Raw genomic sequence first — 72,089 nt, 5'->3', positions numbered from 1 at the left:
CTCACAGTTTGGTGGAGGATGCCGGTCTCTGGGGCCAAGATTTCAGCAGCTCCTTGGCTTCTGGTTCTGGCTGTCGCTCGCCTGCCTCTCTGCCTCTGGTGAGGGCAAGGGGCCTGTATGCAGCCTAGCTCTCCTTTGGTATTCACTCAATCCTTTGTTCTGTGAGCAGGCCAGGCTGCAAGTCAGAGCCTTTTGTGGGGAAAGGTCTTTTTTTCTTTCTCTCTGGTGATTCCACATCTTGGGTTGCTTTCTCTCATTAGCTCTCTCAGATTGTCTCAGGGCATTTAGGCCCCATCCTTACCCTAAGTACCAATTATGCAGTCCGCAGCTCCCTGTCCAGTCCCCAGTCACTAGTGGCGGAAGTGAGTGTCTGGGCTACTTCTCTGCTGGCAGTTTTGATTAGGTGCGATTTTGTTGTTGTTGTTGTTGTTTCGCCCAGTTATGATGCCCTCTGAGATTCCAAAACTCCCCATGTCCCACCTGTGAGAGGGTTTCCTACTGTTTGGAAATTTCTCCTTCACGACTCCCTCCCCAGGATGGGTCTCTGTCCCTAACTCTTTTGTCTTTCTTTTTGTCTTTTATATTTTGTCCTACCTCCTTTCAAAGAGAATGGGCTGCCTTTCTGAGTGCCTGGTGTCCTCTGCCAGCATTCAAAAGTTGTGTTGTGGAAATTGCTCAGCATTCAAATGAACTTTTGATGAATTTGTGGGGGAGAAAGTGGTCTCCCTGTCCTATTCTTCCACCATCTTGGAACTGCACCCTTCTCCAGTATTCTTGCCTGGAGAATCCCATGGACAGAGGAGCCCAGTGGGCTACAGTCCATAGGGTTGCAAAGAGTTGGACACAACTGAAGTGACTTAGCGTCACCACACACAGTTTTATCTACATGTCATATGTTATCTTGATTTTATATTTTATTTTTTCCATTCTTTTAAAACCATGTTAATATGATTCATGCTTTTAAATCTTTTGCTGACCATTTTATACTGTTTAAATTGAAATACATTTTTCCTAATTCTAATAATGCTTAAAAGTGACTAAAAATCACTATAAATTATAATTTTGAATACTCAATGAATTTTTGTTATTATTGTGTACTAAGTATGGATATTGTATATATACATTATTGATTTTATTGTTTTGAATTGTTTTAAAATGTATCAATGATTTAATAATCATTAAACTAAGTAATCTGCATCTAAAAATAAGTTATACTCAGGCAAGTTTCTTTAAGAGTTGCTACTGAATTCAGTACATGCAGAGTTGTCTATGATTGTTAGTGAATTATCAGTGATATTTTAGTGTATGTTGAAGCCTTTTATTATTATATATTGAACTTCAACTTTTCCTTACAAGTTATTCCCAATTTAATACATGTCTGAGTAAAGACACAATTTAAGTATTCATGTAAGTTGGTTTATGAAAAATACGGACAAAAAAAGTCTTAACAGTATAGAACTATTAATAATTACCTATAAACTTCTCCATACTGTTCAGAACTGTCTTGTTATACAGAATATTGTGAAAATGCATTGTGTATTTTCTAGATAGTTTGGCCTATAGTCCTGCCCAAGAATGATTACAGTATTTTTATAATTTATATTCTAATTATAAATGTAATTAGACTGCTGAGTTATTCACCAGTAGGAGGACTTGCTGAGAAGTATTCAGACTTGTGTGCAAATACCTCCTCAGAGAGAAAAAGATTCTTTACCATAGAAGAAGACTGAAAAATATATTTTTAGCAACTCTGATAAAATTGCTAAGGACAAAAGTTATAACATCTTTCTGGGCAAGAATAGTGCCAAGTGGAAAAAATAAGTGAAATAGAAAATAGAACATTAAAATGTAGGCAGACGCTTTGGCTCAGAGGGTAAAGCATCTGGTTGCAATGCAGGAGACGTGGGTTAATCCCTGGGTCAGGAGGATCCCCTGGAGAAGGAAATGGCAACTCACTCCAGTATTCTTGCCTGGAAAATCCCATGGACAGAGAAGCCTGGTAGACTGCAGTCCATGGGATCGCAAAGAGTTGGACACGACTGAGTGACTTCACTTTTTTTTTTTTTTTTTACTTTATTTTACTTTACAATACTGTATTGGTTTTGCCATACATCAACATGAATCCACCATGGGTGTACATGAGTTCCCAATCCTGAACCCCCTTCCCACCTCCCTCTCCATACCGTCTTTCTGGGTCATCCCAATGCACCAGCCCCAAGCATCCTGTACCCTGCATCTGAACCTAGATCTTACATGATATTATACATGTTTCAATGCCATTCTCCCAAAGCACAGTGATATGTGAAGTGAAACTGATCTTTCAGAGCCTGTGGCTATGCATTGACTAAACATAATAACCCAAAATTCTGGTTTGATTAGTGGAATAGATGCTAAAGACAAGCAGGTTGTATTTCACATAAGATTCCTTCTTTCATGTATAAAGAAAACACTTGTTCAGCTGTTCCTCAAGGCTGTGCACAGTATAGGAGACAGATTCATATATACATTAATTTACAGTTGGCTGACAGTGTTTAAGTCATGGAGCTGTATATCAAATTGATAGATATCAAAGAATTGGGCATGTTTTTGGTTAAGAAAGTACTGTTTCCACAAGGTATTGGAATTCATGGCCATAGATGTTTATTTTCCTGAGAGACATTATTATGCTTCATAAGTATGTTGCTTCTAGACATGGTGATTAGAAATACAAAAGGAGAAAAATAAGCATCAGTTTGCTACATAAAACTTTTAGACTGCTATTCAGATTCAACATGGGCATATATATTTGTATGTTTTCCACAAATTACAGATGACCTATATGTTTCACACACAAAAAAAGTCAGTTTTATAACTTTGATGTTTATTGTTTTTACTAAATTCTTGCTATTTTTATTTCACAATAGCTTGGGAAATAAATATTTTAGAATGGAAGTGGAATAGCTACAGATTATATCTCAATGAAAGTATTAGTGGCATTTTGGACAAGACAGTTATTGGGTTTATGGCATTGTCTTTCTCACCAAAATAGTCCATGTTATAAAACAACATAAAATATGATTAAATTAATTTAAGGTGACATGATAATCTGAGTCTTGGAAGTTCTGTAGTGATATACTGTTTGGGAGTTCAGTGATTGGTATTTGCACTTGTTGTTTGGGAAAAACTACTTACAGAATAATATGTGTATCAGCTGGCGGAAGAAGTTTTTATACCTTTCTTTTTCCTTATATCAAAAATCACTTGCCTCAAAAAATCATTTAATTGAATGAATAAACTTCACTAATATTTTTGTCTAGAGTTTTACATTACATTTATAAAAAATAAAATATTAGGCTGTATTTTGCATGCCTGTAGCCTGTCAAACTGATTTGGCAAGCATATTCCATCAACTGATACTGTCTAATGGAACTCTCATTAGTGAAGAAAATATTGCTGATATTGTAGCTACTAGCCACTTGGTCATCAAGCACTTGCAAAGTGGTCAGTGCAACTGGGGACAGATGTTTAATTTTTTTAATTTAAGTTTTCAAATAAGAAAGCCATGAGGGTCTAGTTGCTACCATTTTGAACCAGCATAGCTTTAGACTGAACACAAGATATTTGAAATACATGCTAATTACACTCAAGAATGCCTAGCTATCAATGTACTAGGAATGGCACGTATAATCTTATTAATGATCTAGATCATGGGAAAAACTATTAAGAATGGCATGAACGAGAACAGGATTATATTATACTTTTCATTATGCACCATGTTTTCTGAAAATAATAAAACCATACTGTCATTAAATTATACGGTATAATAGCAACATGTAACCAGCAAAAATGACTGAATCCATGACGCCTGCTACAAGTACAATAAAATGCCATCTGCATCATTTTTAATAGAGTTTCTGTTTTAAATTATTTTTAGTCTATTCATGCATTGTGCATTTAATGACATTAGAATGATAGTCATTCCAAATATAATAAAGGCATTAATGTCTATTAACCTGAGAAAGAAAAAATTAATCTAGTTTCTATATTTAGGGAGATAACTGTTTGTCCTCACAAACATCCACATGCTTATTCTAGAGTGAAGTGAAGAAGAGAGGTCTCTCAGTCGTGTCCGACTCTTTGTGACCCCATGGACTGTAGTCCACCAGGCTCCTTGGTCCATGGGATTTTCTTGGCATGAATACTGGAGTGGGTTGCCATTTTCTTCTCCAGGGGATCTTCCTGACCCAGGGATCGAACCATGTCTCCCGCATTGTAGGCAGACGTTTTACCGTCCAAGCTACCAGGAAAGCCCACATTCTATTTTATTATTTGACAAATCATATTGGCATTCCAAATGTCGATCACATGATAGATTTAAAACATGTGTTCATTTAATTATATTTGATAGTCTGTAACTACCTTTATTTTTGGCATTTTCACTATAAAATTTTATGACAGATCTTTGTAAGTAAAATAACTAAGAAATGTTGAATGATTAAAAACACAAAAATATCTGTCAAACAGAATGGCTGGGATTAAAATCCTGCATTTCCTTAGAGGAATGACTTGGTATTTTGAACTAGGTCAAGGATAAGTAGGAGCACTTGGCCTCTGTTTGCCTAAGACTACACTCATTGATATACGCTGTAATACTTCAGTATTACTTAGGATACATTTTTAAATCTCATCAGAGTTCATAATAGTGACTGATTAAGGCTATACTGAAAAGTGGTGGAAATATAACAGCATTAGATTATTTTCCAAATTTTATTGGTTTTCCTTTGCTGCATTTACAACAGAATCAGACCTGATAAAATTTTATAAGACATAGTTGTGATATATTAAAATAGAATATGTAATATATAAATGTGGTCATAATTTAACTGTCTGATTCAGTACTGAGACCTTAGAATACTGATCATGATTATTCCTATCAGCTTAGGGTTTTTCCTTACTATGGGATACTGATCTGCCTTTTCTCAGAGGATTTACTCTAGAAAACTGGTCATTGTGAATTCTTTAAGGGCGCTTTGAAATATACGTATGTCTTCTCTCAGCCTCTTGTCAGTTTACAGCTCAGGAAATATCTTTCTCCAGTATGTGAGAACCATCTCTTTCACCTGGAAACATCTAAAGAGGTAGGACCCTTATTCTTCAGTATCTTTGGGAAGATAGGAGCCTAGCTGGATGGGTGCCAACTAGCAAATACAGGTGAACCTAATCAGGGAGAAAGACAATTGTAAACAAGGAAGTAACTCAGTGTGATCATTTGACACATCGCATTGATCAACCTTCCCCTGACATCCTCCAAAACTTTCCAACTAATTCATTAAGTGCTTACAGCCCCTCTTGTCCTAGTTTGCTTCCCTGGTGGCTCAGATGGTAAAGAATTTGCCTGCAATGCAGAAGACCCAGGTTCGATCCCTGGGTTGGGAAGATCCTCTGGAGAAGGGAATGGCAACTCACTCCAGTATTCTTGCCTGGAGAATTCCATGGACAAAGGAGCCTAGCGGGCTACAGTTCATGGCATCCAAAGAGTGGGGCATGACTGAGCAAGTAACACTTTCACTTTCACATTGTCCTAGTTTATGTGGAAAGTTCGGTTTGTCCTCTATTGCAAAATGGAAAATTTTCTGCCATATCAGTAAATAAAGAATATCACAGTCATCAGCTATTGCAGCCACCACCAATGATGAACTGGTGAGCCCTGAGGGAATTCAGGAAGAAAAGAATATCTGCCATTTAGCAGCCATCGGACTGCAGTCATGCCGTATAGTGAGTCCTGAGGAAGCTCAGAATGTGAAAACACAGCATACTGGTCCCAGTTAGCTGAGGGGCATATCAAAAGGATGACTTCAGTTAGCCCAGGCTCTTGCATTTCCCCATACACAGAAAGTGCTAAATTCCTTAACATGAGCTATCTGGTTCTCCTTAATGAACAATAATCTTTTGAGGCTCAGACTACCTGTCTTTTGTTGCAAAACTTCTATGTAACCTGGCTCTTGCCCTTGCTTCCTCAAAGCAGTTCTCCCAGGGTTGCTTGAGATACTACCTCCCAGCCTTGAAGTCCTAAAAATTCCCACTCAGTAACACATAACTCTCAACTTTTGGGTTGTGAATATTTTTTAAGTTAACAGTCTGAATAGTCTTCCTTGCTGAAATAGCTTTTCATGCTGCAATTTTTGCCTTGATAATACATTTTAAAATTTTGTTTCTCTTTATTCATCATTTAAAAACAGGTTAAATGTATTTGTCATGAAGGAGTATAGCATATTCCGTGATTTCTCTTCTGATATAATGCAAACTATAGCTTAATGTTAAAGTCAGCATGTATAAGTATCTTTGTGTATTCATTTAATATTGTATATACCTGTGTATTTGTATTTAAATCCTACCTTAATGAAATCCACAGCTGAGTTCTCAGAGAAGGCTGTGCTTCTTGCTAGAAGCTTTAGGAAAGAATTTGCTCACAAACTCATCAGGTGGGAGGCTGAATTCAGTTCTGGGGTGGTGGGGGAGGGGATTGTAGAACTGAGGTCCCTATTTCCTTTCTGGCTGTCACCCAGGGGTCATTCTCATTTTCTAGAGGCTGTCTGCTTTCCTCAGTTTGTCATCCTTTTCTCCATTTCAAAACCAATAACAGTGTGTCAAGTCCTGATGGTTTAGATCTCTCTGATCTCCCCACGTGCCTCATCTTTCATCCGCTTTCTTCTTCCTCGTGTATCTGACTTACTTTTTTTTTCTTTTAAGGGTGGAAGTAACTGTATAGGGCCAACCTGAAGCATCCTGTCTACACTTTTAGTTTAAATTCACCTAATGAGTAAACCTTAATTCCACATGCAAACTCCTTTCACATCAGTACCTACACTGGTATTGATTGACTATCCAAGGTATGAGAATACTGAGAGAACACCTTTAGTTGCCTACTACAGTTAGTAATACCCATTCACCAAGAAGGAGGGAGGCAATTTTATGTAAAAGGTATTGATTATTGGCTAGAATGTATTGCTTTGTACTTTAAAAACAGCATAGCTAATCATGGATATAATATAGAGGTGCATTTTATCAGCAAAGGCAACTAACTACATTGTCATATCACAAAATCCTTGATACGAGTAGGGAAGAGGCTATTTTACTCACATTTGGAACCAGGATAGAATTTAGTAATCTGCTTGATTACAAATATCTGTAAGGTTGATTTTATAATTTGATTTGTGAATTTGATGACCACTCTTTGTATGGCAGTCTATTAGGGTCTATAGGTAAGTAATACACGTCCTTTTTCTTTTAGTCATAGGCCAGTGACTTTATGTATAATTTTAAATGGTCATGTTTTGTTGAATACAGGCACACCAATTTGTTGTGGATTGCTTTAAACCTGCATTCCATATACCAGTGGTTTCAAATATTCCAGCTGCCTGCTTTCCACAAAACATTTCTATTCATCTACATATGGCAGGACTGGCCTTTGCTGTATGGTCAAACTACACATTCTCCCAGATTTAAATAAACGAAGTCTAAAATACCATTCCTTTATTCCAATGCATGTCTACAAAATTTGAAAATGTGATTTTTAAAAAACATGGCACAGTACACGAGTTTTTCTTGCCTCTTGAATCTCTAAGAGTGAAGAATCAGGTCTGTGAAAAAAATTTTAAGTTGAGTGTTCACACATAAGAGGATTATGTACTTGTGAGAGTGTGTGTGTGTGTGTGTGTGTGTAAGCTTTTATTGTCATGGCTTCTTGATATTTTCAGTTTTGTATGAAGTGCTTGGTTCAAACCTAAGAAAGGATAAAAATCACTTTTAACATGTTTCCTGAGATAGAGGAAACTGTTTATTGTAACATATTTTAAAAAATCATTGACTTCTAGTTAATATACGTATTACTTGATTTGACAACACTATAGACAGAAATATTACGTAGTCAAAGTTAATTATATTGATAATTTTAAATTTTTGTTCTACTGAATGAAATTGAGATAATGAGTAGTTAATGCCAAGGGAATCATAAATGTTGATTAAAATGCCTTTTTTGTTCTTTACCCTTACCATGCTGTTCATTTTTATGTATCTGATTTTAAGCCGACTTCACATTAGCTAATAATTTACCATTAGATTATGCAAAAAGGTTTTTATGTATTTTAGAAGCTAAAATAAAATCTGCGTATGATGGGGTTGCTGTGTGCTGTGTTTAGTTACTCAGTCATGTCAATTCTTTGTGACCCCGTGGACTGTAGCCTACCAGGCTTCTTTGTCTATGGCGATTCTCCAGGCAAGAATACTGGAGTGGGTTGCCATGCCCCCATCCAGGGGATCTTCCCAACCCAAGAATTGAACCCAGGTCTTCTGCATTGCAGGAGGATTCTTTTCTGTCTGAGATACCAGGGAAGTCATAATGGGATTAGAATACTATTTTAAAAATCATCAAGCATTTAGTGCCAATTAGCTAGATTTGATAAGAATCTTTGGATAAATCACTTTTGTAGAGTAGAACAAAATTAAAACACTGAATTATTTTTCTTCTTCATGTTATTCTCATTCATTTTAAAATTTCTTATGAATATAAACTGTACTATATTATTTATAGTTGATGATGACTGGACACTCTGAATGCTACGTTTTTCAATGTATTCTGAGCATATTTCATAGATATTAACAGAATAAAACCTAGATATTTATTAAACAAACACATAAATAAATGGATAGCACTCCTTCTTATTCGTAATTACACAAGAATGAATTTTGCCAGGGTAGTTTCCAAAGGCATTCTAATTTTGGTGATCTGATAAAAATGGAAAAAGAAGAAAAAATAATAGGCCATACTGAATACAGCAATTGAGTGCTGAACTTCAAATCCTAACTCCCTGGACAGTCTCCTTAAACTCCTAGATAATGTGCCAGATAAGAAAACCTTTTCTTAAGATGAAAAAGAGTTCTTGAGAGTCACGGAGTTCAATATTGAAATAGTATTTAAATATTACTGACCAAGGCTGCATATGCCATGTGTGAGGTATCACAGGTTGGAGACAAATAAATAGGCGGTTTATTGGTAAAGAATCCATTTGCCAATGCAGGAGACACAAGAGATTCAGGTTCAATCCCTGGGTCAGGAAGATCCCCTGGAGTAGGAAATGACAATCCTCTCCAATATTCTTGCTTGGAAAATTCCATGGATAGAAGAGTCTGGAGGGCTATGTTCCATGGGGTTGCAAAGAGTTGGACACAACTGAGCAACTGAGCACAACACAAATCTATAATGAATACTGAGTTGGAAATCAAAGCAAAGCAATTTTCAAAGTCTAATATTCAGTTCAGAATTCATGCTTGTCTCTTCAATTGTATTCCTCTTTGCTAACAGATTTTTAAAATTTAGAATTATGTTAGATTATTTGCAATATATTGTTTACTTTGGAGTATTTTTAAAATTAAAATCCTCATCAATAAAGTAGTCCTTGACTGCTAATTGATATTTATCTTTTTACCATATTGTCCTAAAATTTGATAAAGTACTTCCTTGATATGGACTCAAAGCTTATGCTAGATTATTATTTGATTCCATTTCAATTATATTAGCACTGTTTTGAACTATATAAAGTTAGTAAAACATAAGATTTAGGGATTTAAGTCAGAGAAAATCATCTTAAAGATCTAGAGATCAAAATCTTCAGCCGAGTGTTCCAAAACCAAATGCATTTTCATTTGAACTGAACAAAGTTTGGTGCAGCTTTTACCCTCTCCCTTCTTCAGATTGCCATGCTGAGCTGAAACAGTAACAATATTTCTAGAAACTCATTCCAGGATGAATGTGATGGAGTAGATTCACATGAAAGTGTAGAGTCCTGGCAGGTACACATAGAGCCAACCTTTGAAAGGAGAAATAAGGTATCATTCTGAATCATTTTGGAGAAGGGACTGGCAATCCACTTCAGTATTCTTGCCTGGAGAATCCCATGGACAGAGGAGCCTGGCAGGCTACAGTTCTTGGGATCGCAAAGAGTCAGACATGACTGAGTGACTAACGCTGCTTGAACCACTAACACTACTTGAACCATTCACAATGAATGTTTTATCAACTATCTAGAAGACAGAAGATCGTCTAGAATCTGTAATGGGCTTGCTGCCTCTGGTAGTTAGTGGCTGTAATCCTTTGTCATTTATTCTGTAGAAATAAAACAACATGGCCAGTCTTGATCTTGAGTGCTATGGAGAAAGCCATACATGATGCTTAACTAAGAAATGATTCTGGTACATTATAGCTTGAAAATGAAAATGACTCCCACTGTATTTTACAGGTATGTATACTTTTAATATTCAAGACCCTGTTTTGTCTTGAAAAGCATGTCCATATCATCGAGTGAGTTTAGAACTGGGCTGTAATGCTGTCTTCAGTTTTTGATAGTATATTTCACTGACTTGAACTCTACTTTTCTGAAAGCAAAATAGACTTTGAGTTGAATCTGCCAGAATTTGAAAAGAGACTGTTATCTTACTTGCCCAATAGTCTTAAAACAAGTTCTATAAAAACGCTGAGCATCATTTCCCTCACCTGAAAATAAATGAGATCATACATTTAGCTTTCAAATACTTCAGATATGCAGATGACAGATATACAATATTCTCATTAATATGTGTCCTACAGTTGAGAGTCCCAAATAAGCCATATCCTCCCCCCTCCCCCGCCCCCCCCGGATCTGTCTTTAAAGTGAATCCTCTAGTCTTGGGGATTTCAGCCTCAGCCATTCAATTCTTCCTAGGTGACTCATGGACTTCCTGCACATTAAAAAAATGGTTGTTTTATTGCCACTAAGATGTTACTAACTCAGTTACTGTGAAAAATAACCAGTTTAAGCAAAATTATTTAACACATGGCTAAGTCACATTACAAATCTGTTATAAAATAACATTATATTAATCACATAATATAGTGGACAGATAAATATGTTTAAAAACATCTACATAATGTTCTTTAATGACCAATTGGACTATAAAATGTCATTTGGATGCTTGGGGTTGGTGCACTGGGATGACCCAAGAGATGGTATGAAGAGGGAGGTTGGAAAGGGGTTCAGGATTGGGAACACCGTGGCGGATTCATGTTGATGTACGGCAAAACCAATACAATATTGTAAGGTAAAAACAATAAACAAAATAAAATCTAAATTTAAAAAAAATGTTATTTAAAAATTAGTTTATTTAGAAAATGCCCTGTTATTCTAAGCTTGATATATTAGGAACATATGGCACTAGTTGATATGGATAAATACATACATACTAATTGCTTATTAGTACCATTATCAGAAAAAAAGCACTAGACTAACTAGAGAATCAAGCAATGTGGAATATGTGGTAACTGTGAATTGAATTTCTCTTTTTATTCTGAATGTTATTTATTTGCTTATTGTGGAGGAGGGCAGGGGAAGAACTTGGCTCTGGTATTGAAAATAGGCCAATATATTGAAAATAAAATCCAAGAACTAATGCTTAGGAACAAATTGCATTCCATGATAAAGTAAGGAAGAACATATGCCAACAAAGAGTTGGGATGCATATTATTGAAGTGCACAAAATGACTTCTTCATGAGGATTTTGTAAGAGTTGAATACTAATTTGGCCAGACTACATATGTCAGATGAGAAATAGACACTTTACTTTCATGAGTCATTGGCTTGGAAAACTGTCTTAAAGATATTAAGGAAGGAAAAGAAAAAGAAGAAAAATCACAATAAAAAATAGAATATCTATCACAAACTATGTCAGCAAGGGTGAAAAAATAGCATGATGCATGGAATTGGAGAAATAGAAAATCCAATTTGTCAGGAAGAACTTCTTCACTGGGCACTTTTTTGACACAAAAAATTGCAACAACAACATTTTCTCCCTGAGTTAAGATCCCAGAACCTATGAAAGATAACACAACAGTGAAACATTAGACAAGAAAGAGTATATATGATTAAACTAATATTTTAAAGTCGTTATAACTTTCTCACTAAAAACTATTCACCAATTATATGATTTATTTGTCAATTATAATATATTAAAGCAAAGTATTTAAATTTAAATACTTTTATCACTAGCGGTCAAATTAGGTAGTAAAATAACTGTACAATTTAAAATAGAGTTCTGGAAATTTGGTATAGTTAGTGTTCTATGATTTAGATATAAAAAATATTAAAGTCACTCTAATAAAGTATTTTTATTCTCCTCGTATTACAAATATATACCATATAAAAAGCCTACACATACATATGTACATATCCATATCGACATATAGTGCTTTTCCATTTATTTTTATTTATGTTCAACTTCATTTAGTTATGATTAACAAATAAAAACTGTATGTATTTAAGGTACACAACAAAATGTTTTGAGGTATACCTTGAATAACGAGTACAAAAGTCAAGTGAATTAACATATCAATAATATGTTATAATAATATTAATAATAATATAATAATAATACAGTTAATATTTTTGTGTGCATACTGTGAGAAAACTTAAAATCTACTCTCGTAGCAAAATTTAAATGTACAATACATTGTAGGATATCATGTAACTCAATAACAAAGAAACAACAATTTGCTTAAAAAATGGGAAATGGACCTGAATAACCGTTTGTCCAAAGAAAACATAAATGGGCAAAAAGTATCTTATGAGATGCTCAGCATCACTAATCATTAGGGAGATGCAGACCAAAATCACTGCAAGATCACCTTACTCCTTTTAGGGTGACTATCATTAAAAAAAAGAAAATAAAGAAACATAGATTTTGGTGAGGATGTTGGGGAAAAGTGAACTGTTGTGGGCCATTGGTGAGAATGAAAATTGGTTCTACCATTAGGGAAAACAAGATAGAGGTTTCTTAGATGAATAAAAATAGAACTACCATAAGATGCACAATCCCACTTCTGGTTATATATCTGAAGAAAACAAAATCAGTATCTTATAAGAGATATTTTCCTCTCCCATCCACATTGAAGCATACTTACAATAGGCAAGTTGTGGAAATAACCTGAAGTGAAGTGAAATCGCTCAGTTGTGTCCAACATTTTGTGACCCCGTGGACTGCAGCCTACCAGGCTCCTCCGTCCATGGGAATCTTCAGGCAAGAATATTGGAGTAGGTAGCCTTTCCCTTCTCCAGGGGATTTCCTAACACAGGGATCAAACAAACTCAGGTCTCCCGCATGGCAGGCAGATGCTTTACCAGGTGAGCCACAAGGAAAGCCCAAGAATACTGGAGTGAGGAGAGCAAAAAAGCTAGCTTAAACTCATCATTCAAAAAACTAAGATCATGGCATCCAGTCCCATCACTTCATGGCAAATACACAGGGAAACAATGGTAACAGTGACAAAATTAAGTTGGGTAAAATTGAGGGCAGAAGGAGAAGAGGACATCAGAGGATGAGATGGCTGGATGGCACCACCAATGCAATGGACAGAAACCTGGTCAAACTTTGGTAGATGGTGAGGGACAGAGAGGCCTGGCGGGCTGCAGTCCATGGCATCTCAAGCATCAGACACAACTAGGTGACTGAACAACAACAACAAATTTACAATGTAAATTCTTGAGATCTAAAGTACAGCATGGTGGCTATATTAATGCCAATGTATTATGTACTTGAAATTCTGTAAGAGAGATCTTAAGAGTTCAAATTATTTTTAGACACATGAACACAGAGGAAATAAAAAAAAATAAGATGACTTAGTTATGTGACAAGAGGAAAGCCTTGCGCCATAAATTCAGAGGAAGCACATAAAATGCAGAACATTGAAACAGCCCTATTTTTGTTGATATGTACACTGTGTATTTTGAGAAAAGGGCAGGTAATTTTTGAAGCCAGGTCAAAGAAGTCTCAATTTAATACCATAATGAATTCTGATACAAACCAAGCACTGCTCTGGTGATATTTGCTTCTTAATGACATAAACGGAAATATAATTGTACTAAGAAAAGCTAAATGTAATATCTGTACAATTACTCTGTGTGTGTGAAAAAAAAAATCATACAAAGAAAAAAAAACATAGTTTCAGCTAACATAAGTGACTCAAAATGTTTAGATATTTAAAATATGCCTTATTTATTTGCTTATGTATAAAGGTAAGTTATACTAATTTGTAAAGACATTAATACTACCTTTTTTTTAACATTTATAAACAACCAAATATGCCCTTTATGCTAAGGGTAATCTCTTCCAGTGATCTAATGCAGGTCTTCTAAAAGTTATTGCATACAGTTTTGGAAATAAAATAAGAAATCTGCTTTCTAAGCTTTAAAATTTGTTCTCTGTATTTTACTTATCAAACTTCAAGATTATGGTCAGCAGTCCTAAACTGAAACTTAGATTAGGGAGGTGGCCAGTTTTCTGATAATTAGAAGATTGTCATCTTCCCAGAATAAAGTTAGTGAGAGTTTTAATATTAGATTGTTGGCAACAAAATGTCACCTAGTTGATAGGATATAAATATTGTGCTTAGCATCTTGCCTCAACATAAATCCATGAAAATAGGAAGAGGAGAAAATTTAATTTGCTAAATAGTAAATATTATTTAGGCACTTTGCCTAGAAGGGAGAGGATACAATGTAATAAACCAGTAATTAAAGTGTGGTATATGTGAAATATGCAGGATAGTGCTAAAGAAAGCATATCACAGGCATTTAACTCACAACCAGGTTAAAGAGAATGTCTCTTAAAAAAATTTTCAGATGTTTCAACAGTTTTAGAACTAGCTAGATAAATAATTTTTTTGAACAGGAAGAGTTACTGGCAGAGCAAAGGGCATGTAAAGATAGAAAAACTGTAAGATTCTTTTGAAGAAATTACAAATAACTTGGTATATGGAAAGCTGAGGGATAAATTTCAGATAGGTCAGTGGAGAAAAACATGAAAATACTTTTAAAAAATCCATATATTGACACCATTATTTGCTAAGCTAAAGAGATTAAATGTTATGCTCAAAAGTACTGGAAAATCTTAAATTATTTAAGGAGATAAAAATTGTGTGATGACACTGATGTTTTTATAGTTCCCAGACAGAATTTAGAGTAGTGCTTACCATAGTGTATTATGCAAAGAAATCCACAAAGTGAGGAAAGATAGTCTATTTTTTACTTATATAAAAATAAAGGTAAAAATATTGTTTATTTTTAATATATTATCCATTCTAGTTCTCCTATGTGGCTTATGTAGGTTAATTTTTAGTTAAACAAAATATTTACAATATTATTTTTTAATCAAAAATAAATAAAAGCAATTTGGCATTTATCTAAATGAGTTGAAAACTCAGAGCCACATAAAAACCTGAACATTAACATTTAAAGCAGCTTTATTCATGATTGTCAAAACATGGAAGTAGCCAAGATGTTCTTCATAGGCAAATGGATAAATAAACTTTGGCATATTGAGACAGTAGAATATTATTCTGTGCTAAGAAGAAATTAGCCACTAAGCCATGAAAAGACAGGGAGAGAATGTAAATGCATATTACTACGATAAAAAGCCAATCTGAAAATGCTACTTACTGTATGATTCCAACCATGTGACATTCTGGGAAAGGTAAAACTATGAAGACAGTAAAAAGATCAGTAATTGCCAAGTGCTAGGGGAGAGAGATGAATAGGCAAAGCACAAGAGATGTTCAGGACAGTGAAAAGACTTTGTATATTAAAATGATGGTACCTGTCATATACATTTGTCCAAATTTATGGAGTGGAAACAGCAAGGTTGGAAGATCCCCTGGAAAAGGGAATGGATACCCACTCCTTTATTCTTGCCCAGGGAATTCCATCAACAGAGGGGCCTGTTGGGCCACAGTCCATGGGATTCCAAAGACTTGGACATGACTAAGCATTGCGGAGATATCAAGGGAACATTTTATGCAAGGATGGGCATGATAAAGGACAGAAATGGTAAGGATCTCACAGAAGCAGAGCGGGAAGTCGTTCAGTCACGCCCAACTCTTTGTGACCCCATGAACTATAGCCTACCAGGCACCTCTGGCCATGAGATTTCCCAGGCAAGAATACTGGAGTGGGTTGCCATTTCTTTCTCCAGGGGATCATCCTAATCCAGGGATCGAACCCAGGGCTCCCTCATTGCAGGCAGATGCTTTACCATCTGAGCAAACAGGGAATCTAAACAGAAGCAGACCAGATTAAAAAAAAAAAAGTGACAAGAAGGCCCAGAAGAACTATACAAAAAATGGTCTTAATGAAGCAGATTACCACAATCGTGTGGTCACACATCTAGAGCGAGACTTCCTAGAGAGTGAAGTCAAGTGGACCTTAGGAAGTGTTACTATGAACAAAGTTAGTGGAGGTGATAGAATTCCAGCTGAACTATTTAAAATCCTAAAAGATGCTGCTGCTAAAGTACTACACTCCATGTCAGCTAATTTGGAAAACTCATCAATGTCCACAGGTTGAAAAAGGTCAGTTTTCATTCCAATCCCAAAGAAGGGCAAGGCCAAAAAATATTCAAACTGCTGTGCAATTGTGCTCATTTCACATGCTAGCAAAGTAATGCTCAAAATCCTTCAATCTAGACTTCAGCAGTATGTGAACCTAGAACTTTCACAAATACAAACTGGGTTTAGAAAAGGCAGAGGAAATAGAGATCAAATTGCCAGCATTTTTTGGATCACAGGGAAAGCAATAAAATTATAGAAAAATATCTCCTGCTTCACTGACTATGCTAAAGCCTTTGACTGTGTGGATCACAACAAACTGTAGAAAATTCTTAAAGAGATGGGAATACCAGAGTACCTAGCTTGTCTCCTGAGAAATCTGTATGCAGGTCAAGAACCAACAGTCAGAACTGAACATGGAACAACTGACTGGTTCCAAACTGGGAAAGGAGTACAAAAAAGATGTATAATGTCACCTTGCTTATTTAACATATATACAGAGTACATCATGCAAAATTCTGGGCTGGATGAAGCACAAGCTATAATCAAGATTTCTAGGAGAAATATTAACAACCTCAGATATAAAGGTGAAAGAGGAGAGTGAAAAGGCTGGCTTAAAACTCAACATTCAAAAAACTAAGATCATGGCATCCAGCACCATCACTTCAGGGCAAATAGAAGGGAAAAAAGTGGAAACAGTGGTAGATTTTATTTTCTTGGGTCCAAAATCACTGTAGATGGTGACTGCAGCCATGAAATTAAAAGACATTTGCAAATAGATAGGGAAACAATGGAAACAGTGAGAGACTTTATTTTTGGGGGCTCCAAAATCACTGCAGATGGTGACTGCAGCCATGAAATTAGAAGACTCTTGCTCCTTGGAAGAAAGCTATGACAAACCTAGACAGCATATTAAAAAGTAGAGACATCACTTTTCCAACAAAGTTCCATATAGTCAAAGCATGGTTTTTCCAGTAGACATGTCCGGATGTGAGAGTTGGACCATAAAGAAGCCTGAGAGTCAAAGAATTGATGCTTTCAAATTGTGGTGTTGAAGACTTGAGAGTTCCTTGGACTGCAAGAAGATCAAACTAGTCAATCCTAAAGAAAATCAATCCTGAATATTCATTGGAAGGACTGATGCAGAAGCTGAAGTTCCAATACTGTGGCCACCTGATGCGAAGAGCCAACTCATTAAGAAAGACCCTGATGCTGGGAAAGATTGAAGGCAGGAGGAGAAGGGGATGACACAGGATAAGATGGTTGGATAACATCACAAAATCAATGGACATGAGTTGGAGTAAACTCTAGGAGATAGTGAAGGACAGGGAAGACTAGTGTGCTTCAGTCCATGGGGTTGCAAAGAGTTGGATATGACTTAGCAACTAAACAAAAACAACAATATTACACATTTGGGAATTCTTCATTCTTGTAAAATCTTACAGCTTCTGCAAGTCTAATGAGATGTCAGTTAAACCCTTTTAGCAAGAAAATTGCCTGGTATTGGAACATTTCGGGATGATTATTTAAAAACAATATTCTTTCCAGTGCACAAGTGGTTTTTTTTTTTTTTTTTTTGGTAGATATATTATCACCCATTATTTTAAAAAATATCTTTAAGAGAGAGTTTAGATGAGTTTCTCTTTCCAAAAATTCTTGTAAGTTGCTGCAATACAGAGAGCTATTTGCTGACAAAAAATGTAATGGCCAAAAAAATTAAAATAGTATATATTTTTGTGAGAGAACAAATGCATGACATTTTCAAGCTTAAAAATTCTTTGACACATTCAATGAGAAAGTAATTAAGCCTCTGAACAATCAAAATATTTAATCACTTTTTCACCTTTTTTAGAGACTTTATGTTTTCCCTTTTATTAAAACAGCTTTATTGAGGCATAATTTCCAAACCATAAATTCACTCATTCTATGTGTCTTAATATAATTCAGAGATTTTTAATTTTTTTAGTAATTTCTCATAAGAGTGAAGCCAATCACCACAATCCAGTTTTAGAACATTTTCATGACCCCTGCAAGCATTTCCTCTGCCCTTTTGCATCCCCCATTTCTACTCCTCAGATGATTAAAAAAAAAATCTGCCTCCATTGAGACCAGGGTTCAGTCCCTGGGTTAGGAAGGTACCCTGGAGAAGGGAATGGGTGTCCACTCCAGGATTCTTGCCTGGATAATTCCATGGACGGAGGAGCCTGGCAGGCTACAGTCCATGGATTTGCAAAGAGCTGGAAATGACTGAGTGACTAACAGCATCACTTTTACATTCTATTTCCTGGACAAAAATTAATCTGCCTCCTGCCCAAAAGAAAATTAGAGCAGTTTTAGGTCCACAGCAGATTTGAGAGGGAGATAGAGATTACCTCTAGACTCATGTCACCACACATGCACAGCCTTCCACAGTTATCAAAATCCCAGCCCAAGTGGTACATTTATTATAACTGATGAACTAAGCCTGAGTGTCCTGCATTGGAGGCAGATTCTTTACCGTCTGAGCCACCAGGGAAGCCTGATTCATATTAGAGGCTATATAATCAATCTGCTAAAGATATTATAACCATTTTTTAAAAATTTGAGAATAAATAACTGATAGCAGAAGAAATGAGAACTTCATATTAAAAATATAACCAGTCTAATAAGTGTAGCCAATAATGCATTTTTCACTGTTAGCATCCTAGCTGATATACTTTTTTTTTGCTGGTGGACTTTGAAGGCAGACTGTTTTTGTAATAGTTTCCACAATGTTGCCACCCCAAAGATGGTCACACTTTGTAAAAAAAAAAAACAAAAAACGCCTGTTAATAGTTAGGCATAAGAAAGTAGAGGTAATATAAAACTTGATGAAGCAGACATATAAACAGCATGCTGCTGCTGCTAAGTAGCATCAGTCGTGTTCGACTCTGTGCGACCCCCTAGATGGCAGCCCACCAGGCTCCCCCATCCCTGGGATTCTCCAGGCAAGAACACTGGAGTGGGTTGCCATTTCCCTCTCCAATGCATGAAAGTGAAAAGTGAAAGTGAAGTCGCTCAGTGGTGTCTGACTCTTCGCGACCCCATGGACGATAGCCCACCAGGCTCCTCCGTCCATGGGATTTTCCAGGCAAGAGTATTGGAGTGGGTTGCCATTTCACAGCATAAGAATATCTAAAAACTGAAGACAGTTGTCTGAAATATTTAAGGGATAAACTGATGGCTTCCCCCTCAGCTCAGTGGTAAAGAATCTGGCTGCAGTGCAGGAGACATAGGAGATAAGTGTTCAATCCCTGGTTCAGGAAGATCCCCTGGAGGAGGAATGGCAACCCACTGCAGTATTCTTACCAGGAAAATCCCATAGACTGAGGAACCTGGCTGGCTACAGTCCATGGGGTTACAGAATTGGACATGACTGAGCAGCTGGACATAGATGAATACGTGTAATAGAGGACAACAGTATATGAAAGAATAAAACTGTTTGAAATTATGGCCATAGAAGAAACAGTATAGAGAAATTATATGAAGGATAGTTTAGTCATTATAAAAGATAGAGAAAATAAGATAAAGACTAGAAATTATCCCTATATTTTGTTCAGATGTGGCTTATTGGTAGAGAACTGTCTATGTTGTCTTAATAATCCAGATTTCATAAAAAATCAGCCTTTTTTTCAGAAATGAATTATAGATGAGAAATTGGAGCACAGAATGTAGATACATTTTTTTCCAGAAATTTTGCTGAAAAGTAAGAGAGAGGATAGCAGTTCAAGTTTGTGTTTCTCTTAATTTAATATTTAGGAAGAAAAACTCTAGTATAGAAGGAGTAGTTGAAGAATTATAGGTTAAGTAGATCATTGAGTTAGCAAGACATCATAGAAGATTGGCAGCGGGAGAATACGAACTCTGTGAAGACACATGCTTCTTCTAGAGAAACAGAAGGAAGATAAAAAAGACAAATACAGTTTGTAGGTGATAAGAAATGCTGAATATTGGGGAGTCTTGGTATTTTCTGAATAATGGGAGTTACAATAGCCTTTCTAAGGGTGAAGAGACAATATGTAAAACGTTTGTCTTCAGATTTGCAACTTTACTAACTCCACTTTGTTTGCTCAGAGACACTATGTATTCAAATACTGAGAAACAGCAATCACTCTATACATATAATAGAGCAACTGGTGAGTTTGAAATGCATTTAAAAAGACAAGAAAGGCATTTAAACACAAGTGAAGTGTTGGAATAACCAACTAAGAAGACACGAGAAGAATTGAACTGTACCATGAGAAATATTCCAGGACATTATTTCACTTTCTCTAAGGGTGCTCAGCACTTGGGGATTGTATTGTAATAGAGGGGTCATGGTGGGGGGAAGTTTAGAAGAAACAATAGGTTGGGTTTTGTTCATATGAGTTCTATACCATCTGACAAAGGATATGCACAGTCTAGTTTTGTAAAATTTTATGAAAGTGTTATAGAAGTGTAAATAAAATAATCACATTCTTTAGTTGATTCAGAGGCTTCAGAATATAATTTTAAAATGGTTAAATTAACCTGGATTATCTTTTTAATGATATAAGTAGTAATAGAATATTATGAACATTTTGTCTTTCTGCAAAGAATTAGAGAATGGTAATACTATTTCTTAAGTATTCTGGGTATTTACCATTTGTACTACAATAAATTAATTTATGAATCTTTGACTCACCAATTGCTCCATTACGTGTATAGATTGATTGCCATTTATCAATAGTTGAATTAGTGTCTCTGAACACATGAAGTGGAGTTTGTAAACTTGAAAATCTGAAGACAAACTTTATTACTATGCTTCTGTTAAACCATAATAAAATATTATCGTATAGATAACCATACAACATCTATTAATAAGTTACACTAGGTTAAAAAATGAAAGAAAATTAGAGGATAGCAGGAAATAAACCTTTCTTCATATTAAAGAATTATTTTACTAAAATAGTATTAGTGTAATCAATAGTTTAAGTTTGAAGTCATTTCCCAGTTTAAAATAATATGTCATTGCCATAATAGAACAAGCCTCCACATGATTTATGGGCAATACAGTTTTTACTGTTCATTACTTGAGCTAGTTATAATTTAGCAAAACTCCAGTAGTTAGGCATAGTACAAGGATGTTATTTTTCATACAAAATCTAAGACCAAGCTCCTGATGACTCTCCAGGGCAGCTGCTCTTCAGGTAGTCACACTGAAGTCCAAGGGTTTTTTACCTTTGCCATTCCAGCATCTTTACATCAAAACCACCTTATATTCACTGCTGCTTGAGAAGAGAAAAACTGTAGGATCACCAACAGCTCTTAAGTGTTTCCTTCATAGGAGGGACATAGGTTTCAGTTACTAAAACATGTTACATAATCACTCTGAATTTCAATGCAGTGAAAAAGTGATATCCTCCTTCGTAAACTCAAGGGAAAGAGGACCAGAAACATCAGGGTACCAGAATGCCTACTCCTGCTCTCAATTAAGTTTGTCTCCTAATATATCCATATGTTTTATGATGATAACATTGACATGAATCTTTTTAATATTAGTTCTCCCTACCCACATTTTCTCCAAATTTCAAATGAACATGATTTGGTCATAGAACTTTACTGTCTTTTAAATATTTTTCTCCTTATACCCAACTTTTATTTCTATCACTATTCTGTCTTAAGTTCACTGTTGTGCTTTTCTCTTTGTTCCCTGAAAGTCACTCCTTTGATTTTCTTCCTTTTCTGAATCCTTTTGTATTACTGTTTTCTTTTCTGTTTCTTTTTTCAATCTTTCAAGTTGGAAAGACTATAGAATTAATGTTTTAATAACATGTCATTGAACTGTACAGTCTTAAAGTGTATTTCTAAATTATCACAAATGAAACATTTACTTTAGCTTGCTTTTATACTTTCTACAGTACTAATCTGTAGGAAGATTCTTTTGCTCAACTTTATGTCTGTGAAATTAATCCACGTTGTTGCATGTGGCTGTGGAGCAATCATTATTATTGCCAGGCAGTATTTCATTCATAATAGATATTGTTGTTTAATCTCAAAGTCACGTCTGACTCTTTTAGGAAATCATGGACTGTAGCCTGCCAGTCTCCTCTGTCCATGGGATCTGCCAGACAAGAATCCTGAATTGGGTTGCCATTTCCTTCTCTATTGTACTAGTTACATCCCAATTTATTTTGGTGTTTTGCTGTTGATGGGCATTTGGATAGTTTCCAGTTTGGGGCTTTTGTGAATAATACTGCTATAGATATTCTAGCAACACAAACAAACCACAACAGAAAAAACAAAACCAAACAACCACAACAAAAACAAATGAAGTATAGTTTTGTTTTGTTTTCAGTTTCATATGTATCAACTCAACCAATCCTCATAATGCCACCATACAATAAAATTGTCACTATTCTCAGTTATAGACAAGCACATAGGTCAAACTCATGTCCATTGAGTTGGTGATGCCACCCAACAATTTCATCATCTGCCGTCCCCTTCTCCTCCTGCCATCAGTCTTTCCCATCATCAGGGTTTTTCCAAAGAGTCAGTTCTTCGCATCAGGTGGCCAAAGTATTGGAGTCTCAGGTTCAGCATCAGTCCTTCCAATGAATATTCAGGACTGTTTTCCTATAGGATTGACTGGTTGGATCTCCTCACAGTCCAAGGGACTCTCAAGAGTCTCCTCCAACACCACAGTTCAAAAGCATCAATTCTTGGGCTCTCAGCTTCCTTTATAGTCCAACTCTCGAATCCATACATGACCACTGGATAAACCATACCCTTGACTAGACACACCTTTGCTGACAAAGTAATGTCTCTGCTTTTTAATATGCTGTCTAGGTAGGTCATAGCTTTTCTTCGAAGGAGAAAGTCTGTTTTAATTTCACCATCTGCAGTGATTGTGAAGCCCCCCCCAAAACAAAGTCTCTCAGTTTTTCATTGTTTCCCTGTCTATTTGCCATGAAGTGATGGAACCAGATGGAGAAGCCAATGGCACCCCACTCTAGTACTCTTGCCTGGAAAATCCCATGGATGGAGGAGCTTGGTAGGCTGCAGTCCATGGGGTTGCTCAGAGTCAGACATGACTGAGTGACTTCACTTTCGCTTTTCACTTTCATGCATCAGAGAAGGAAATGGCAACCCACTCCAGTGTTCTTGCCTGGAGAATCCCAGGGACAGCGGAGCCTGCTGGGCTGCCATCTATGGGGTCACACAGAGTCAGCCACGACTGAAGTGACTTAGCAGTAGCAGTAGCAGCAGATGGAACCAGATGCCATGATCTTAGTTTTCTGAATGTTGAGTTTTAAGTCAAATTTTTTAGTCTCCTCTTTTACTTTCATCAAGAGGCCCTTTAGTTCTTCTTTGCTTTCTGCCATAAGTGTGGTGTCATCTGCATATCTGAGGTTATTGATATTTCTCCCAGCAATCTTGATTCCAGCTTGTTCTTCATCCAGCCTGACATTTCTCATGATGTACTCTGCATATAAGTAAAATAAGCAGAGTGACAATATACAGCCTTGATGTACTCCTTTCCTGATTTGGAACCAGTCTGTTGATCCATGTACATTTCTAACTGTTGCTTCTTGACCTGCATACAGATTTCTCAGGAGAAAGGTCAGGTGGTCTGGTATTCCCATATCTTGAAGAATGTTTCACAGTTTATTGTGGTCCACATAATCAAAGGCTTTGGTATAGCCAATAAAGCAGAAGGAAATGTTTTTCTGGAATTCTCTTGCTTTTTCTATGATCCAGTGGGTGTTTGCAATTTGATCTCTGCCTTTTCTAAATCGAGCTTGAACATCTGGAAGTTCACAGCACATGTACTGTTGAAGCCTGGCTTGGAGAATTTTAAGCATTACTTTGCTAGTGTGTGAGATGTGTGCAATTGTTTGAACATTATTAAAGGCTTATATGTATTTTTAAATCCTAACTAAATTATGAATTGCAATTTAGAATAAATAATTACATAAAACTTGGATATTACTTTACTGAATTTAATGGGGAAATGAAGGAAAAGTTGCATTTCTGCATGTATATCTTTCCAGTTTTTTTGTGTCCTCTGCATTTATTTTATTTTATTTTAATTTAATTTTTATTTTTACTTTATTTTACTTTACAATACTGTATTGGTTTTGCTGTACATTGTCATGAATCCACCACGGGTGTACATGCGATCCCAAACATGAACCCCCCTCCCACTTCCCTCCCCACAACATCCCTCTGGGTCATCCCCATGCACCAGCCCCAAGCATGCTGTATCCTGCATCGGACATAGACTGGTGATTTGATTCTTACATGATAGTATACATGTTTCAATGCCATTCTCCCAAATCATCCCACCCTCTCCCTCTCCCTCTGAGTCCAAAAGTCTGCTATACACATCTGTGTCTTTTTTGCTGTCTTGCATATAGGGTCATCATTGCCATCTCTGCATTTATTTTTACACATTTTAGGGAAATATTTTTCATCAAGTGAAGTTGAAATTAAGGATCATTGTGTTCCCTTGGTCTTTGTACACTCAGTCCATAAACTGCCACTCATTTCATCATTTCCCTTTTTATTTTTAGGTATAGCGTGTGTGTGCTTTGCTGCTCAGTCATGGCCAACACTTTGCCACCCCTTGGGTAGCCCACCAGGCTCCTCTCTCTCTGGATTTTCCAAGCAAGAATACTGGACCAGATTGCCATTTCCTATTCCAGGGGATCTTCCCAATCCAAGGATTGAATCTGTCTCCTGCATTAGCAGGTGAATTCTTTAGCACTGTGCCACCTGGGAAGTCCTTTATGTACATCGTGGTGGTGGTTTAGTTGCTAAGTTGTGTCCGACTCTTGCAGCCCCATGGACTGTAGCCCACCAGGCTCCTCTGTCCATGGATTTTCCAAACAAGAATACTGGAGTGGATTGCCATGTCCTTCTCCAGGGGATATTCCCAACCCAAGAATCAAACCTGGGTCTCCTTCATTGCAGGCAGATTCTTTACAGACTGAGCTATGAGGGAAGCCCTTATGTAAATTACTTCTGTTTTAATTTCAATATCCCCATCTCAGTCCACATATTCTCTACTTCTTATCTCAACTCACTCATGCTTACCCAGAATTCTGTACAACCTCTTCTCAATGCAAAGCAACCTTGCAGAAAACCCACCTCTAATCATATTTTCAACATATAAAGCTGGAAATTCTCATGGATTTTTTCACTTGCTCTCCTTATAATATTTGTCTCTGATTCCAGGTCACAACTACTGTAGTCTTCTGCTACAGCTACTGTAGTCAGAGCTTCTACTGTGGCTTTATTTCAGTGAAATGACATGTCTTTGCTAAACCATAAATGGCAGTTCTACTGCCAATGCTTATCAAAGTTTGGTGGCCCTAAAAAAACTTCAGTAGCATTGCTGCAGATCAAATCAATTAATGTAAATTACATCTAACTAATGCCTCTTCTTCCTGACTCACTTGTGACAATCCAAATGAACATTCAAGACATGACATAGTCAAAAATAAGAAAGTGGTATAAACCAGCACTTCCTAACCTTTCCCCAGCAAACTACATGTGACAAATGTTTATATTTATAGTGGAAAACATGTCCAACAGAATTAAATCAACAGAACTCTCATATCATCATGCCTGTTTGTAGGCCAGGGGAAAGCAATAACTCAGGAACATTAGTGGTCTGTTTACAGTCTTGCTGCACTGCTTGAAAGTATCAGATAAGGCAACAAAAAGTGAGAGAAATGAACTGCTCTCTTTACTCCACCCTTCAAAGATCACTGAAGAGCATACTAAAGAGATATAGACATTTCTTGATTCTTTACTCTTTAAAATGAACATACATTTTGTGCTCAATTGTGTCCAACTCTCAGCCCCATGGTATCAGCCCCACCCGAGTCTCCTATCCATGGAATTTTCCAGGCAAGAATATTCAAGTTGTCACTTTCTACTCCAAAGGATCTTCCTGACCCAGGGATCAAAACTGCATCTCTTGCAGCTCCTGAATTGGCAGGTGGATTATTTACCACTAGTGCCACCTGGAAAGTCCAAATAAATTTTAAAAATAAATAAATAAATAAATAAAATGAACCTATCAGTGGATGCCAAGTTTGTTTTTCTTTGATTTATGATTACAAGTGCATGCAGTGTGATTTGTAAAATAAATGAATATTAACTGTTCAGCAAAGTGAAATTTATATCCTGATGAAAACCACACAAATCATCAATCTATAGAACATGTCTAGAATTTTCTATTGTGCCCATAAAATTAATTTATCTATACAATTATGGTAACCCCTGTTTTGACATTGAAAAACCTCAATTAGTTTTGCCTGTTGTCAAATTAAGTAGCTAAAACCTTGCAGTTAATAGCTGTTTTGTCTACCTTCTTTCACTTAATACAATGGCTCTGGGATTAACCTATGCATTTTAATATATCAGTAGTCTGTTTTTTGTTATTACTATTTGTATCCATTTTAACAGTACATCACAATTCATCCATTCTATTCAAAGACATTTAGGCTGTTTTCAATTTTGACTGTTAAGGATAAAACTTTTGAAATGATTTTTTATGTCTCATTGGTAAAAGTATTTCACTCATTTCTCTTAGATGTAGATTTAGGATCAGAATTGGTGGACATACGTTCAGCAAGTACCACTAAACAAGATTTCAAAGTAATGAAAATGACATAATTTCACTGACAATGTAAGTGACTTTCCCTTGCTTCATATTCCATAATGTTCTTTGTATTGTCAATCTTTAAATTGTATCTATTCTCAGAAGTAGTTTCAAGGCAGGTTTGGTTTTCATGCCCATCATGATTAACATCATGTGCATCTGTGTTAGTTCTTCAGTCGTGTCTGACTTTGCAACCCTATGTACTTTAGTCCACCATGCACCTCTGTCCATGGGATTCTCCAGGCAAGAACACTGGAGTGGATTGCCATGAAACCATAAAAGTTGACTATTTGAATACATAGTCAGCTCTCCATATACATAGATTCTGCATCCGTAGATTCAATCAACTGCTGGTCAAAAATAATTAAGAATAAAAATTCTGAAAAGGTTCAAAAGGCCAAATTTGAACTTTCCAGTCACTGGCCACTGTTTACATAGCATTTACATTGTATCATGTAGTATAAGTACTTTAGAGATGATTTAAGGTTAACTGGAGAATGTGATGAGGTTATATGCAAATGCAATACTACTTTCTATAAGAGATTTGAACATCTGTAGATTTTGATATGTTCAGGGCATCCTGGGACCAATCTTCCAAGGATATTGAGGGACCACTGCATCCTTTTTAGATATACCTGAACAAGGATCAGGCCCATTTAAAAAATTAAGATCTTTTTTCCTAATTATTAATAAGAATTTAAAAATATTTCTTTATATGAGGTGCTTTTCAGGTGTATGTGATGAAACATCATGATGCTTTAATGCTATATCTTGATTAATATATGTTATTAATATTAAGTAAGTGCAATCATCTTTTTATTTCTTCTAAGTTTAGTGCCATTTTTATACTATTTAAGTAACCTTTGTATGCCCCAAGGTCATGAAGATATTTCTACTGTGTTTTCTTCAAGAAACTTATATTCTGTTTATCTTTGGCAATAAAAGCTAATAGCAATATTATATGGAAAATAAATCATAGAAAATATGCCTCACAAATATCAGAGCAATGATCACAGCTCAAATATAGATAAATTATGTTCAACAGTGATTTAAAATGATAATATAACCATGAAAAAATATTTATCCCAGAAAAAATTTAAAATCAGATCTATAAATCAGATATATTTTATTCACAGAATAATGGAGAAAATGATGCAATCATTATGATTAAATGTAGAAAAATTGGTTTAATTCAAATTTTGTCTAAATTAAAATTCTTTATATCATTATCAGTAGTAAAAGTATTGTTAATAATATCACTGTGCTGTGCTTAGTTGCAGCAATAAAAACAGGAGGAGAGGCAACAGAAGAAATTGGCAGGAGCAGGCATAGCAGCAGGCATTCCAAGTGGCACTAGTGGTAAAGAACCTGCCTGCCAATGCAGGAGATTTAAGAGATGCAGTTTCCATCCCTGGGTCAAGAAGATCTGGAGGAGGGCATGACAACCATTCCAGTATTCTTGCCTGGAGAATCCCATGGACAGAGGAGTCTTGTGGGCTACAGTCCATAGGGTGGTATCACCGACTCAATGGACATAAGTTTGAGTAAATTCAGGGAGAGGAAGTTTGTGATAGATAAGAAGGCCTGGCGTGCTGCAGTCCATGGGGTCACAAAAAGTTGGACACGACTGAGCAACTGAACTGATATATATAATACACACACACACACACACACACGTAGGCGTCCCAGGTGGTGCTAGTGGTAAAGAATCTACGTGCTGATGCAAGAGACCCAAGAGACTCTGGTTCTATCCCTGGATCACAAAGATATCCTGGAGGAGGAAATGGGAACCCACTACAGTATTCTTACTTGGAAAATTCCATGGGCAGATGAGCCTGGCAGGCTATAGTCCATAGGACTGCAAAGAGTTGGACACCACGGAGCACCTATACATATATAAAATATACACATATTTCATTTCTGATTTTAAAAGATTATGGATCAATGTACAAAAATATTCATGTGTATATGTTCTCAAATTTTAAAATCCATGGAAAGTGAAAAAAAAAGGTGTAAAACCAGTACATCTAAAATAACATGAGAAATTCTTACATACTTTTGATTGAATTTTCATTACATTTTGACATGAGGAGAAATTAAATTTCAGAAACAGCATTATAAGCAATTATGAAACACAATGACATTACATGTAATGATATCTTTTATTCCAGAGACATGAAAGTTTTGCTGGCTTTATATGGAAGACAAGTGTCCCATACAAGTCTTTCAGCAACTATTGTGTGACCTAGGAGACAGTAACTAACAACATCTAGAATAAATTCAGTGACCCTTTTCAAAAGGTGCCTCTCATGGTTTACTTAACTGGAAGACAATGCCCATTCTTTACCCCTGAGATATTGATGAAATAGGAACATCATAAATCTTTCTCCCACACTTGCAGAAATTAAAGGAGGCTGTCTCCCAGAATCTGACCTGGCTGAAATACAAAGGAAATAAAATCAATAAATTCAAAGCCACCTCTAGGGTGTTGTAGATAAAGGTGAGTTATTAATTCACGGGATGGTTGTGTTACAATTGAAATTTCATTTCAGTCTATTGGATCCTGATATATATACAGTAGTCATAGTTCCTTGAGAATGTCAGTCCCCCTCCATTTGCTGGCTTAAGGAACGTTATTAAAGCTTTCCAGTGAAATTCTTATTGAATTTTCCATATTTTGTATTGTTTTGATGTCTTATTTTGTTTTGTATTGTTTTTGTTAGTTTTGTTATTCTCTTCATCATGCAGTAATTGGTTTATCCAAGTCTGTGTATAATATTGACCTGGAGAGAAAAAAAGAGAAAGGATATCAGAAAAGTCAATGTCGTATTTTTATGCTGCAAACATGCATTTTAGGAATAAATGTGAACAATGCATGAACAAATATTATTAAAGGCAATTTATCAAGACATTTTAATTATAAGGAAAAATCAGAAAACTAAAATATGCAAGAAGACTAGGATTATTTGGAGGTAAATGATTAAGTCATTTAGTATTGAAAGTACATTTAATGGAATTGAAGCATTCAGTGTTTTTTCTGCAAGAAGGTAATGGTTCAAATATTATATTCTATAAATTATTCAGTAAACTTGCTAAAATACATATTTTAGTGTTTATACAATGATAAAGATATTTGGAGAAAGAGTATTTTTGTATGTTTAGTGGTTTACAATTTTTTATCTTCTTAAATTGCTTGGCTTAAACAGGAGTACATTTTTTAGAAGATTTAGAAAGAAATAGAAGATATCACAAAATTGTTATGCTTCTTTTTTGCCAACATGCATCCATATCAAATTTTTCTTCATTCTCCTTTCAGTTATTAAGTGAGGAATATTGTCTAAATCATTTTCAAAAGATGTAGATGTGTTTAAGGGAAATAAATTTTTATACCTGGATGGATTATGGAAGACTTTAATAAAGATTCTGCTGCTTTCTAGTCTCATGGAAATTAAAATTTTTCAAGAAGTTGAATAAAATTTACTGGCCAATGCAGAAAGCAAAATCAAGGGTTGGAAAGGCAATATTTGCTTCCAAGGGGCTGGTGGATTTCCATCTTTGGTTAATATATGGTAGGAAAAGGAAAAAGGCATACAGAAAGTTTGATAAAACTGTCAAAGTTCAATCCACAGTAATTTGAAATCCATTGTCTGTGCTAGTGGTAAAAAGATTCTTGGATATTTGTTATATATATATATATATATATATATATATATATATATATATCGCATCTGTTTTCATTTTTTTCTGGAAATAATGACTTGATTTGACCTACAGTAATATTATTCTTGGAGAAGGCAATGACAACTCACTCCAGTACTCTTGCCTGGAAAATCCCATGGACAGCGGAGCCTGGTAAGCTGCAGTCCATGGGGTTGCTAGGAGTCGGACACGACTGAACCACTTCGCTTTCACTTTTCACTTTCATGCATTGGAGAAGGAAATGGCAACCTATTCCAGTGTTCTTGCCTGGAGAATCCCAGGGACAGGGAAGCCTGGTGGGCTGTCATCTCTGGGGTCGCACAGAGTCGGACATGACTGAAGCACCTTAGCAGTAGTAGCAGCAGGAATATTATTCTATACCTCAGTCTTAAAGGACACGATTACCTTTTGTCAGAGTGATTGGCTGAGGCATAAATACCTGATCTGAGTTACGCATTTGGAGCTATGACTTCCACTAAAGCTAAATGTTTTTTCCTATGGTTACTAGGTGTCAGTGTTTTGGAAGTGTTTTCCTGAAAATACAATGGGAAACTGAAGGGCAGCAGTCGAATGAGAGATAGAGATACAGAAAGAGTCTATGTCCTGATTTACTAGTGAGTCAAAAAATGCACCTGGGTTAGTATATGCCTTGATGTAAGAGATGGTGATAAAATAAATTCATTTCTTTTAAAGCCAATCTGCATTGAATTTATGTACCTAGCAACCGGGAGAGTCCTAATATAGAAGGGAATATAATATATCCATTTAAATTCTGAAAAGATTCAACGAGAAAGCAACACATTTGACTTAGAGGCAGTGAGGTCTAAAAATGTGAGCAGCCTAGATGAAAGGAGAAAGAAGGTCATAAAGATACATAATCTGCTTCCTTCCTCTGTGCTTCTGAATTTAACTGACTTCAAAATGGATTCAGTCTTCAGTGTATAATCAACTGGCAGGTGTAGGTGACAGAAATAGTGAAGTTGTTGCCCATGAGGTTAGCCCTGCTTCACATCATTTACTCCTTTTTTTCACCATGATTGCACTACTCTGACATTTTGCTATTTTATGGGAGAAAATGCTCCTCTTTCAAGTGAGAAAATCACATTTTTATTTAGCAAAATATGAAGAATAATTGGGCTTCCCTGGTGGCTCAGTGGTAAAGAATCTGCCTGCCAGTGTAGGAGACACAGGTTTGGCCCCTGGGTCAGGAAAATCCCCTGGAGAAAGAAACAGCAACCTGCTCTAGTATCCTTGCTTGGGAAATCCCATGGGCAGAGGAATCTGGTGGGCTACAGTTTATGGGGTTGCAGAGTCAGACACTACTTAGCAACTAAACAACAACAACAGAAGAGTAGCTAGGATTGGGTTAACCACCAAGAAAATATTAGAAATAGTCATTATTAATAATTTATGTTTGTAATTATGCTAGAAATTGTACTAAGTAGCTTCTGTAAATTATGTCAGCAAATCTTCAAAACAATTATATTTGTTTTCTAAATAAGTAAACCTCGTTTCAGAATGATCAGGTCATCTTTCTTGGTTTGTGAAACTGCAGATTGCAGAACCAGTTTATACAGCAGACACTCCAGCAATGCTGTGCTCCACAACAGTCTTTACTAAATTGGGAAAAGAGTCACAGATTCTTCTCATCCCAGAATACACCCTTGTTTGTCATGTGACTGCACCACCTGTCTCAAAAGATGATGAATCCATTTGCCATATTCTTGAATCTGGACTGGACTTTGATCAATGAGATGTGGTAGATAACACAGGTTTCAAGCCTGAAAAACACTTGTAATTCCATTCTCACCCTTTGGGAATTCTGCTGTCACCCAGAGAGGTATCCTTAGTCTCCTGGATGATGAGAGACTGTTTAGAAAAAGATAGCTTGTTGGTTGTCTGAATCCCTGCAAAGCATATGAGTGAAGCTATTGTTAAACCAAGAAGTCTCAGTGAAGCTGCCTGGTGACTGTAGTCTCATGAGTGACCACGGATGAGACCAATGGAAAAACTACAGTGGAGCCCAGCTCACTCTGCAAATAGAACCAGGAGCAAATAGGATTTTTTTTTAAACCTTATATTTTGTAATGGTTTATTATCAGCAATAAATAACTACTATAGACTCCATATCTTGATATAGTTAAACATGAATATTATTTTGTGTAGGTATGCTGGATCCCCACTAGAATGCTAGGCAAAATTCCCCAAAACAAATTTACTCAAGCAATATTAGAATATAATTATTAAGATATCAATATAGTTTGAAAAGACCTAGAAGTTTGTAGAATAAAAGAAAACATTTTATCAACATATTTACAGGAAATTAAATGAACAATATAACGAGTATGTAAAATGTTATGCTAATTGAATGTAATATTAAAATTACCTATTAGATATATAAGTGCATGTGTTAAAATATAGAAAGGTTTTCTTATTACATGTAAGCTAAATTCATTCCAAAAATGTATTTCATGAAGTATATTATAAATAGGAGAAAGCAATGACCTGTAAAGTCTTGGACTTAGAAAATATTTAATCACATATAATTTTTATTTGTCATAGACATTTTCAAATGTAATAATACAAATACACAGGATATTTTTCATGTCTGATTTGAGAAATCATTCATAAATAAAATACGTATCTATATGTCCTCAGTCCATGAAAAAAGTACTACCTTATATCATTTGGTATATTAAATTAATAAGACCATTTTTAGAACATATGTATTCTGAGTTACAATATTGATGGTTAATACAAAACTAAAGGTGAAATTTGTAGAAAATTTACATAGATTTAGAAAGTAACTCGATTATACTGGTAGTAACAGATCAATCTTTATAAAAGAATATACATTTATGTTTTGAAAAGTAAACAAAAATAAAAATGTGAATAAAATTTAAATAAAAAGTAAAAGACTAATAGTAAAAAATGGTAAAAAGAATGATAGATAATGGATAAAAGGTTTTAAGACAATAGCAAAATAATTAAAGATCAACAAAAATAGTAGTGATTTATTAATTATTCACTTAGAAAACAGCTAAGGAAATTTAATTTAAAAACGTTATGGATTTTTACATTGATCAAAAGGAATTACTGAAAATATTAATCATAGTCACAATAACAATACCTTGTACCCATAACACTGTACTCAAGTCAATGTCTAAAAACCTTGTATATTTCACCGCTTATTTTATTTTTACAACAACCATCTGTTACAAGGTATGATGCTCTATGGAAAATAAAAATAAATATATAATAGTTATGCATAGAATATTTCAATAGAATTTATCATTTGTGGATGGATTTCTTTATTTTTCAATTCTAAATATTGAAAAATAAATATTTTAAGCATTCTTTTCAAATAGCTAGCTCTACCAGTTATTTACAACCATTTTACATGTTAAATGTGTTTACAATAACATCTCTGCCCAAATTATTTAAATTCAAACAGTATATTGATATATGATATACTTTAAATCTTGGACTATGAGCTTATAGTACAGACAGAAATATTTAGGGACTTATTTATTTTCAATCAAAAGAACTTAGTCTTGTAATAAAATTACATACAATTTTTATTGTGCTTATACATAGTTTATTTTATAAATATTTAACAGGGACCTATTTTATGCTAGTCGCTTCTAGCAAATACTGTGATTAAACACACACAAAAATAAACATAACAAAAGTTGCTCAACTTTAGTTCTCATTAGGGAACTGAAAATTTAAGCAAATGAAATATTGTTATAGAGTTAGAAAGGCTACACTGCTCAACCAGCTGAAGAAAAACAAAAGAATCTGATTATTCCTACTGCTGCTGGTAAGGATATAGAGCAACAGATTCAAACTGGTAAAATCACAATGGGTTAGCACTGTAGTGGTTTTTAAATACATCATCTTATACAATCAAATGATAGTGCTCCCAGGTTTTTACGCAAAAGATTTAAAAACTTAAGGTCCATAGAAAAACCTTTACATGATTGTTTATAGCAGTTTTGTTTATAGCAGTTTTGTTCTAAATGCTGCAACTTGGAAAAAACCCGAGATGCCTTTGGGAAGGTGATCAGTGAACTGTGATACATCCACACAATGGACTCCTGTAAATAAAGGAGCAAACTTAGGGCCCAGATCTTAATTTTTAATACTATTCTCTGATAAAAAGAATCAAGGTTCTTGGATAATTCTAGGACTAGTGTTAGGAATATAAGATGAGCTTGGAGATTATTTTATAGAAAATGAGGTTATAAAAAGTAAGGAAGTAGTTTAAAAAAAAAAAAAATCCCTCAGTGATGAGGGTACATCAAAGAAACAGAGGTGCTAACTGAAAAAGTTCCCAATGGCAGAAACTGGAAAAAAATAAATAATGCAGTGCTCAGTTCAGTCCCTCAGTCATGTCCGACTCTTTGCGACCCCATGAACTGCAGCACAGCAGGCCTCCCTGTCCATCACCAACTCCCAGAGTCCACCCAAACCCATGTCCATTGAGTCGGTGATGCCATCCAGCCATCTCATCCTCTGTCGTCCCCTTCTCCTCCTGCCCTCAGTCTTTCCCAGCATCAGGGTCTTTTCAAATGAGTCAGCTCTTCGCATCAGGTGGCCAAATTATTGGAGTTTCAGCTTCAACATCAGTCCTTCCAATGAACACCCAGGACTGATGGATTATATTAAAAAACATAAAACAAATATCTAGGCACTTATTCCAACATTTTAAAAAATGACTGGATAAAAAAATAAATGAGGCAGAAGAATTCCAAATAATTTATGTAGAAACCCTACCATCTAGGAGATAGCATGAACTCCTCATGATTTCAGATTTCTGTGTAAATTAACACTGTATGACATCCCTCTAGAGCACAGATGGAAATTAAAAAAAAAACAACAACAGTAAATTTACAGTGGAAAAATTTGACAAACTGTCTCAGCCAAATGATCACTAACAGTACAACAGTGTTAAGTTGATCCCATACACTATGATAAAAATGGCACTTTACTTCTATCTCTCTCTTCAAATCATGTAACCCTTGTCTAACATGAGAAAGAAAATAAAGACAAATGCCAGTTGAGGAACATTCTACAAAATAACTGACAAATGGTCCTCAAAACTATCATCGAAATGAAGTCTGAGGAACTGTCAGAGTCAAGAGGCGCTTAACTGACAAATGTAGTGTGACATCCTGTTTGGGATAAAACAGGATAAATTACATTAGGTAAAATCTAAGGAAATCTGGATACAAAATAATATGAACTTAGTTAATAATAATGTATCAATATTGGTTCATTAATTGTAACAAATGCATCATATGTAATGTTAATAATAAAGAAAATTGGGTATGAAGTATATGAGAACACTGTACTATCTTTGAAATCTTTCTGCAAATTTAAAATTATTACAATATTAATTTTACAATTTTAATTTTACAATATTTAATTATTACAATTTTAATTGTAAAATTATTACAAAATTTTATTTAAACACAATTTGGACAAAAACATAAAGGTGCATTTGTCAAAACTTTGTATTATATTTTGGGAGATGAATTATAAAGAGCTATGTAAAATAAATATATATATATTCATATACATTTATGCAATATAAGTATTATGAGGAAAAATAAACCAAGATAAAACGACTAGAGGAGAATGACATGGGTGCTCTTTTAGGTATATCGGTTAGAGCAGACACTGTAAGCAGGTGAAATCTAAATTAACCAAGATTGAAAATACTGTCTCAGATATAAAGTGAAAAGAAAAACATCATGACGAGAATGATCAATTCTGCCAAATACTACTGAGAAACTTAGAAAGTCGAACGTTATTACCAAAGTTGAATTTTTACATCGTTGGGAAAAACAGTCACACTCAGGCTGCTGACCCTTGCATGGCAGCATAAGAGTGTGCCTTGGGCTTGGAACATTTCCTTACAGAGAGATAAAACTCTCAAGCCTATGCTGGGCATATCACTTTTAGGGAAAGTATTCTTCTCTTTTCTGGGTTTGATGGCTACCTCTTTGTTCTACCTAAGGTTGTGTATCATATGGCATCTGACCAGACTCAATGTCCTATATGCTTCTTGGGGGAGAGGGAGTGGGGATCTTTTGCTTGCAGCTCAAAGGCCACAGGGTGCTGATGCCCACTGCGAGCTGAGCTTGCTGTTGTTCTCTGTGCAGTAAAGCCTTGCTCCATCAAGTACCTGTGAGTCCTGTCTTTCTTGGCAACCTGGGCATCTCCAAACCTTAGTGCAGGATGACATCTTGTAAGGGCTGTTCTTGGTGGTAGATATTGTTACCCTCTTTGCTATTTTTCATAAAGTGGGACTCCTCCGTAGGAGATGTAACTGATGTCATTGATGCAACAGATGGAAGTTGTTTGTGTCTGAAAAGGCTGTTAAGGCACAATGAAGGAGACAATGACCTCACTGGCAAGGATTCCAGGGAGAATCAGAGGTGAAATCTGTGAAGACAGTGATGTGATGAACTGAATTGTGTAAGTCCTAATCAGTGAGGCCATGGCTTCTACACATTAAGATATTTATAAAAAGCATGTCTGTGTATGGGGCTGATTCCCAAGATACCAATGGGAGAGTGCTGAAGCAGTTTTTTTTTTTTTTTTTTTGCGGTGGTGGGGGGTGCTGTGCTAGGAATATGGAGATTTTCCTAAGTTCAATAAGAAGCCACTGCAGTTTTGTTTTTGTTTCTTTAAGAGTAACATTTATGTTTTAATAACTCCCGTCAAGGAATTTTATTTTATGAGAAAAAGTGGATGTTACTGAACTGCTGGGAAGCTATTAGATTGGCCAAAGAGAGACATTATTAGTTCAGGCTATGGTGGTATCAGTTGGGATATAAAAATATGAATGGGACCATAGCTGTGTGAAAGCTAAAGTGGCTGATAAATGGAAATTTAGAAGTCAGAGAAATAAATAATGCCCCTTACATGGCTAGGTCACAGTAAGTTGGCCCCTTTAGCAAGACAGTGCTCTCTTGGGCGTCATTGGATGAAAAGGGGGAACTCTCGTTCCAGCTAGGTGTTTACTATAAAGTTCCTTTGAAAGTTCAAAGTAGAAGAGGAGAGTAGGCAGCTGAATATATGGTTTTGAAATTCAGAAAAGAGATCTGCAGAGAGGTGCAGATCTTGGAATGTTCTACTTACTAACACACTGTTAAGAATGTTATTAGCACACTGTGAAATGAGTTGGCCTTATAAACACAGTACAGAGAGAACAGACGATAGTTTGATATGGAGACCCCCAAAAAACGAGCCTAAGAAGGATTAGCCAGATATTTTGGAAGAATGCCTAAAAGAATAGGAGTCAAGTGGGGAGAATGTGAGAAAGGCAGGAAGAGGGCCATTGTGAAAACTACTTTTCAAAGATCAAGAATTGTCAGTGTTAAAAACTATCCCTGTGATATACAAGATAAATCGTGTCTTTGGTGAGAACTTGGCGTGTGCTTGTCTCTATCTATATCTTATATGTATGCTCAGTTACGTCTGACCCTTTTGTGACCTCCTTGGACTGTGGCTCAACAGACTCCTTTTTCCATGCGATTATCCTGGCAAGAATACTGGAGTAGGTGGCCATTTCCTTCTCCACTATCTCTATCTACCTATTATTTATCATGTATCTATGTACTATCTTCATCTATCATCTTTGCGTTTGGGTCACTGTAAGAAATGCAAGTAAGAATGACTTTCTCAGGGTTCCAAATTATTATTTTTAATTGAAGTATAGTTTTTGTATGATTATATAAATTATAGGTATGCAAAATTGTGACTCACATTTTTTAAAAGTCATGCTCCACTTATAATTATTTAAATATGTTTGTTATATACCTTGTGTTGTACAATGTATCCTTATAGTTTATTTTATACCTAATCATTTGTATTGTTTAATGTCATCCCACTATATTACCCCTTTCCCTTTCCTCTCCCCACTGGTAATCATTAGTTTATTGTCTATATATATGAGTCTTCACTGCTAGAAGAACCTACCTGCTAATTTCTATCTTCCTTTTTCCAGCTGGATTAAAGTGTAGGAAAGGACATTAAATCTTTACTGAGTTGATATCTGCCCTCTTCCCCACAGCAACTTCCATACAGTTGACATTCACTACTCTGGCCTAGTTTTATTGCTATGTCTAGAAAAGTTTAAAAACAGAGCAAAGTAAAGCCCTCATATTGCACTCAACAGTTCACTTCATTCACTTGATTTAATCATTTTGTATTAACCAAATGATATTCAGAACACCAGGTGTACTGATATATGCATTCAGATAAACTATTCATTGAAGAAGAAAATGAAAACAATTCATTAAAAATGTATGCATCACAAATGTAAAATCACTTAGATTATCAACAAGAGAAACATAAACACTTATTTATTAATTTTCTTCTCATTTTGATATACTTATTGAATATTTGCTATGTACTTTTAACAGTAATTTAGAGTTAATTCAGAGAAGGCAATGGCACCCCACTCCAGTACTCTTGCCTGGAAAATCCCATGGGTGGAGGAGCCTGGTGGGTTGCAGTCCATGGGGTCGCTAAGAGTCAGACATGACTGAGCGACTTCACTTTCACTTTTCACTTTGATGCATTATAGAAGGAAATGACATCCCACTTCAGTGTTCTTGACTGGAGAATCCCAGGGATGGGGAAGCCTGGTGGGCTGCTGTCTATGGGGTCGCACAGAGTCAGACATGACTAAAGTGACTTAGCAGCAACAGCAGCAGAGTTAATTCTGTTTTAAACAGATTATTTAAATTCTCATGCAGACCCTATGATGTAGCTGCTATTATTGATATTATGCAACATAAATGAAAAGAAAGTGGAATAAGATTCAACCATATGCTCAGTCACAATTTTTTGTGTCCTCCACACAAACAACACTTTAAAAATCCCATTGTTTGGTTCATGCACTTTTAGTTATACCAAAATGCCCATTTTTGAACAGTTGAATTTTTGACTTTCTACATATATGCAGACAATTTACAAAAATAACATGTTGATTGTCAAAGTGAGACCTATAACCTAAATAAGTGTATCCAAGAAAAAAAATTATATATATAAGGTTCTGCTAATAAGATACTTTAAATGTATTATATATTATTTAAATAAGCTTTTACAAGATAAATGGATTTAATAATTGCATACATAGCCCTTCATTGTTTAAAAATCATAAAACCATGCTATAAATCTGAAATGGTCTGTTTGTCTCAGCTTTAGTTCTTTTATATTCAATTGCAGAAAAATAATTCTGTGCCATCTGGCTGCTCAAAGAAAGTGAAAACCTAAATTCTATTTTGTGTTTTCTTTTGATGGCAAGTTTTGCTTTTTGGTTTATGATACATATTGCAGACTTTCAAGTGATGGGTAATTGCAAATTACTAGTAGCAGGTGCACAGGCTATTTACCAGTTTTGTAATATAAAAATACATTAAGAAAATGGTTAATATTTTATCATACAGTTTTCCTTCATATGAGTACATTATCATTATATTTTATGAGATAGAGATTTTTATTTTCAGCTAATTTATCTAACAAGCTAAAGTATCCATGAGTTTTTCCAAGAATATAAGGGATGACATATATGTATGTCATGCTTGGCATAAAGCAAGGGCTTTAATGAATAGAACTTGCTATCTTTATGGTTATAATTTAACAAATTATAGTAGATAATGACTAATAAACACATATATTGAAATATATGTTAAATACTTACTTTTTGCTGGTATTATTTCCTCCTACCATCACACAAACATGACCCACCCGTCTTGGGTTGCCCCGCGGGCACGGCTTAGTTTCATTGAGTTAGACGAGGCTGTGGTCCTAGTGTGATTAGAATGACTAGTTTTCTGTGAGTATGGTTTCAGTGTTTCTGCCCTCTGATGCCCTCTTGCAACACCTACCACCTTACTTGGGTTTCTCTTCCCTTGGGCGTGGGGTATCTCTTCACCGTTGCTCCAGCAAAGCACAGCTGCTGCTCCTTACCTTGGATGAGGGGTATCTCTTTCCCACCGCCCTTCCTGACCTTCAATGTGGGATGGCTCCTCTAGGCTCTCCTGCGCCCGTACAGCAACCACTCCCTGGGCGTGGGGTTGCACTTCCCGGTCACTGCCCTGGCCTCGGGCGTAGGGTAGCTCCTCCCGGCCGCTGTCCCTGGCCTCAGAAGTGGGGTAGCTCTCGGCCATGCTTAGTGCGCCGGCCCACCGCCGCCACCTGTGCTTTATTTTTTGGGCTCCAAAATCACTGCAGATGGTGACTGCAGCCAAGAAATTAAAAGACGCTTACTCCTTGGAAGGAAAGTTATGACCAACCTAGACAGCATTTTCAAAAGCAGAGACATTACTTTGCCAACTAAGGTCCATCTAGTCAAGGCTATGGTTTTTCCAGTAGTCATGCATGGATGTGAGAGTTGGACTGTGAAGAAGGCTGAGCGCCGAAGAATTGATGCTTTTGAACTGTGGTGTTGGAGAAGACTCTTGAGAGTCCCTTGGACTGCAAGGAGATCCAGCCAGTCCATTCTGAAAATCAACCCAATGGACTGGAGTCTGAGTGAACTCCGGGGGTTGGTGATGGACAGGGAGGCCTGGCGTGCTGCGATTCATGGGGTCGCAAAGAGTTGGACACGACTGAGTGACTGAACTGAACTGAACCATCACCCAAACTCATCAGAAAAGAACTTGTATCTTTCCGCTTTATTATAGCTTCAAAACCATGATTGATGTTAAGTATAAAAGGGATATATCCTATTCATCAGATACTTTGCTCTTTAACCTTTTTTTCTTCATCATATAATTGAGAATTTCTTTGCCAATGACAAAAGTGTGTTAGGACATTAAATGAAAATATAGGGCTCCCCCAGTGGCTCAGTGGTAAAGAATCCACCAGCAATGCAGGAGACACGGGTTCAATCCCTGGGTTGGAAAGATCTTCTGTAGAAGAAAATGGCAACCCTCTCTAGTATTTGTGCCTGGGAAATCCCATGGACAGAGGAGCTTAGCGGGTTACAGACCATGGGGTCGCAAAGAGCTAGACATGACTTAGTGGCTAAACAGCAACAACAATGTTGAATTTATGCTGCTGCTGCTGCTGCTAAGTCGCTTCAGTCATGTCCGACTCTGTGTGACCCCATAGACGGCGGCCCACCAGGCTCCTCTGTCCCTGGGACTCTCCAGGCAAGAACGCAGGAGTGGGTTGCCATTTCCTTCTCCAATGCATGAAAGCGAAAAGTGAAAGTGAAGTCGCTCAGTTGTGTCGGACTCTTAGCGACCCCATGGACTGCAGCCTACCAGGCTCCTGGGGTTGAGTTTATAGATATTGCTAAAACCACAGGCCATCATCATTGGTTACTGTGAATTTTGTAACTGAATCAGAACTAATACTTTGTTTCTCATGTGTCTGTTTCTCCAAAGGCATCTCTTCAGTTCTAAAAAAGGAAAAAAAAAAGAAAAAAAAAAAAAATCCTTGCCATGGTCTCGACATTGAAATGAGTTCCCAGTTCTGACTTTATTTCCTGTTCTTCTCTCTCTTGCTCACTCACTCTCTTCCAGCCATAATCTTTTAATGTTGCTTAAACCTTTCACTTCCCAAGAATATCTATATCTCAATATCTTTCTCCTTATTTTTCTTAGATGGTATCACTGAAAATGGTGTCACTGATGATGACATCAATAATTTTATTTAAAATTTCACCTATTCCTAACGGCATTTTTCACTATTCAGTTTTACTTTCCTTCACATAACAGCAATGTCTAATAAAACATATTTTATTTTACTTGCTTATAGGCTTACTGTCTCCTCTCACAAGAATAAAAGCTCCATGAGGGTAACATGTTTTATCTTTTTTATTCATTACAAGATTCCCAGCACTTATAACTGTATCTGACATGTGTAAACACTCTATAAATGGTTGTTTAAATGAAGAATACATGAATTAATGAATGAAAAACATATGAATGAATGGATTATGTCAGATTTTTAACATTTACTTAATATTTAATATCTAGAGAACTTTTTCAAAACAGGAATTAATATTATATTTTGTGTAAGAGGACCTATAAAAGTGCTTTTGAAAGATTCTTATTAAAATACTTAAAAAATTTTAAGTATTGATTAATTTGTGATACAGAAAATATCAATGGGAATTTGAATTATCAAAATTATATTTTTATTAAAATGCAGTAATATTTTAAGTAACATATATTCTATACATGATTATACATTAAACCTAAAAGGTTAACCCACTTTTCTACATTAATTTTGCCCAGAAGATTTGTGACCAATAAACAACACACACACTCTCTCTCTGGTTTCCATCCTTTGAGATGCCCCCTTTTTCCTAGGTCCTTGGTATATAGAATATTCAAATCTTTGTGACATCCTTTCCTACATTGTGACATGTTTGGTCTGTGTTACCAATGGTGATGATATGTTTCCCCTGAGATTAGGTTATGCAGGGCATGTGAATTCCTTCTGACTCTATCTCATCACTTGAAGTTAATCATCATGTCCTTGGGAAAGGCCTTCTTGGGTTTCTCTCAGGTCTTCTATCAAGAGCCCCCCAAAGAATGAGGAATCAAAACCTTCAGTGAACAGCCCTGAGAGTGAGTGGAAGGTAATCTGTCAGGCCCAGTCAAGCCTTCAGATGGCTCATTAAAAGTCTTGTGCTGGGACTTCCTTGGTGGTCCAATGGTTAAAATTCTGCACTCCTGGTGCAGGGGGCATGGGTTCTGTTCCCGGTCAGGGAACTGGGATCCCGCATGCAGCATGGCATGGCCTTAAAAAAAAAAAAAAAAAAAAAAAAAAGAATAAAGCAACAACAACAAAAACCATGAAAGAAAAAGGAGACAGAAAATGAAAGTAGATACTTAAACATTAAAAAAAAAATCTTGAACTAGAACTCTCCAGCTATGCCAGTCTGCTTAAAGACTACAGAGACAAGAATATTTCTAAGCCACTAAATGTTGGTAACATGTTACACAACAATGGATGACTAATATACAAAGTCATACATATAAGCAATAATACAATCCCTCTCTGTAATAAGCTAAAGTTGAAAATAAAAGCATTCCGCTGTTGCATATATTTGAAATCCAGAATCGTTTTCAAAACAATCACACTCATGTTACCCCTATTCATATTAGATGAAACATTTAATTTATCAGTGAAATAATACACCTTGTCAGATAGTGTTTATAATAGTAATACTCTCCATAGATCTGGGAGGGACAGGTGACAATACTAAATCATGAATAGAGTTGATCATTGGCTCCATATTTGTGAATTTACCTACTTATTAAAATGTATGTTTAACCTGAATTCAATACTCATGTGGTACTTTTGTGGTTATTTGAGGACACATTTAAAAGGGACAAATTTTGGTCTCCCTGTGCTCAAATTACTAACTGAGTCACACCAGGAGACATTCTGTCCTCTTGCTTCAACTCTTCTACTATGCAAAATCTCTTTTTTTGTGGTCTATTTGGTGCCAGAGTTTTCACATTTTTTGCTTTATGTTAGTTATTTCACTGTGTAAAATGGCCCTGGATGATAGTGTTGAAGTACTGTACAGGGTTTCTAAAAGCAGGAATGCTGAGTGGTGCTTACAGAGAAAACACATACCTTTAACTCAGGTATCTTTAAACAGAAACACACAAAATGCAAGCTTATTATATGTTAACTAATCAATGAAAAAGTTGCTGTGCATTTCTCTAGGAGCAAATGGTTTGGTATTCATAGCAATTTCATGAAATACAATAAATATGAATAATGAAAACTGACTGTTTAGCTTTAATGTAGTAGCAAATGTAGGCATGGCCTAAATTGTTCAACAATCGTCTCAGGAAACCCATTAACTTTTGCTCATTTATAAAGTATCTATAGGATATGCATTAAGACCTTTGAAAAAAAATATTAAATTATTACTTGAGATTATTACATCCAGGAAAAAAAAAACAAGTTTTCTTGACTGTATTTCTTAAATAAGATTGAAAAAAATTTAAAATATCTTTCACTGAGATATAATAATCTTATTAAATTTAGGATATAACAAATTTATTTTAATTAAAATGACTTTCAACCTTGTTTATAGTGAGAATCCAGATGAAGAGATTACATTTAAAGTTATTCCCTTGATAAAAATATGAGTTAGTCATTTCTAACTATATAAAATTTGTTTTTGTTGTTAATGGAAGTGTGTTTACATATGAGGGTTTCCCTCGTGGCTCAGTCAGTAAAGAGTCTGCCTGAAATATAGGGGACTACCTGCCATGCAGAAAACACAGGTTTGATCCCTGGGTTGGGAAGATCCCTTGTCTCTTACTTCATTTTCAATTTAGAGTATGTTAAACATGAATTATTCAAAGAACTACCATGCATGCAAAGTATTACCAATTTTTAGAATAAATCACAAAAAGTAGAGTTGAAATTTTCTGTGATACATTAAGATGAAAATAGTCATTTAAAAGTCAGTGACTATTATACAATGTTAGTAAAAAATAGCTTTAAATTAGTTACAATGACTATTAGAAAATCTGTTTCAAAGTCATTGTTCAGGAGTAGTTTTGTTTGATTTAGCTAATTGGGAGACATTCAGATGTTTTGATGAAAGTTTGAGATTCTGAAACATTTCAAGACTGTAAAACTTTAAGAAGTTTAGTGAGAAATAAGTTCCTCTTCTATAAGAGGAACATGTTTTTATATCATGCCTTTTCCCCTAAGCACATTTCACTGGTGCTGTTTTTGTTCTCCCTCCACCCCCACCCCAAATCACCATAATCCCCTAATCCTTAGCTCAGAGAGCAATATAGCAAGGGCTTCAGCTCTTTTATCTTTTCATCATGACAGATCTTCAGGAAGTGTTTCCTTACATTTAAGTAAAAAAATTTTACTCCTTAAGCTTTTTCCCTTCCTTCTTGAGTATATTTCAGATTAATATTTTAGACCAAAATCTTTGGCTTTTCACCACTTAGCCTCAAATTTAATAAGTAAACCAATTGAATAGATTATAATAAGAGAACTCAAATAGAACTTTTTGTAGTAGCTGTTTTAAGAATTATGAACATCCACAAATTGTCTGTGTTAATTTGCAAGTGTAATTTTATTTTATTTTAAATAAAACAAAATTTAATTTAATTTAGAAATGGTATAAAAACACACATATACTTTTAAAATTAATGTGCTTAGTTACTTTTAAAATTAATATAGTAATTTAAAATACTTAATAATAAAATAAAATATTTAATGTAAATAAATAATAAATAAAATATTTAATTTAAATAAATTTAAATATGCCATTGACATATTTATATATAAATGGTCACCTCCAGGGATTTGTTTCTAAACTATAAATAAGTATATTTTTAAAGTTTTAAAATTCCATTATTTTACATATGAAGTAACAAATGTGTATTACTTTACTGTTATGTCTATGATAGATAATCTTAAATAAAATGTAGTTAAACACAGTTGCTGTGGTCACAGAGTCATACACAACTAAGCACATACTTAAAGATACCTGTGACGGTCCATTTATTTATGGTTAGTACAATGGACAGGAGACCTTAAATCAGCCACCTATAATCTCTGCCTCCCGGTATTTATACCCTTAGTGGGGAAGGACTAGCTTCTAACCAACAGAATACAGCCAAGAAGATGGGGTTTGACTTCTGTGACTAGGTTACATTAGATGAGACTCTATCTTGTTGGCCAACTTTCTTGGAGGCTCTCCCTGCTGATGGATAAAGTACGTTTCCATGACAAGCAACTACCTGCAGCCTCTAATTGCAGAAACAGGACCCTGGATTCCAGCCCACAAGAATCCAGGCTTCTCTGGCATCCAGCTATAGTGAGGTCTGCTAGCGGCCTGAATGAGCTTCAAAGTCCTTGCTTCTCTAGAAGAGCCTCCAGATGGGAACAGAGCCTGGCTGACACCTTGACTGCAACTTTATGAGACACTAAGCAGAGGATCTAGTTAAGCCACGCTTAGGCTTCTTACCAGGAAACTGCAAGATAGTAAAGAGGTGCTATTTTAAGCTGCTAAGTCTATGCTAATAGAAACCTAATATAGTTAAAAAAATAAACACATAGAAACTTGAAATGAAATTGAGAAATTTATCATCAGAGTTTTAGTTGTCAGGCTTCATGACAACTAAAAATAAAATAAAATTTAATTTAATTTAGAAATGGTGTAATAGACTTGATTAGGTTGAAATTTTCTCCAATCTGTGCCTTCATAACTATTAAAGAAAAAAAAGAAAGCATTCTGACAGTTTTTTAAAACTCTTAATATTAAATTTAAAAGACTTAGTACATAGATTTACACAAACTGAAATACTGTTTCCACTTAAAAACAAAATCATTAAATAGAAAACACAGAAATGAAGAGAGTAGAATATCTTAAACATTTAAAATAAAGAAATAACAAATAACTCTAAGCTGTGCACAAACAATGTTTATTATGATACTTTTAAGATATTTTGTTTTGTTTTCTTTGTTTTACTTTTAAGATATTTTAAAGAGGCAATTCCTTGTAGATAAAAATCAATATTTTCTCCATGAACTTTGAATTGTATTATAATTATCTCAAAACATTTCTAATGACTGGATGTATTCATGATCTATTTTTAATTTAAAAATTCACTCATACAGAGTGAAGTAAGCCAGAAAGAAAAACACCAATACAGTATACTAACACATATATATGGAATTTAGAAAGATGGCAATGATGACCCTGTATGCAAGACAGCAAAAAAGACACAGATGTGTATAGAGGACTTTTGGACTCAGAGGGAGAGGGAGAGGGTGGGATGATTTGGGAGAATGGCATTGAAACATGTATACTATCATGTAAGAATCGAATCACCAGTCTATGTCCGACGCAGGATACAGCATGCTTGGGGCTGGTGCACGGGGATGACCCAGAGGGATGTTGTGGGGAGGGAGGTGGGAGGGGGGTTCATGTTTGGGATCGCATATACACCCGTGGTGGATTCATGTCAATGTATGGCAAAACTAATACAGTATTGTAAAGTAAAATAAAGTAAAAATTAAAAATTAAAAAAAAATTCACTCATATCTGATTTCATTTAATGAGTCAGTATTGAAGTTGTTTTTTTTAAAGATAGTTTCACAAAGTGAGTAAATCTATTCTTTGAAAAATATAAAATAAAAAATTTGCAATTATTTTATCGACCACAGACATGGCAATAAGCATGGATTATAGGGGAAAATAATGTCTCCGTAGAACCACACTGCCAATTAAATTGCACAGTGAGCACATTTAGTAGGAGATAAAAACAGGAACTTAAATGCATGACTTTCCTCCAACACAAGACTGCACTACTGTTCTTTTACTAGGATGTATTATAACATTCATTCAGAGCAAGGGCTCTGAGCAAGACGGCTGAATTTGGATATGGGTTTCCTATTTTTCATGTGAAATCCTGGATATATCACTTCTCTAGCAGCCTCAGTTTTCTTAGCAACACCCTGGGGTAATATCTAGAAGACGGATTGTTAAGAGAATTAACTTAGACTTATACATGTGAAATACTTGGCATAATTCCTGACATATAGTTCAGTGAGTCAGTACAGCTATTGTTGTAGATATTAATATTGTTATTATTATAATCTTCACTAAATTTATGCTCTAACACTTTGAGTTATTCCAAATGACAATTAATCTGGTCAAATAAAGTATTCATTATTTTAGTATTTTAAAACAAATGAAAAAAACAAAACAAAAGACAAAAGTAGTCTTCACTCCCCTTCTCAGATAAAATTAATGTGAATCTTGTTTTTCAAAACACATAAAAAGTGTATAATTATCAGACTGAAGAAAATACAGTGTTAGTATTTGACAGAAAACTAAGGAAATTTTTGTATTCTTATTTAAGTAGGTACCTACTATATAAACATAATTTTATAACTTCCATCCCTTGAATATTATATATTGCAAAACATATATTTCTCATAAAACTGATTGTATTGCAGTTGTAGGTTTAATTGTTGATATTTCTCAGTGTAAAATTATTTTAACAAAATAAAGAAATGTAGAACTATAAATCATGGGTTAAAAGGCATAAAAAGAACTTAGAAATTTAACTGATGAATGAAAACCAGAGGGTAAGTTGGTATTTCTTCAAAGAAACCCCATCCTTAATGTTGAAGCCTTGTAATTTTTCATAGCACCTTCAGCCAGAGTTTCTTATAAAGGCATTTCAATTTAATTTAAATTGGTTGAAACAATCAGATAGCTTTTTCTCTCCTAAATGACTTGCTTTTGCAATGGATGCAAAAGCTATTAGCTTTAAAAAATAAAAAAAGTATGTGGTATGAAGATTTGTCTCTTGTGATACACTCTGATTATTAATAAAGAGGTTGTGAAAATTGAACATGACTTTCAGCCAACACAGTAACACAGACTGCTAGGTGACAAGTGACATTAAGAGCCCTTGAGAGACAGGTCTCTGTCAGAGGAAGGAGAGCCATGTGGATGTAAAGGGAATAAACTATTTCCATGAGAGAGAAACTTAATTTCATTTTTTGCCTGAAGATTCTAGTAAATTAAAGAGGCCTTGTTGTTCAAGAGATGGTTATGAAAACTGATTTTGTTCAACTCTTGCCTGCCTTGTGAGTCATCTAAAGAACTTCATAATTGTTTTCCATTTTCTTCAAATTCTTCGGAAGCTTCTTGTTCAGGTTTTAGCTCTAGTCTGTCTCATAATGATGGCGTAAATATCTCCTTGCTGATTATAAGTCTATTTTCTTTAATTACAGTGCCATGGAATCCTTAAACTTTACAATAACTTGATTATGCATTCAAGTGTCACACCTTGGACCTGCCATTGTTGCAAACTGCTTCAGCTCCCAAATCACCTGTTGAATCATGGACTCCTATCTTTCAGTCTTTCTTATAACAGATCGCTTCTCAAATGCTTCTGCCCTTTATACCAGATTTTATGATGATATAATCTACAACTCAATTAAGATAATAAACCAGGCTTTTTTGGGATGCATTTGTCCCTTGGACTCTTTCAGCACACCCTCAGTTGCTGAATTGTGTCTGACTCTTTGCTTCTCCAATGACTGTAGCCCGCCAGACTCCTCTGTCCATGGGATTCTCCAGGCAAGAATACTGGAGTGGGTTGCCATGCCTTCCTCCAGGGGATCTGCCCAACACAGGGACTGAACCAGAGTTTTGTGCGTCTCCTGTATTGGCAGGCAGATTCTTTACCACTGTGCCACTTGGGAAGTCAAGGAAGCCCATTAATCTACCACAAATTTCCTGCTATTTTTGCATTAATACCTTTAAGGCTCTAGTACTCTAGCATTGTTCCTAATGAAAGTTTTAGAACAAAGTACAGAATGCAGGAGAGTTGGACCAAGTATCATTCAATTTTCTCATTTTCTCAGGACCCTTTCTGTTATTTAGGGGAAATTAAATGAAGTCTTTCTGTCTTATGTTATTGTCCTTGTTCAGTCACTCAGTTGTGTCTGACTTTTTATGACCCCATGGAATGCAGCATACCAGGTTTTCCTGTCCATCACCATCTCCTGGAGTTTGCTCAAACTCATGTCCATTGCATCAGTGATGCCATCCAACCATCTCATCCTCTGTGGTCCCTTTCTCCTCCTGTCTTTGATCTTTCCCAGCATCAGCAAGTTTTCTAATGATTTGGCTCTTCGCATCAGATGGCCACTGTATTGGAGCTTCAGTTTCAGTGTGAGCCCTTCCAACAAACATTCAGGGTTGATTTCCTTTAGCATTGACCAGTTTGATCTCCTTGCAGCCCAAGAATCTTCTCTACCACAGTTCAAAAGCATCAGTTCTTCAGCGCTCAGCCTTCTTTATGGTCCAACTCTCACCTCCATATATGACTACTGGAAAAACCGGAGCTTTGACTATGACTTTGTGTCTTATGCACTCTGTCTTTTCTTTCTCTTGAATTGACTCAATTCTCACTTCTGTGAAGACGTTCTATAATTAGTAGCTGTTACTCTGATTTCCTAATGAACTCCTTATGTATATATAATCTAGCTGCTAATTCGTTAATACAAAATTTTGAATAATTCTCCACTCCCTTCCAATACCAATTCTTGCTATATTCAAACCAGTATATTATTTTTCTACATAATGTCTATATGTACTCAGTATCTCAGTTGTGTCTGACTCTTTGTGATTCCATGTGTTGTAGTCAATCTCTGTCCATGGGATTTCCCAGGCAAGATTACTGGTGTGGAGAATCTCCACAGGATCTTCCTGACCCAGGGATCAAGCCAGTGTCTCTTGTGTCCCGTGCATTGGCAGACAGATTCTTTACCATTGAGCCACCTGGGGATCATTAAATAATGTTTAGGCAGAATAATCTAGTGAGCCATCATTTATTTCTTTATGTATGTCATCACTTCTTTATTCAACAATATTTACTAAATCCAACAAGCCAGGCACTGCCACTAAATGTATCACAGAAAGATGAAGAAAGTGTATTCCCTGTACAAAATGACTTAATATTCTAGTATAGAACATCTAGAGACAGGTTTTTAAAGCACCATGCTACTGCTAAATCGCTTCAGTTGTGTCCGACTCTGTGCAACCCCATAGATGTCCTCCCATCAGGCTCCCCCGTCCCTGGGATTCTCCAGGCAAGAACACTGGAGTGGGTTGCCATTTCCTTCTCCAATGCATGAAAGTGAAAGTGAAGTCGCTCAGTCGTGTCTGACTCTTAGGGACCCCATGGACTGCAGCCCACCAGGCTCCTCCATCCGTGGGATTTTCCAGGCAAGAGTACTGGAGTGGGGTGCCATTGCCTTCTCCTAAAGCACCATAGCTAGATGCAGTCTATTATATTCAGAATAGATAAACAACAAGGTCCTAAGCACAAGGAACTATATTCAATATCCTCTGATAAACCATAATGGAAATCAATATTTTAGAAAAGAATATATTAAAAATACATGGAAAAGAAGTATCATAGCAAGTTCAGTAAGCAAGGTGGATAATAGGAATAGAAAGCTGCATGCAGTGTTCAGAATAGATGTGAAGTTATGTAAAAGAAAAATAATCATAGGTGTGTATGAAGATAATAACTGTTAAACTCAGGAGAATAGGCTATGTGTCATCCATGTAAAAAAACACTGTTCCTAAATAGTTGCACTCAAAATATAATTTTATTTTATTTTTTTACTATTACCTACCTCATACACTTTGAGTGTTCTGTGTTTGTCTGGCACTTAGTATATATCTCTGTAAGCATCATATTTCACTGTAATTAGATTTATTGAACATCCCCTTTTTTCTATTATACAGATATTTATGTTAAAGACAATATTATATTGACTTCATATGTATGTGTGTGGTCAGTTGCATAGTTGGGTCAAACTCTGACCCCATGGACTGTATACATCAGACTCCTCTGTCAGTGGAATTTTCCAGGCAAGAATATGGAGTGGGTTGTCATTTCTGACTCCAGAGGATCTTCCACTTCCAGGGATCAAAACTTCATCTCTTGCATGTCCTGCTTTGGCAGGTGAATTCTTTACCACTGTGCCACCTGGGAAGCCCTTGACTTTGTATGTTGTTGCTGTTCAGTCACAACTCTTTGCAACCCCATGGACCAGCACACAAGGCCTCCCTGTCCCTCACCCCCTCCTGAAGTTTGCTCAGGTTCATATTGATTGCATTGGTGATGCCATCTAGCCATCTTATCCTCTGATGCCCTCTTCTCCTTCTGCTCTCAATGTTTCCCAGCATCAGGGACTTTTCCAAGGAGTCAGCTGTTCATATCAGATGACTAAAGTACTGAAACTTCAGCTTCAGCATCATTCCTTCCAATGAGTATTCAGGGTGGATTTTCCTTTAGATTGACTGGTTTGATCTCCTTGGTGTCCAAGGGACTCCCAGGAGTCTTCTCCAGTACCACAGATAGAAGGCATCAGTTCTTTGATGCTCAGCTCTCTTTATGGTCCAGCTGTCACAACCATTCATGACCGCTGGGAAGATCATACCCTTGACTATATGGACCTTTGTCGGCAGAGTGATGTCTCTGCTTTTCAACAGACTGTCTAGGTTTGGCATAGCTTTTCTGCTGAAAAGCAGTCATCTTCTGTTTTCCTGGCTGCAGTCACCGTCTGCAATGATTTTGGAGCTCAAGAAGAGGAAATCTGTCGCTATTTCCACTTTTCCCCCTTCTATTTGCCATGAAGTAGTGGAGCCAAATGCCCCATTTTTTCATTATTTAGTTTTAAGCAGGCTCTTTCACTCTCCTCCTTCACCTTCTTCAAGAGGCACGTTAGTTTGCTTTCTGTCATTAGAGTGGTATTATCTGCCTGTCTGAGGTTGTTGATATTTCTCCCACCTATCTTGATTCCGGCTTTGTATGTCAGCTTCTAATTCAATATTTTCAACATATATGATGTTGAACGAATATGGAACCTTCAATCATCCAAGTTTCAGATTCTGAAAGAACATGGACTCTGCTGATGCTGCTGCTCAGTCGTGTCCGACTCTGTGCGACCCCATAGATGGCAGCCCACCACGCTCCCCCGTCCCTGGAATTCTCCAGGCAAGAACACTTAAGTAGGCTGCCATTTCCTTCTCCAGTGCATGAAAGTGAAAAGTGAAAGTGAAGTCACTCAGTTGTGTCTGACTCTTTGCGACCCCATGGACTGCAGCCTACCAGGCTCCTCTGCCCATGGGATTTTCCAGGCAAGAGTACTGGAGTAAGGTGCCATTGCCTTCTCTGACATGGATTCTAGAGAGCTCTAATGCCAACAATTGGATTTGGGGCTCAGCTTACTTGTAGCACCATATACTTGGGCTGTTATTTGAGCTCTCTTCCTCAATTTCCTTATCTGTAGAATGGAAAAGTACCACTTCTAGGATTATTGTGAAGACTGATTGATTTGAGCATTAAGAAAAGACTCTAAAAATGGGCAGTGCTACATAAGATAGCTATATTATTACACTATTTCTTTAAGGTTTTAAATGATACTACTCTTGTTACATGTGCACACACACATGCACACACATATTTTCCTTCTTCTTGCAATAGTTTTCTAACTGATCTTTGTACCACATGATTTTTATCATTTAAATTCACATTGACTACAATTCCATCCCTTTAGTCTAGTATTCAAGAATCTCTATAAAATATTACAAATTCTCTTTCAAGAATTATTTCTTTTTTAACAAGCTTTATTGAAATTTAATTCACATATCATATAATTTACACACTTAAAAGGACAATTCAATGTTTTTTGGTATTCATTGACACATACCACCATCAACACAGTCAATTTTAAAACACTTTTGACTTCTCAAAAAGAAACCACATATCATTTAGATATCACCCCACTATCCTCCCATCACTTCCCAACCAGTAAAACATTAACGCTCCCTTCTCTCTGTACATATTTCATATGAATAGAATCTTATATATGCTGTCTTCTGCGACTGGAACTGGCTTCTTCCAGTTAACAGAATGCTTTCATGGTTCATTCTTGTGGCATGTTGCAGTATTTTGCAACATTTTATGACAACAAATTGCCATTGGAAGGATATGCTACATTTTGCTTATCCATGTCCCCTTTAATGGAAATTTTGACTGTTTCTAACTTTTGGCTGCTATAAAATTTATGTACAAGTTTCTGTGTGTACATATATTGTTATGCCTCTTGGGACTATACCAAGCAGTGGAACTGCTGGGTCTTATGGTGACTCTATGTTTACCAGTTTGAGAAAATGTCAGGCTGTTTCCCAAATTGATGCATCATTTTACTCCCTAACCAGAGCTATATACAGATCTCAGTTTTTCCCATTCCTTGCCAATCCTTGTTATCTGATTTTATAAAATTCTAGCCATCCTAGTAGATTGAAGTTATATCTCACTGGAGTTCTGATTTGCATTTCACTGATGACTAGTGGTGTTGAGTACCTTTTCATGAATGCACTGGCCACTTGTGTATCTTCTTTGGAAAAATATATATTCGGATCTTTTCCCCATTTTTTAAGCTGGTTATCTGTTTTTTTTTCTTTTAACTGAGTCATGTATTCTTTATAAATTCTAGAGAATAACCTCATAAAAATTTGATTAATAAGTGTTTTCTCTGATTGCATGGAAGGTTTCTCACCTTCTGATGGTGTTCTTTGAAGCACAAACATTTTAAATTTGAGCCAAGTCCAATTTACTTATGTTTTCCACAGACAGATAAGTTTACTTTAAAAGAGAACCAAATAATCGAAATGTGGAAAAAAAAGAAAAAAAAAAAAGAAAAGAAAAAAAGCTCTCTGATTCCAGGAAAGCCATATGGATAAATTTAGACAGGAAGAATTAAAAACAACAGAAACTAGAAATGGAAAGTCAACATCCTTCTTGCTTTTGATAGGTGTGCCCTACTGGTGCTCCAGGTATCTGCTGGGAGGGGAAACCTTTCAGTAAGGAGTGCAGCCTTCAGCCGAACATTGGACATTCCCTCACAGAAAGCTACCATATGCAAAGTGTGACCACAAACATCCTATAGTGTTGTGACCCTGACAGATGTTTAAATTTTGGGAAGGGTAGGCTTTGCAAGTGCTAACAGTTCTTTTAATGTAACACATAAAGGGAAATCAGGAGCTATGTAAGAAATGATCCAATAGATGTCGGTCATCCTGAAGGTTGCTAATTCCGAGGAAATGATACTGAATCTTCAAAGATACTCAATTGACTGATAACCCAAGCCCTTTGCTAGAGTGGCGCCTTGAAGTGATGGAGCATTTAGTCTGCCTGAGGTTTCTGCTTGGGTTTTTCCTTGTAAGACTTTTCAAATACATTCACTCTACTCTTATCCACAGGATAGAGACATCTCTGGTCAAGGTTAACAGGAAAGAGCATGTCATGCCTAGACTACACCAACCAATGTGATGTTGGCTTGTTAATTAAAAAAAAAAAAGTCAAGATATTGTCAGTGAGCTTCTATAAGCTGTGCAGGTAAAGGCCTTCCAGGGTAGAGGTAAAACTGATATTATCTTGTAATTTACAAAATCTGGGGTAACACAAAGAGAAAAGCAAAAACATATCCCATGTATTATCGATGCTGGTGAATCTGCCCTTTTTTTATTAATATGTCTATTAGAGCATCAAAATTCATGGCAATGGAAGAAAATAGATTGAATTGGATTGACTTCACTGAATTTGAATTGAAACATGGTCTGCATTTGTAGTGAATGAAAAATAAAAACAAAGAAAGCAACCTTTTTTTTTTTAATAAAAGATTGCCTTGGATTATATTAGAAAAAAGTACTGTGTTATAGTCTGTACAAATGACAATCCCAGGTGACAGCATCTGCTTAAATCACAAACTTTCATGACATTCAGGTACAGTTACATTTTGTTTATTTTAATGATGTAGGATAAAAAAATGAGAAGATTTACATTAAGATGGAACAATGGCAGTCTTAAAGCAAATGCTTAAGGTTACAGTACAGACTGTGCCAACACTGCATATTTATGTGATGATGGAGTCCATATATCCTTTAATAAATGTATTTTTATATGTGATGCATGAATCTCAGGCAGTGTTAGCACTTTGCACTCAATTTCCTCATCTGTAATGTGAAGATAATATCAGTACCTTTTGCACAGTTTTATGTAAGTATCTGGGCTTCCAGGGTGGTGCAGTGAAAGAATTCACCTGCCAGTGCAGGAGATTCAAGAGACCTGGGTTTGATCCCCAGGTCAGGAATAATCTCCTGGAGGAGGAAATAGGAACCCACTCCTATATTGCCTGGAAAACTCCATAGACTGAAGAACCTGGAGGGCTACATACAGTCCAGGAAGTTGCAAAGATCTGGACATGACTGATCACACACACATAGCAAGTATAAAATTCATGTCTGTGGCATTTGGTAATTGCCTAATAATTGACAAGTTGATGATAAATAAATGTGATTGTATCATTAGCTAGTTGGATTTTAGTAATCACCTTCTCTAAGGTTCAGGGCTTTTCTAAAATTATTATGTATAAGCTGAAATTCAATATTCTTGTGAAATATTTTTTAAAAATAAAAAATCTGTTTAATGTGGAGATCAATGATTAGAAGACTATAGTCCAGGGACCATATTCAGCCTACCATCTGTTTGTAAATAAAATTTTATTGAAAAATGTCATATGCATTGATTTATGCATTGTGCATGGCTGCTGCTCCATTACAGTGGCAGGTTAGTAGATGTAGCAGAGATGATGTGGCCTTTAAGGTATAATATATTTACTATACAAAACCTAACAAGGAAAATCCCTGTTGCAGACCATAATATATATTCAATATCAACTTGTCAGTACCCGTCCCCATGCTAATAAATATTTTAATTTTCAGTAATTTGTGTCAGTGATGAATTGTATTTTATATTATTAACATATACTTTGAACATTTACAATGTCCATTGAACATTTATAATGTCCCTACCACTTAAGTCTGTCTTCTTAAGTTAGAAATATGCTTCCAGGATTTATTGGTATTTCCTAGTATTACATATCTATAAATTATGAGTGCTGGAATTTAGGTTTTCTCTGACTCTAAAAACAACATTCTAATGTTTTTTCACTACACTACACTATGTTAGAGAAGAAAAACATTTTAAAAGTATTCATAGGGAATTTAAATCACTAATCTCCAGGTAAATTACATTGAAGTAAATAATGATTACAGTATATCAAGGATGTTAAATTGAATAAAATGCTATTTTTGAAAATAGTGTTTCTTCTCTTTACTAAAGACAGGACTGAACCAAGGAAAATAATTTGTTTTCCCCAGGAGAACACACTGTTTTAAAATTATTATCATTTTGAGATAAGAGAAAATAAAGAAACCTATTAGAAAATCTGTAAACCTATGAAAGCCTGAAGTTTATCATACAGATCTTAATTTAAATCATTTTGACTGCATATAATATACATTATCAGTCTCGTTGATTGCATATATTTTATCAGTCTCACTTTTGTCTTACCTGGCGATCATTTTTCTTGTTGTTTGTTTTGAAGTTCCCACTCTCTATTAAAATTTTTCCAATGGTATTTCAAAAATCAAAACAAATGGGTAGATAGTATTAACAGATAGAATTACAATATGCAATTATTACCTATAATTCACAATTGTGAATGAAAATATCAGTTTTATAATTTTTAAAACCCAGAGTATATGTTTAGAAACTACAGAAAATAACAAAAGTACATTTCTTGGTTTTAGCTATTGCCGTCAACTATGGAAAAAATCCACTAAGTAAATGCATTACTGGCACAACTAGTCACTTGGGAAAAAACAAAATAACTTAAAATTTTATAATATTGGAAATGTTTCAGCATCGCCAACCTATTATAGATTCAAAATGATGGTATTTTTCTGTTTTTTTAAATATATTTGGAACATCATTTTTTACTTATTCTTCTATAAAATAAAATGCCATTGATTTTTTAGAAACAAGATGTTGCTAGTTATCATATGCATTTCCTCTTAGAAATACATTTAAGGAAATTCACATGTGATATTTATTACTCAGTTCTCTTAAAAAACTGATAGGTGTAAATTTTTTAAAATGCTTTTAATTTTTTTTTTTTAAATATAGCAAAGAGTTTAATGATTGGACCTCTAGAAATTAGCAACCATTTCTAGCTGTACAGTTATTTATGCCACTGCATTTAGTGTTACAGGTTTTGTAACAGCCCAGAGTTAGAAATGTTCTCCATTACTTTTGTCCCGTACTACAGTAAAGAGAAACTGTACAAGATAAACAAGAAACAAGTTTAAACTCATTATGTTTATGGCACTAGAATCAATAACCAGCATTTTTAAGATATAAAACTCAACTTTATAAAAGTCTTTCCAATAAGATTGTAGGTTGTTTCTAGAGGCATGTAGTTTGTAATGCATTAGGGATAAAATTAATAATAGCTGAAGGTTTAGTGTTTCAGAAAATCCCTACAGAATAATAACAAAATATTATAATTTATTTGTTTCAAGGGGTGCAGATGAATTTGAGGAAGGTTATCAATCGATTATGATTTATTCTAGCAACTTTGGATAATTTTGTTGCTATTTTTATTTCAGGCAGACACTTTTGGCAGTACTTTTTTTAATCCACACACCTGAATGAGGTTGAAAAAAAATGTATAGAACATCAGTAATTATAAGAAATATAAGCCAACTGTGGCCAAAAAAAAAGCGAGAATCAAGATGGCTGGGAGAAATATTAATAACCTCCAATATGCAGATGGCACCACCCTTATGGCAGAAAGCCAAGAGAAACAAAGGAGCCTCTTGATGAAGTGAAAAAGCTGGCTTAAAACTCAACATTAAAAAAGCTGAGATCTTGGCATCTGGTCCCATCATTTCATGGCAAATAGTTGAGGAAGCAATAGAAACAGCAGATAATTTATTTTCGTGGGCTCCAAAATCACTGAAGATGTTGACCAGCAATGAAATTAAAAGATGCTTGCTCTTTGGAAGAAAAGTTATGACCAACCTAGATAGCATATTAAAAAGCAGAGACATCACTTTGCCAATAAAGGTCCATCTAATCAAAGATATGTTTTTTCCAGTAGTCATATATGGATGTGAGTTGGACCATAAAGATACCTGAGCACCAAAGAATTGATGCTTTTGAACTGTGGTGTTGGAGAAGACTCTTGAGAGTCCCTTGGATTGCATGGAGATCCAACCAGTCCATCTTAAAGGAGATCAGTCCTGGGTGTTCATTGGAAGGACTGGTGCTGAAACTGAAACTCCAATACTTTGGACACCTGATTTAAAGAATGGACTCCTTTGAAAAGACCCTAGTGCTGGGAAAGATTGAAGGCGGAAGGAGAAGTGGATGACAGAAGATGAGATGGTTGGATGACATCATTGACTTGATGGACATTAGTTTGAGTAAACTCTGGGAGTTGGTGATGGACAGGGAGGCCTGGCGTACTGCAGTCTATCAGGTCGCAAAGAGTCAAACACAACTGAGCAACTAACTGAACTGTACTGTAGGACAAAAATAACATCGTTAATATGTAAAGTTTTTCTTGATATTCAAGGGTGTAATTTTTCTCAGAAATAGTTGCTAAGGCTAACAGTTCCTTGGGAAATAGCTGACTTCACCCTTGTAAAAGGCTGCTATTTTAGAATGACGTAAATGAGAGTATTTCATGCACAATTATCATGAACAGTTAAAACTATCTCTACAAGGAAGCTATACAAGAGTCATTAGCAAAAAAAAATTACTTACACAGCACCTTAAAGCAAGACTGCTGACTCATTGATTTAGGTACCATGAATAATTGTGATATGGATCTAATTTTTTTTTAATCACATTGTCTGTGATCCAGTAAATTCCTATTGTTGAGAAGGTACTTTACTCATTTTTATTAGTGACTTCAAGGAATTATCAGTGGGCAAAGTTTTCATCACTGGAGGAGTTGTTAAATAAAATGTGGATACACACTGTAAAGAAGTATACAATAGAAAGAAATAGCAGCCTGTCTGCTAAAGCACTCTGTTGAGATATTTGCATATATATTAATATCTAAGAAACACTACAAACCCAAATTATCATCCACTTGTGATAAACAAAATGTGGTATGCTCACTTGATGGAATACTACACAAAAATATAAAAGGAATGAGCATTGGTATACTTAGCAAAAGCTTCATGATTTGTGGAAAAGCCAGACACATATAACTGTATATTATATCATTCCATAAAACATACTGAGATGATATAGAATTGTGAGTAAAAGAAGAGGAATGAGTAGCTATTGGAACACTCTATTGTATCTTTTTGTTATTAATCATCTTTATTAAATGAATGGGTTCTTGTTATGATAATTGTAAGCAGTAGTAAGCATATATTCAGATGATCTCATTCAAAAGCTCATGAATCATGGAAAACTATGAATCAGAAAGGTCTGTAGGCATGTTGTGAACCATACAAGAAGTTTGAAACCTATATAGAAAATTGGGAAAACTAAAAAATCCTCTCTCAGAGTAAAGTACTTTACTCATTTGATTCACTACTCATGTTGACTGATTTTTCTTTTTTTGAATGTTTCTTACAGTGTTCAAGTGATTTTTCTTATTCAGAGTGGCAAAAGTTAAAGTTTACTGCATAGTGACAAACTGTAGAATGTGTTTTCTTTATTTCTTTTACTGCAGGTCGAATTTACTATGATAGAGGTAAAATTATTAGCTAAATTTTCTTCGGACCACAGTTCATAGACTGTAGTTCTTACAGGCAATTCAAAGTCAAAACATGTCAATAATACAGAGATAGCAGGAGGTCTAAGGCAAACTCTGAGAACTTTTTTTTTCTCTCCAAGTGACAAGAAACATGATGAATTTCTTTTTAAAGTCATTGACCTGATCCATTAAAGTAGCTGTAACAATTTATGGCTTGGTCATAAGGCATGCCAATATTTACATGCTCTGGTAAAAACTAATTGCTACATTCAGTCAAATAGCATATTAAATGTATAATCATGTATAGAACTATGCTGGCTATTTTATTGTGAGAATTTTATATATTTACAATTTTTCACTTTGGAGGATCAATTTACAGTGACAATAAGTAGTGCAAACTAGTAAGAATAGATTAAGTAAAAATAACAGAAAGTTTCAGCAACTGTTAATGGAAAGTAAGAAGTAAAATATAGTTTCATTTGTAGGTAATATGTGGTGACATGGAACAACGTATCTGTAGGTTTGGCAGTTGTTTGCTAGAGAAAATCTGTTTCTAAATTGGATGATTAGAGATAAATAAACATTTATTTGATTTATCTGGGAAAACTTACTCAAAGAATTAAACTTCCAGAACTTTGACTTTTTTTTAAGTTTTGAGATTTTATTTTTTTAATTTTTTGCATTGACTGTTTCCTATTTAAAATCTTTATTTTACATTACAGCATAGTTGATTTACAAGGTTGTGTTAGTATCAGGTGTACAGTAAAGTGATTCAGTTATGCTCCTGCTCATTTGTTTTGTCATGTCCAACTCTTTGCAACTCTATGAATGGTAGCCAACCAGGCTCCTCCATACATGGAATTTTCCTGGCAAGAATACTGGAGTGAGTTGCCATGCCTTCTTCCAAGGGGTCTTCCTGAACCAGGGATCAAACCCACATGTCCTGCTTTGCAGGTGGATTATTTACCACTGAGCCACTGGGAAAGCCATTAATATTTTGCATTGATTGTTTACTTTAAATTTTTTTTATTTTATGATATAGCTGATTTATAATATTGTGATAGTTTCAGGTGTACAGAAAAATGATTCAGTTATACATGTACCTATGTCCATTCTCTTCTAGAGTATTTTTCCATATAGGTTATTACAGTCCAAAGAAGACAGTGTGGCCATCATCAAAAAATCTATAAACAATGAATGCTGAAGAGGGTGTGAGAAAAGGGAACACTTCTACACTGTTGGTGGAAATGTAAACTGGTACAACTACTATGAAGAACAGTGTGATGGTTCCTTAAAAGCTAAAAATACTGGCGTGGGTTGCCATGCCCTCCTGGGAATCTTCCCGACCCAAGGATCAAACCCGTGTTTCCTGTACTACAGGTGAATTATTTACCAATGAGCCACTAGAGGAGTCCAGAGCCACCATATGATCCAGAAATTCCATCCTGAGCATATATCTGGATAAAACCATAATTTGAAAAGATACATGCACCCCATTGTTCATAACATAGCTATTTACAGTAGTCAGGACATGGGAGCAATATAAATGTCTATTGACAGATGAATGGATAAAGAAAGATGTGGTGTAGAACCTTTAACTTTAATGGGAGAACAGTATAATGCATTACACTTTAAGAGCTCATACTAAATGCATGCAACCAAGAGATGATTCTGAGATTTGTTAAGGAGACAAGCGATGTTAAAGTTCTTAGAAGATATAGCAACATGATTGATCTTACTGCTTTCTTTGGATTCTCATTCTATCACATTTGTTCTATTTTAAGATAAAGATAAGTAAACAAAATTTCCTATCCTTGGCCCACAGGTATTACTGTGCAATTTTATCTTCTAAACAACTTTATCTCCAAAACAGTTTGAAAGTTTTACTAAAATAATATTATAGGAGTATAAAGTGGCTTTTAACAGCTAAAGAAAATATGTTGCCAGGGTCAAAATCATTTCACATAATGATTATAGGATGTTAGGTGAGGCCACATAGTTAATTAAATTCCCATTGTTATTTGCAGGAAGAAAAAAAGATTAAAAAAAGATATACTAAATGCAACAATATATAAAAAAAGCATAAGCAATTTTGTATTTTAAATGGTGCTATTCAAGCAAAAGTCTAAATAAATTTGTGTAGGCAATTCTTTTATCAATCTTATGTGGTGGATGACCATAGCATTGTACTTTAATATTTTCCTCGGCTAAATAAGAAACACATTCACCCAGTAGTTTCATTGAAGAGAGTCTGAATACCTGACCCCCATGGCTTTCTCAGTCTGGTGTTGGTGGATTTCTTCTTTGACTATCAAAACTGGATGAGGGAGTACCAAGGAGTATGAAAATAATAACTTGAAAATTAATATAGCAGCATATTCGATTCCTGACCATCAGAGGCTATTGATTCTCACTCTGTCAGAGTGCTGACTTCCCTTCTAAGCTGCTGGTTCCTGAGTTCAAGGATCTCTAAGGGCCTGAGTGATGCTCACAGCTAATAAAGTTCAGGGAGATTCTTTGTTTTATGGTTGAAATTGTTATTGTTTAATAGAGTAAATTTTTAAGGAAATCTTTCTGCATATCCATGTATAAATGCTAAGATTCTGAGCATGCTTTATTTTGGGGATTGTTTAAGTGTATTCTGAATTTTAAACATGTTTATTTGAAATAAATCTTTACAATTAGTTGTTATTACCAATTACTGAAAAATAATAACTATTATAAATAATTGTTTATTTCAATTTAGTCCATAAAATGTTTTTAAGGCATTGAATCTGGTCATGGGTTATTCCATATCCAGTTCATATTTAACTCATGTCCATATTTAATTTAAATGCAGAGTACATCATGAGAAATGCTGGGCTGGATGAAGCACAAGATTGAATCAAGATTGCTGTGAGAAATATCAATAACCTCAGATATGCAGATGACACCACCCTTATGGAAGAAAGTGAAGAAGAACTAAAGAGCCTCTTGATGAAAGTGAAAGAGGAGAGTGAAAAAGTTGGCTTACAGCTCAATATTCAGAAAGCTAAGATCATGGCATCTGATGCCATGGCATCACTTCTTGGCAAATAGATGGGGAAACAGTGGAAACATTGGCTAACTTTATTTTGGGAGGCTCCAAAATCACTGCATATGGTGATTGCAGTCATGAAATTAAAAGATGCTTACTCTTTGGAAGGAAAGTTATGACCAACCTAGAGAGCATATTAAAAAGCAGAGACATTACTTTGCCAACAAAGGTCCATCTAGTAAAGGTTATGGTTTTTCCGGTAGTCATGTATGGATGTGAGAGTTGGGCTATAAAGAAAGCTGAGTGCCAAAGAATTGATGCTTTTGAACTGTGATGTTGGAGAAGACTCTTGAGAGTCCCTTGGACTGCACAGAGATCCAACCAGTCCATCCTAAAGGAGATCAGTCCTGGGATTTCTTTGGAAGGACTGATGTTGAAGCTAAAACTCCAATACTTTGGCCACCTGATGTGAAGAGCTGACTCATTTAAAAAGACCCTGATGCTTGGAAAGATTGAGGTCAGGAGGAGAAGGGGATGACAGAGGATGAGATGGTTGGATGGCATCACCGATTCAATAGACCTGAGTTTGAGCAAACTCTGGGAGATAGTGAAGGACAGTCCATGGGGTCATAAAGAGTCAGACACAACTGAGGGACCGAACAACAACTGCGACTGTGTAAGTTTAAGGTATACTTCATGATTTGACTCACGTATATTTTGAAATTCACTCTATTAGAGTATGATGGTGCTCTTCTATCAATTAAAAGGAACCGACAGGGTCACAGACAATTCAATTTATAAACTCTACATCACACCAAGGGAATTTTTTCTGTGACCCTCCCCCATTATTGTTACAGAGCAACAATGAGAACTCCTTTGATTCAGACAGAAATAAGTGATGTCACATTCCCTAATACATTTAAAACAATAATTGTACCAGGATGCATTCACTCTATACCTCTTATCTTCTGGAAATAGGTGGAAGGCAGCCAAAATCTACCAGCTTGAGAATAAATTATGTCATTTCTTAATACCAACAGAGGCCAGTATGCTACAACACTGCAGATAATCATGTTTGCGTCAGCAATTTTATGATAACATTTCACCTGAATTAGAGAACTGTCAACGAGTGCCCTAAAAAAAACAGAGCTGAATCACATATACCATCCTTCTTCCTAGCATCCCCATATGTATCTTCTTAAAGGACATGAGTACTGTCATCCCTCTCAGCCAAGTATGTACATATTTTAGAGTATATAAAGGGAATCATGTGGTATTTGTCCTTCTGTGTCTAATTTCTTTCATTTAGCATTCTCTCCCCCAAGTTCGCCCATATTGTCACAAATGGTTTCCTTCATTTTTATGGCTAATATTTTATTTTATACATATGCCACATTTTCTTTACCCGTTCATGCAATGACTGACACTTAGATTGCTTCCATATCTCGGCTATTGTGAGTAGTGCTGCGGTGAGATGGGCGTACAAAACTCTTTGAGGTTTTATTTCAATTGTTTTGATATATACCCAGGGATCATATGGTAGTTCTATTTTATTTTGTTTTTGTTTTTTTATTTGTTTTTTGTTATTGTTCTTCTGAGGACTCCCCATAATTTTTTTATTAATGGTTGTATCCATTCAAATTTCTTACAGCTATGTACAAATTCACTTTCTCCATATCATCTTCAATATGTGTTATTTTTTAAAATAAAAGTCATACTGACAGGTGTGGAGTAATATTGCATTGTAGTTTGATTTGCAGTTTCCTGAAAAGTAATGATATTGAGCATTATTTCATCTATGTGTTAATCATTAATATGTCTTGTTGGGAGAAATGTATTTATTTCCTTTGTCTATTTTAAAATTAAGATATTTGTTGTTTGCAAATTCTCCAAGTCAGGCTATAACAGTATGTGAATCGTGAACTTCCAGATGTTCAAGCTGGATGTAGAAAAGACAGAAGAACCAGAGATCAAGTTGCCAACATCTGCTGGATCATTGAACAAGCAAGAGAGTTCCAGAAAAACATCTACTTCTGCTTTGTTGAATATGCCAGAGGATTTGACTGTGTGTATCACAAGAAACTGTGGAAAATTCACCTGACCTTCCTCCTGAGGAATCTGTATGCAGGTCAAGAAGAAACAGTTAAAACTGGACATGAAACAACAAATCGGGAAAGAAGTATGTCAAAGCTGTATATTGTCACCCTGCTTATTTAACTTATATGAAGAGGACATCATGAGAAACACTGGGCTGGATGAAGCACAAGATGGAATCAAGTTTGCTGGGAGAAATAACAATAACCTCGGATATGCAGATGATACCACCCTTATGGCAGAAAGCGAAGAAGAACTAAAGAGCCTCCTGATGAAAGTGAAAGAGGAGAGTGAAAAACTTGGCTTAAAACTCAACATTCAGAAAACTAAGATCATGGCATCCAGTCCCATCATTTCATGGCAAATAGATAGGGAAGCAGTGGAAACAGTGACAGACTTTATTTTGAGGGGCTCCAAAATCACAGCACATGGTGACTTTAGCCATGAAATTATAAACTACTTGTTCCTTGAAAGAAAAGCTCTCACTAACCTGACAGCATATTAAAAATCAGAGACATTACTTTCCCAGCAAAGGTCCATTTAGTCAAAGATATGGTTTTTCCAGTAGTCATGTATGGATGTGAGATCTGGACTATAAAGAAAGCTGAGCACCAAAGAATTGAAGGTTTTTCACTGTGGTATTGTAGAAGACTCTCGAGAGTTCCTTGAACTGCAAGGAGATTCAACCAGTCGATCCTAATGGAAATCAGTTCTAAATATTCATTGGAAGGACTGACGCTGAAGCTGAAACTCCGATAGTTTGGCCACCTGATGGGAAGAACTGACTCATTGGAAGAGACCCTGATGCTGGGAAAGATTGAAGGCGGGAAGAGGAGACAACAGAGGATGAGACGGTTAGATGGCATTACTGACTTGATGGATGTGAGTTTGAGTAAGCTACAGGAGTTGATGATTGCCAGGGAAGCCTAGTGTGCTACAGTCCATGTGGTTGCAAAGAGTTGGACAGGACTGAGTGACTGAACTGAACTGATTGAGTTATATCAGTTCTTTATATATTTTGTATATTATTTTATTGCATATATGGTTGGCAAATATTTTCTCATATTCCATAGGTTGCCCTTTTGTTTGGTTGATTATTTCCTTTACTTTGAAGAAGTTTTTAATTTGATATAATCCCATTTGTCAGTCTTGCTTTTATTGCATGTGCTTTTTGTGTGATGTCCAAGTAGTAAGTGCCAGGCCAATATCCAGAAGGCTTTTCCCTATTTTGTCTTCTAGGAGTCTTACAATTTCAAATCTTACATTAAGTCTTTAATCTACTAATGACTATTATATTTTACTGTGTTCCTTTTACCATTCCTGGCATTAATTGAATTGTTGCCAACTATGAATAAATGCCATTTTGATTCTTGTATAGCCTTCTGTAATATGTCACATAATTTATATGCATAAGCATTTTTAAATTGATAAAAGAGAATGTTTTATGATAATATGGTAAATACTAAGACTAATTTGTGTTGCAAATATATTTGCAACACAATTTTACCAACTAAATTAATACATAGTAATCATTTTAAATATCTTAAGAAAGATGGAAAACTTCAATATCTTTTTTGTTATCCACTTTTTTCTCTAAATTTAGGGTATGTACAGATTTATGAACACTTAATTTATGATCATAACAAAACTGTTTGACAGCAAACCCCAACTTTAGTAGAAATAAATGCAAGATCAATAATCTTTAATGTACAGAGTCTAACTTTGAACAACATACAATATCACCAATCTAGACTTCCATTCATGTATACATAACATCCTGTTGGCACCATTTAATGACTTGACAGAGCGTCAGATATTGGGGAAATGAATGTTTTTTTCATTATATTAAATATTGAAGAAAAGTTTTAAATGAGGAGTGATCAATATTTGCATAAATTTTAAATTTAATGCTTCAGATTTTGACATAGATTATTTTAGGATGTTTCACTGATTAATGTATATCTGGTAAGTTTTATTTGAGAAGTGATTGTTTTATAGGTGTATGTTGATATTCTATCAATAGAAATAATAATTAAGTTAAATATATTTCTATATATTAGCAAGGAGACATTTTGGTGGTGACACAATGGTATAATAAAAGAAATATAAGCTATTCAAAATTTATTTTTATTTTCTATCATACTTGTTAAAATATTATTTCAGGGGTAAAAAGAAGACTCTGGAGAATATAAGCATTTAGTGTGATTGTGAGCTATTATTTATTCTAAGTTGATGGATATCACAAAAGAAGACTCACAAAGACAAAAATATTGTACAAAACAATATTGCACAAAGTATTGACACACAAAAATATTATACAAAGCAATATTCAAAGAGCAATGACTCATTTGTAGGTATTTTCGCAGAGTAACATATGGAACCATGTTTTATTTCCCAAAGTTCTGAAGACTTAATATTGATGTTTCCCACTTACTCTGGGAGCTAGAAAGAAAAGATATCTAACAGAAATGAGGGTGTGTATCAGATATAAAAGAACATTAGTGTTCTGTTATTAGTTAGGACCATTCCATTGAAGACAAAAAAGGTTATTGGTGGAAATATAAAATTTAAGTAAATATTTTACAGATTAAAATCTGTTTTCTAAAATGGTACTGCTAATTTTTATAATTGTACATATGTGTAAATAAATGTACACAATATTAGTACTAAAAACACATAAAACTAAAGATGATTGATTTAGAAAGGGAATTGTTAGGTAAGTGGCAACAAAGATGGATTGCAAAAGAAATAAGTTATGAAAAACTGGCTGGAACAGATTAATGACAGGGGAAAGGTGAAATGTAAAGAAGGATAATAAGCCAGAAAAATAATCATGTCTGATTCTAATAAGGTGAAGAAATTGAGGGCTTTGAGGTAGTTATGAGACTGTATATTTAGTGTTTACAGTATATTTTTTGTAGAGTATATATACAACATATATAGTAAGCGTATACCCACACAGTATATATGTACCTTCAATATATACACATATCATATATATATATGAGTACTATATTTAACTTTCTCAACTGGAAAATTTTACATTTTTGATCGTGAGAGATATTGGAGTTATATATTTCTTTTAAAATATTAGCAGAATACCTAATGTTGTATACTTATAAAATGACACATTATTTTTCTGCCCGTATGCATGGCTTGTGGGATCTTAATTCCCCAACCGAGGACTGAACAGGGCCCTCAACAGTGAAACTCAGATTCCTCACCACTGGACCACCAGAGAATTCCCACTGACATTTTTCAAGTGAATTTTGCATATATTTTCTGTCTGGAGCCCTAGGTACATTGATTTGCTTTTGATCTTTAGATTAGAAACATCTATCATTAGGCTCGTGAGATTTGAGATGGGTTCACACACACTGTAATTCTGACACTTGTTTTCAGTAATTATTTTATTCTCTAACATATTTTTGCAACAAACGGTAGAATAGAAATGGAAACATCTGTAAATGAAGTAGAGATGTACCAAACTGCCAAATAGATTTCTCAAAAGCAATTTATCAGTTTTGTTGATACCATCTGCAGAGTGAAGCACCATCAAAGCACAGTTAAAGGGCAATTTTCTCTGAGTGGAAGTTATGAATAAAGTGATTGAAGAAATCAGTAAAACAAAAAGAAAATAGGATACACGTAGGAAACCAGGGGAAGAAATAAACCCAGAAAACAATTACAAAGGTGGAAAACTGTCATTTTGGCTTCTTCACATCTCTTTAAATTGTATATTCTATGTTCATTTTTAAAATATAAGCTATGGAAGATGCCTTTCTAACTAGCTCCTTGCTTAGTCCCTCAGTCATTTCTGACTCTTTGCGACCCTTTGGACTGTAATCTGTCAGGCTCCTTAGTCCATGGGATTTTTCAGGCAAGAATACTGCAATGCATTGCATACTTTTTCCTCTTCCAGGGGATTTTCTTACCCAAGGACTGAACCCATATCTCCTGTGTCTCCTGCATTTCAGGTGGATTCTTTACTCACTGAGCCATCAGTTCATTTCAGTTCATTTCAGTCACTCAGTCGTGTCTGACTGTTTATGACCCCATGGACTGTGCCACGCCAGACCTCCCTGTCCATCACCAACTCCCAGAGTTATCTCAAACTCGTGTCTATGGAGTCTGTGATGCCATCCAACCATCTCATCCTCTGTCCTCCCTTCTCCTCCAGCCTTCAATCTTTCCCAGCATCAGGGTCTTTTCAAATAAGTCAGTTCTTCACATCAGGTGGCCAAAGTATTGCTGCAGGGAAGCTCTTCAGTTCAGTATGTTGGGACCTGACCTGAGCCATGACAGGCTCAACAGGCCACACTAGGTCTAAGCCTCAGGTTCTTGTAAGCATGAATCATAATTCTGGGAAGCCCCACCAAGGTCCCCTATGACACCAAGCTCCCCCCCTCCCCCCGATGACAGCAAGGTTAAGTCAATCACCACGGTGACCCAAGGTTGAGTCAATCACCACATGCCACCTACACTATTGCTGAGACAACAGACCGCCTGTATATAAGCAGCTGTGATTCAGAGCTTGGGGCCCTCATCAAGATTCCACTGTGCTGGATGAGACTTGGGCCCTAACTCAAGTTAGCAATAATCCCCTTTATGCTTTTGCATTGCTGTGGACATCTTATTCTCTCAGTTTTGGGGACTCGGACTCTGGGCATAACATTTGGGGGCTCTTCCGGGATTCCTTTTAACTGAGGGGAATAACACCCTCCCGGCAGAATGGGATCCTTAACCTGAAAGAGTTAAACCTAGCTGGCATACGGCCGAGGCCCAGCATCGTGCTGGGAAGGCAGCCAGCTCTGTGGACACCTTGTTGGTAAGATAACCTCAAGGGAAAGGAAGTTTCAGGGGGGCCCAAGAAGACCTAGTGCTGTGTTCTTGGCCGATGTGTATTTGTTATCTGTTTGTTGTGTCTGTGTGAGTGCCGGCATTGTCTCTGCTCTTTGTGTGTTCATTTTGTCTCCTGTGTTCTTCTTTGTAATCATGGGGCAAGCAACTTCTACTCCTTTGTCCCTTATGACTGACCACTTTTCTAATTTTAACTCTAGAGCACAAAATCTATCGGTATTAGTAAAGAAGAACAAACTAATGATTTTTTGTTCCACAGAGTGGCCTGCCTTTGATGTCGGCTGGCCGCGAGAAGGAACCTTCAGCCTGCCAATTATTCAAGCAATTAGAGAGAAAGTGCTCACTCCTGGCCCGTCTGGACACCCAGACCAAACTCCCTATATTTTGGTCTGACAAGATTTGATAGAAAGTCCATCGGCCTGGCTGAGACCTTTTATTCCCCAGCCCTTTACTTCCCCTTCCCCCACTTAGTCTATCCCACAGGTACTTGTTATGAAAACATCTGAAGAAAAAAAAATACAAAGAGAGCAAACGGCCAGATGAAGCCGGTATTCCAGGAAACCTCACTATATCCTAACCTAATTAACCTAGAAACGGATCTCTCCCCACCCTGCTATGTGCATCCGCCTTTGCCCCCTCAGGTACCTCAGATCTCATCCAGAGGAACATGAAGGGATACCAAACCCTCGGCCCCAACCAAGGAGGCGGGCCCCGCCCAGGGAACTCGAGGAAGAACTAGGGGAGCCCTAAATGTGGCGGACGAGGACAGCCCGGAAGCCCCCACCTCCCAGGTCCGGGCACTTCCTGTTTGGGTGGGGCCAGCCCGCCCAGACGGGGAACGAATGTACCGATATTGGCCCTTTTCCACTATGATTGTCAGCAGCTGTTACAAGTGCTTTTCCCCACAGAGGAACTCGAACTGATATTGTCGGAAGCACAGAAAAATGTTCCAGGAGTGGATGGGAGACCTACAACACAACCTAATCTGATTGATGAGGGATTCCCCCTGACGCGGCCCCGATGGGATTTCGAGCACACTAAAGGTAGGGAGCGTCTCCGAGTGTACCACCAGACTCTTGGCTAGTCTCCAAGCAGCCGCCAGAAAACCAACAAATTTGGCTAAGGTAAATCTGGTTAGACGAGCCAAATGAGAGCCCGGCAGCCTTCCTTGAGAGATTAATAGAAGCTTT

This window comes from Budorcas taxicolor, chromosome 16 (assembly GCF_023091745.1).
Source record: "Budorcas taxicolor isolate Tak-1 chromosome 16, Takin1.1, whole genome shotgun sequence".
In the NCBI taxonomy this organism is placed as follows: Eukaryota; Metazoa; Chordata; class Mammalia; order Artiodactyla; family Bovidae; genus Budorcas; species Budorcas taxicolor.
The sequence above is the reverse complement of the archived record's forward strand: the minus strand, read 5'-3'. Positions refer to the sequence as shown.